At 41.3% G+C, this 72,089-nt stretch overlaps 1 protein-coding gene across 2 annotated transcripts; it reads left to right on the top strand.

The window, feature by feature from the left end:
* Positions 1–33,729: 33,729 nt before the first annotated feature.
* Btbd3 (BTB domain containing 3) lies at positions 33,730–59,022 on the top strand. Of its 2 annotated transcripts, XM_051144727.1 has the most exons (5): positions 33,730–33,896; positions 52,552–52,861; positions 53,365–53,455; positions 53,937–54,055; positions 57,266–59,022. In XM_051144727.1, the coding sequence occupies exons 2-5, from the start codon at positions 52,719–52,721 to the stop codon at positions 58,296–58,298; spliced, it is 1,386 nt and encodes a 461-aa protein (XP_051000684.1). In that variant the 5' UTR covers positions 33,730–33,896; positions 52,552–52,718; the 3' UTR covers positions 58,299–59,022. The 2 variants fall into 2 exon arrangements, with proteins under 2 accessions (XP_051000684.1, XP_051000683.1); XM_051144726.1 differs by lacking the exon at positions 33,730–33,896 and having other exon boundaries at positions 51,921–52,861.
* Positions 59,023–72,089: the final 13,067 nt, after the last annotated feature.

Raw genomic sequence — 72,089 nt, forward strand, 5'->3', positions numbered from 1 at the left:
AAGATAAAATTTACTTTTGACTTTTCAGAAACCATATCACCCCATGAGTCTGTTAAAATATTAAAGTGTTAAGGAGAGCCCACATCACTGGATTTTATATTATATAAGATTGTTTTTCAAAATTAAGGAGAAATAAATATTTTCTTTAGCAAATAAAACAGGAAGTTTGTTGCCAGTTGTTGTAGTAAAACTTTCTCCTCTCAACATAGCCGATAATCCTATTCAGGTGACTATTTGCCCTATGGGCAAATTAAGAAGAGAAAAAAACATTAGGATTTTTAGATAATATATTAAGAGAAATAAACGAAAATAAAAATAGCAGGGAAGAAAATAAAATAAAGCAAGGTGGTGGCGAAATAGAGTGAGTACATCTAAGGGCAGCTGTTTAAGGGATGACCTATCAGTTGGTTTTCCAGGATGACTAGATGTTACACTCCCATCATCTGTCTGTGAGCCCCTGTTTCTCTCCATTTTCACTAACATATGGCATATGATGCTCAAAATTATGTACAAGTATACATCAACTTAATTCATCCATTAATATTTTTTAAAAGGGAAGGAAGGAGCTAGACATGGTGGCACACACCTTTAATCCAAGCACTCAGATGCAGAGGCAGGTGGATCACTGTGAGTTTGGTCTACAAAGTGAGTCTAGGACAGCCAAGACTACACAGAGAAACCCTCCCTCAAAAACAAAACAAAAACAAAAATAAAAAGGAAGGATTATGGAATGCATCTAATTTCATGTACAGACTTTAAATCTTTTAAGGATTGGGCAAATCCTATTATCACTTTTCCTCCACTATTATCTAGGAGAGTAAGAAAGAGAGCATTAAGGCACAAGGATTTAGAGAAACAATAGAGAGCTGCTATAACTCAGAGCAGAGGCAACTGTTCTTAGAACATACTCCCAAAATCTATAGGCACATTACAAGATCAAGCAACAGAGGTTAGCAAATAATTCTGAGACAAAATAAATATAGAAAATTTAGTTATGTTCCCATAAAACATCAACAGTGGATAAAAACCACAATTACTTTTAAATCACATAAAATAAAATTTGATTCTGGCTTATGAGGTTCTATAAAAACAGCTTACTGCAATGTACACTTTGTTTTATATCTATACATGTACCTGCCTAGAACTGACATTCTATCTGTGTCCTCTCATTATTTAAGGTGGTGTGCCTCATGAGACTCCTGCTGTGGACAGGATGATGGCACAGCCTTTCAAACGTTATGCTCATCCCTGGTCCCCAGTGAAACAGTAATAAGAAGTGAGACCACTGAAAGGTGATTACATTTTGAGGTACTCACTATCATAAGTTAGTACCTTTACATGAAGGTTAAGATTGCAGGCAGTGATCTCTTATTCTTCTGCCATAGAAGAACATTATGTGTGTCCCCTCTAAGGATCCAGCTATTTTGAAAGATGAATCTAGGGCACCATCACAACCAGGGCAAACTAAAGAGATAAATTCTCGTTGTTTATAAATTGTTCAATCTGTAGTATCTTTGTTATACCACCATGAACAGACCAAGATACTAACCAGTCCTCTTGACTGTTTTGATAAAAACTGCTTTTCCATTGTAATTCTACTTACCTGGAGTTAGCACAGAGACCCCATAGTTTAGGAGTTCAGTGCTCCAAGATTTTTTTTTTTGTCAGTCACTGAGTACAAATCATTTGTACTTCTGATAAGTTTGCAAATAAGCTCCCCACAAATTCCTCCTCAGGTTTTGCTATGATGCCTCATAGACCTCAAGGAAACATTTGTGCATACTTGCAGGTTCAGTACAGAAGATGCTATAAAGATACAGATGGTCAAGAGGAGAGATGTATGATGTGAGGTCTGGCCTGGTCCTCAGGGCAGAAGCTCCTGCCCTTGTGGAGTTGCATGTGCCACTCCTGACATGGCTATTTTGTACCTACCTGGATGTTTTCCAAACTCCATCTGTTAGGGATTTTGTGGAGGTTTACTTACCCAGACATGATGAGTTTGGTCATTGACCTTTGGTGATTTAGCTAATGTGTAATTCATTTTCCTCCCCCAGAGTTCAGGATGGTTCTAATTATGCCTTGGTCTTTCTGGGGATGAAGCCCCATCTAGAAGTGACCCAGAGACTCTAGGCAACAGTCATCTCATCAAAACATAGAAGACATCCTAAACATCCAAGGGTCTTCTGTTAGGAAGCAATGATGTAGCAAAAGATGCTTCTAGCATTCTATCACTCAGGAAATTGTAAGAATTTTAGAAATATGTGATCAGGTATCAGGCAAAGAGCAAACAATCTTTCTTGTGATCCCACACCAACTTAGCTCTAAGTCAAATGGCAAATAGTAAAGCAGGAGAGAAGACCCTTCAGAGGGTGCTAAAGGCTGTCTATGTAGCATCACAAATGCCTTCAGGTAGTTTATGAGCCAGAATCTTAGAGATCATTAAAAGTGTATTAGAGAGGCCTGCCCATTGCCACACCCAGAGGCCCACTTGTCAGCATGCACCACTATGATGTGCAAGTATGTGCTGGAGTGATTGGAGAGAAATGGTGGCAGAATGGTTTGAGCATTAGGAAGAGATTTTATCATTAGAAAGACCAAGGCATAATGTGAGGGTGGTGAGGAACAGCCTGATGTAAGTAGTCTGCCCCTCCACCTGAAGCCATGGTAAGGTCATGTTTGTATCTCTAGCCATGCAGCTGCAGGGGTCTCTGTCAATGTCTGTAGCCCATGTTACCACCAAAGGCCATGTGTACATTCCTGGCCTGGGCTGTCACTTGGGACCATGTTGATGTCCAAGGGCTGCACAGAACAGGCCCTGTCCCTCACTGGCTGCAGCACATTCAGGAACGTTGGCCCCTCACAGTCTGTAGCATCTCGCCTAGGCAGCACCATAGAGCTGACCCTGGTGGTGTGGTCCCAGGTGAGCCAGCTCTGAGAGCTTGAGATTGGTAAGGCTGGCCCTGTCCCTTGCTGGCTGGGCACTGGGGGAGAGGCAGTGCTAGAGAGCTGGTCCTGGTAGTGTGGGTATGGAAGAGATGGCAGGCTGGCCATCTCAGCTGACACCCAGGCCCAGATCCAGGCCTTGAGTTGGCCCACCCCAACATCTACCCCATCTATGAACTGATGGAGCACATGGAGGCAGTCCTGCAGATCCAAAGCTGCATGATCTCTATGACACAGAGCAACAAAAGGATATCTGAGAGGAGTCCTGCTGAGCATCCAGTACTGACAGTGTAGCAGAAGCCAGAGACCTCTAACCAGTCCAATAACTCAGTGCAATGAACATCTTCAAGTAATGCTGTTTGAGAAAAATGGTATACTGTGTGGCACACCAAAGGTTCCACGTTGAAATGAGGTTTGTCTGTTTGTTTGTTTATTATTGATGTTATTTTTGTTTTCTTTGGTGCAAAGGTTGCACCAAACAGACTGGGAGATGAGTGGGATTGGGGTGCATGATGTGAAATTCACAGGGAGTCAGCAAAAAGCTTTTTTTAAGTGAAAATAGGTCCAGAGAAATAGGTCTGAGGTTAAGAGCACTGGCTGCTCTTCCAGAGGGCCCAGGCTCAGAGACACCATGAGGCTTACAACCATCTATGACTTGTTTCAGGGGATCCAGTGCTCCATTTCAGTCTCTGCAGGCATCAGACACACATGTATATACATGCAGGAAAAACAGCCATACACAGAAAATAAAATAATAAAAGTAAAAATGTTTTTATTTTTTAAAAAAGAAGAAGAACAAGAAAGGAAGAAAGAGAGGAAAGAAAATAAGAAAGGGTGATACTGCCAACTTCCAAGAAAAACAGAGTGGGCAAATTTCTTCTATTTCTCCTGAGTGTCATTCTGAAGCCCAGGTGCTGCTTTTTCCCTTGGGGCATCCAGGCACGGGCACATAGAGGAAGGAGGCTTAGCTGGGTGGATGGGTTAGCAGGATCTCAGTTTGCTGGTGTGTGCCGGAGGGGGATAACACCTTCTCAGATACAGCCCTTCCAGAGATACAGCTAGCTCTTCTTTACTGGGGAGAATAAGGGCTATATAAACCTTGGGGAAGTGGGTAAGGGGTTTTGGGGTGAGTGTACACTGTTGGTTGGGACTGAGGTTCTGGGAATGCTTCATTTGCATGGAGAGGACATCCAGATGCTAGGTGGACATGCCCTTATGAGAAAACTTGAAACCTGGTCACCAGGCTTCATGACTACCTCACGGGTTGGCTGAAGTGGGGGGAGGGGGAGGGGTGTTGCAAGACTACGTGCACCAGAACATGTAAGCACAGAATAAAGAGGGAGCAATTCTGCCTCCTGCCAGTCTCAAGATGATATTTTCAGGGTTTGGACATATCTAGACCTCCCTCTTGCTCCAGGCTGGTTCCCTCAGTTGCACACTTCACGTGTTCCACAACTGAGTATGCAAAGGGTATGACCACATTCACTGTACAATAGTCTTGAATCTGTGGTAAAGTTAATAAAACATTTATTATATACCCCATCAATCCCAATTTACTCAAGAGAAATGGATACACTGTTCATATAAATATTTGTATGTGAGTTCTTGAAAAAGGCTTAATTTATAAACCCTGAGACATTTTAAATATTCCTAAATAGGCAATCTGTGACAAAGCCCCAAACAAGTATAATTAAGAAAAACTAAAACAAAACAATTAGAACTCAGCTTCAGAGATGAAAAGAAAATGGGCAGACAGCCTAGAAACCTTTTCAAGCTTGGTCTGCAAGAATGTTACTCAGAATATGAGTGCAGATTTGTTGTCTTGGGTACCAGGTCAATAATTGAGGGCGACGTGGTCTGCATAGTGAGTTCCAGGACAGCCAAGGCTATGTAGAGAAACCCTGTCTCAAAAACCAAAAAGATGGGACTCTAGGTGAAAGAAGTATGGGAGAAGAAGGAAATAGAAGGATCCAGAGGGTCCTAGAAACCTACAAGAAGAACATCATAATGGATGGATCTGGACCCAGGGGGGTTTGCTCAAACTACTGCACCAAGCAAGAACAATACATGCAGTAAGCATTGAACCCCTATTCAGATCTAGCCAATGGACAACACATTCTCCACAGTTGTGTGGAGAGCCAGGACTGACTCTGACATGAGTTCCAGTGCCCCATAGTTGACCACTTCTCCTTGGTGAGGAGACCTGGTGGCACCCAGAGAAAGGATAAGCAGGCTACCAGGATGAGACTTGATAGGCTGTGACCATAGGATGGGGAAGGAGGTCCCCTTCTATCACAGACCTAGGGGAGGAGAATAGGGTGAAAGAGGGAAGGAGGGAGGAACGGGAGGATACAAGTGAGGGGATAACAATTGAGATGTACTCTGAATAAATCAATTAAATAAATGATTAAATTTAATTTAATTTAAAAAAGAAACAAATAACAAACAATTATATTAGTGGAGTTTAATGATTTATATTACCAAATGTCTCCATCACAAAACAGACCCCTCCAACTTCAAGACTTGGAAGGAAATCTGTCAGAAAGAATGTGGGAGCCATTTAGAAGGTCAGTGGAAACCTATGCAGTCTTTACTTCTCAGCTTTTATCCATCCATCATACTCCACTGCTTTTCTCACTTCCATCAGCATCCTATTCTTCAGATTTCAAAATTTCAAAATTCCTTTCCTTGAACTCCAGTTCAAAGCTGACATATTTAATCTGAAAATCAAAGTACTCGATAGCATTCTTCCTATGCCTGCAGCACCAAAAAGTCTCTAAGCAAATGGCTCCATGTACACTGGTTTCTCTTCTTGTAGCTACAGATGATATTTCTCCCATTTCCAGCTAATGTAAGCCCTCTATGTGCTTAATAGGTGCCTACAATCTTTATACTGCCCCCGTATCTGTTCCACCTGTCTTCTACTCCCCACAACCAAGTCATTCTCTTTAGCATTCAATTATTTGGGAGTCACTTCTCCTATCTTAAAAACATTTTATAAGCTCTATTTTCCCCTTTAGGAAGCGTCTTACTTATGTTCCCCCTCATAGTAGAGCTATGGAAGAGAAAAATAATTTCCTACTGTTTCTTGTACTACCTTCAATTTCTCTTCTCCTTTGCTTTCCAGCCATCAGACTTAGATATTTACCGTCCCGACCACACTCACACTATGCTAGGAATCCATTACTGTGGAAGTTGTTTCCTCTGTAGAGTTCAGGAATGAGACAATATCCAGTAAAGAAGATGGAAAAATGCGTCAATGTAGGTCCAAAACCAGGACAGTGCATTGTCCTAGAGACCTAGGAAGGAAGTAATTCAGAAGAAAAATATACCACAATACTCTGACTCATAAGCCACTAAAGGCAGAATAAAATGAGGACTGGAAAACAGCCACAGGGTTGAGTGTCAAAGGGTTCATGGGGACCTTGTCACAGGTGGGCTGCAGGGAACAGCAGGGTAAAAACCTCAGTAGAGAATTGGAAGTGAGGACGATAGCATGGTTCCTGTGACCACCTGCTTGTCCGTTCTGTCTGAAAAGCTTTTAAGGACTTTTTTGAGTTAAACACAGAACTATGACTCACTTTACTAAAAGAATACAAAACTAAATTAGCCACATGAAAAAAAGAAATGCAAAGAGAAAGGTATAGGGCAAACCGGCTGAAAGCTACCAAGCCTTTCCTTTTAATTCACACAGTACATGTTCAATCTGATTCAAGAGGCTGTGGCAAATCCTGCCCACTAGGCAAGCTCATGAGAGCCTTGGAAGCCAGACTTTTTACTAGGGGTCAGCCATGGAGGCAGCTTCTGACTGATGTGTACCAAAGTTCCAGCCTCTAAGAGTGAAAACAGCAGAAGCACCTGACAAGGATTGTATATGCCAGCTGCACTCCATGATGACTCTTTCTGAAGTCTCCCTTCTGGGTGAGAAGGCCTTCAGAAGTCAGTCCTGCTATGCCACCTCGGAGATGCACAGGCAGAGGGTGGTCAGCCAGCAAAGATCAGGTCCCTCACTAACGCAGCGGTAAAGGGTATAAGGGAAATCAGATGACAGGTGGAAGGAATATACGGTGTTATTTTTACTAAAAGTGAGATTATAGGGTATATGAATGCTTATGGGAATAGCACTCAAGGAGAGAAAAATATAGTCATGTAAGACAGTGGGAAACTTGAGAGGAAGAGAAGAGTGGAACCCAATGCAGAGCAGAAACAAAAATCTAGATGTGAGTATGACCCATCATATGTCCTACTAACAAGAATTCTATTATCAGAACCGATATTATTAAATATAAAAAAATCAATAGCTCCCCTATTTCAAAGACACTGCACTCATAGTATCCATGTGAAAATATTTCTAGTTCTAAATAGATATGAAATATAAAAGATTGTACTGGAAACCACCATAAAATATCACTGACCAGGATTAAATAGACAAGTGCAAGAGGAAAAGCATATCAATCAATGTTCTTAGAATAAAGATAAATATAAAAGAATGTTTTCTTGAAGGTAATTTAATCAAGGTTATGTGTTCAAATAAAAACTAATATTAAAGGGACAAAATTTAAAAGAATAACTAAAACAGTTTATTAGCTAAAGAATTCCCAAGTTACCTGAATCAAATTAAATATATTGATTTATACCAAAATCTAATTAGATTTTGTAGTAGTAAAAAAAATGCAAATAAAATGCTTGCTTAGCACATGGTAAGCCCTGTGTTAGTTCCCCAGCACTGCACACAAATAAAATTAAATAAACAAAATAAATTGCAAAGAAAGATATAAGGTGCTATTTTTCTCAATATTACTTAGCTTCTTACAAAGCAACAAACATTAATTGTATGGAAGATTAGAACATACCAAAGGAAAATTTTAAAATACAACTGCAGTTGTCCAAAGATAGTCACTCAACTGTAGATTTTAATAATAGTCTTCTATCAATTTTACAATAAGATTATTTGATTTGATGGCTGTGACTGCAAAAATTTAGTCACCGAATTTAGTTAGCCTCTGTTTCCTAACAAGATGACTCAGTTTTTAAACTGTAAATATATAAACTGAAAATCTTGCCTCCATCTCTTTTGCCCACTATTTATTTGCTAATAATGCAGGTTTGTGGAGATCTGTGGCCCCAGCAGCATTTGGGTCACTTCATATTTCTTACTCACTCAGTTAGCAAACGTTGTGACTGTTGCTACATTACTACAGATAAATCCACACTATATTTTGCAAAAATCAGAAAGGGAAGGAATAAATTAGCCCCGCGCCCCCCGAAAAAAGGATATTTCTGAAGAAAGATGAAGATTCTGTGATCATGTTCAAATTGGGATTCAAAGAGAACATAAGTGGAGTCATGGAAGACTGAGCCCACCCACTGCGGGAAAGCTCAAGTGGCTGCCATTGGAAGGCGATGTGGGGACTGCAATCTTTAACATGAATGACAAATGCTGGGATGAGAGGACGAAAATGTCCCACGGTGACAGATGCCAATAAAAGTCTTTCTGTTAAGGAAACTCTAAGAGGCATTTTCTGGTATTGAAAATACAAAGCATACTGTGTCAGAAGCTAATCCACAATTTGAAAGGAGCAGGACAATGTGCCAAGGCTTAGAAAAGATGTTTACACCAATAAACAGCAAGGAGAAGAATGGCACACACCAAAGTGCTTTCACTAATATTTTTATTTGATCCCCAGTGCTTCACCTGACTTTATATTAGAGGATATTAAAAGACATTAACTTTACTGTTTCTCATTCATACATAATCTAAAATAGTAAGAAACAGCTTGCAAGGTCATCTTTAGCTCCCTTCTTAGTGTCACAGAAGGATTACCATCACATGGTGTTTTTCTGTCTTCCCCTCATCCTTTCCTCTCTTTGCTCCCTTTTATTTCTTATCACTTTCATATCAGTCTAAACACACATAAAAATATAACCATAAAACAAATGTCTCGGATCTTTTCTTCTAATGAATATTTGATGCATCACTTTCACAAACATAATTGTACCTAGTTTGATATTTAGTGATTGAAAACTATTTTATTACAGCTATGTTGACATTTATTGAAACTACACCTCCCCCCTTTCAGTATTTCAATAGTTGATTTTGGTGCAATGAGATTCCTTGAAACTGAATTGTGGAATCTCAGGCTATATATGCGTATTGTTAAACTTAGTACACGCTGCTGAGTATATTGCAGAGCTGGGCTTCCAAAAGTTCTATCAATTTACTCTTTTACCTGTGGGTAAAGAGACTCCAGTGATCAGAATTCTACACAAGAAGTGACTTTTAAAAATATGTTTACCTTTTGCTAATCTAATAAGGAAATGTTTGCATTTTTAATTGAATTACTGAACTGAACTGAATATGTAATTGAGCATAAGAAACCACGGCAAAATTACGGTTATCTAGTTTAAAGATATTGTTTTTATAGAAATAAGTGTCATTGGAGTCTTATAGACTATAAAACAGGGGCGACACCAGAGGCAGGGCAAAGGGTTTGGATGCTGTTTCTGTCTTGCCACAGGTGTCCAGATGCTCATCTTAGCGCTCTGTGCTAAATGTGAGTTCAACATTGAAACACCAGAAGACAAAGGAGGGATTAAAAATTACTAACTGAGGGGTGAGATTTACAGTACATTCACATATCAGAACTGAGAATGCACACAGGAGAGAAGATGTTTAACCCATAAGTTAAAATAAACAGCAAAGAAAAATTACTTCATTGTTGGAGTTAAAAGTCATTGATTTAACTCAATAGTACTATCAAAGTTTAGTAAAAACGTTCATAGCTAATTTTATTTTAAAATGGCATTTTGCTATTTATGAGATTTGGCCAGGTGGCACAGTTTTTAATTTTTTAATTTGATAAAATTTTAATACTGAAAGAGCATTAAATTTCCAATTATTCCAGGTCTTCAGAAAGTCTGATAAACTTAAACCTTCTATTCCCACAAGACAGCTACAGAAAGTGCCCAACAGTAATTGTTTCCTTTACAAAGGACAAACATCACAGGCATCATCTCCTTCATCGTTCTTGCTACCCTGTGCTTAAGAATCTATCTTGAATTCCCTTAAATTTTATACTGCAAGGTGAAAGAAATGAGAACTCTTTATAGAACCTGATTAATGCTTCAATTATACATCAAAGGGACAGCAAATAAGTTTATTGTGATTTCCAGACATTTTATTTCGGGAAATGAATTTTTTTTTTCCTGTTAGCATAGTTCTACCTTGTTTCTGACCACCTGCTCAAAAGATGATGTAGTGCTGAGCCATTCTGAGTAAAATCATGGTGGCATAGATTTCCACAGAATTTTCCATAGTCCTAAAAGAAACACTTCAATATACATTGTCAGCAGAAACTGTTTTGGCATAAAAAAGGTAGATCTTTTGTCAACCACAGAAGTATCAGTTCACTTTTCTCTAGAAAGTATTCAAGCTATCTGAGGTCACTCTCAAAACTTGTAGATAGGCCGTAGCTTCTCTTGGGAAGGGCTCTGCACTTCAACTCTCATTTTAAAGTTCCTCCTCAGAATTGACATGTCTCAAACTACAATCTTAAAATCCACTTTAAATAAGTAAACGAAAGTGAATAAACATGTACCCTTTCCCCCTTTAACTCAAAAAGTATCTATGAAATATCTAAAAAGAAAGAAACAAAAAAACAAACAAAAAAAAAAAAACAAAGAAACAAACAAAGAAAGAAAAAGGAAATATATCCAGAGTAAAAACATATATAACCAGTTTGTGTGTATAATTTTATGATAAAGACACACATGTCCTAGCATACACAAGTTTCTGGATTCAACCTCCAATAACAAATATATATTTGGCTATCTGTATTTACACATCACAGTGTTGGAAGAATTACTATCCTCTAACTATTCACCTTAATCTTGCTAAGATGGGACACTGAGTTTCCCACGCATGAAAGAAAATGTTAGAGCCATGCCAGATCTCCCGCGATTCTTTCTCATCCTTCAGTTTTCATGTACTTCTTTTCTCTCTCTCCCTTTCCTTTCTCCTATTCTTTTTTTAATTCTTTATCCTCTTCTTCTTTTCTTTCTTAATGAAATAAAATAGCATAACTTCATTTCTGAACACACACACACACACACACACACACACACACACACACACACACACACACCAAGTATGTAAAGTCATAAAATTTGTTGCACAAATACCACAGGTAACAATTCCTACAAGCAGGAATAGGTCAGTTGAGATGGACCTTTGAAGGTTAAACTTTGAAGGTTAGCTACTGGTTGTAATCTGTTTTCTCTGCTTCCTGGTCTGGATCAAAAACCTATTACCACATATTACCACAAACAGAACCAGCATGACTAAGCTGTCTTGATTTCTCTACTATGGTAGACTAAAACATCCAAAACCAGGAGCTAAAACAAATGTAGTGTTTCCATCAGGTACTTCATCATAGCAACCAGAAACTTAACTAACTAACCTGGCAATGAGGTACCACGAGCAGGGCCATTGCTACGATTAAGCTCTACCACACTATTGAGGCTTTGGATTGGTTTTCAGAATGAAAGTAGAAGACTTTGAAGATGTGGACTAGCAGCCCTAGGATCCTGTCATCACAGCTCAATCAGTGACAGCGGTGGGAGGGTGGAACACTAAAATGCCAATAGAAACCAGACAGTGAATACTTTGTTCATGGATTTTCGTATGAAACTAGACCCCTATAAGAAACAGAGCTAGCTGCCATCTGTGTTGCATTCTGACAGATAATCTGCCTAATGTGCCCAAGGGAGAAAAGCTATCAATGGTCAGATATAGCTACAAAGCCTATGAATCACAGCAGTCATCTGCTTGACAAGATAGTCCTCAGTGGTGCAACACTGGCCCTTTTATATTTGGTGTGACAGAGAGTTATCTGATTGAACTTAAGTTCCCCTCATGCCTGGCACTGCAAATCCAGCCAACTCCCCACAGCTAGAGAGATCATAGACCGTAGAGGAGAACCCACTCCTGTCATTTGCCTGAAGCAATACTGTTCCTAATTGTATTCTAAATACTTAGTGTTATACGTATAGGTAAGTGAAGCTCTTGTCCCTCACCAAAAAAAAAAAAAGCTTCATTTTGCTGCAAAATGACAATTACAAAGATCAACAGCTGGTCCAAATCCAAAGAATATGTGACTGCAGCGTCCGTAACCTAACTGGTATGTCTACAAAGCAACCTGTGCACATTAGGCTCGGGGAACATTGTGGAAAAGGCTGGCAGAATCATTATAAGAACCAGAGGCTCTAGCTGCCTGTTTTGAGATCGTGTCTTCTACATATGATAGGTAAGTTGCATATATGAAATCTCAACAATATGGTTGCTTAAACTAGACCCACATACTCACCATACCGGTCAACATTCCAGCCCTGATAGGGGAAATTTCACAATGCTCCACCCAGTATGTAACAATAATAATTACTGAAGAGTCCATGAACGTGAGAGCGGGTGGGAAGGAGACATGGGAGGAGTCGGGAGAGGGTTTGAAATAATATAAATACAATACTTATGTTTGGAACTCTAGAACATTTTTTTACTTAAAAATAATTAATCCAGGTCTGGCTACATTCTGTCTGTGTTCTTAGGTTTTTGAGTCCAGGGACAGGATGTTATGTTTGCTTTGTCTGAATTCCACACCATCCTCACCCCATCCCACATATATACACATAGGCTACGCTATTTTCAGTTTATGATATTTAAAAGGTTGGTTGTAGAGCACTTAGGGAATTGGCTAACAAAACCAAGTCTCTGGAAGCCTTTGAAAACTCTTCCTGGTGCCACGTGTCAGTTCCATACATCCCACTCATGCAAGCAGAGCTGCCAAGAAAAGGACTGTCACACCATTCGCATTATGATAAAGTAAAAATTCCAAAAGAAGTCCCTTTTCCTATAAATTGCTTTTGTGGGTTATTTTGTTTTAGCAATGAGAAGGGTAACTAAAACAGTGGCTTCTTTTCTTCCCTACTTGCTTTGTTCTCTCCTAAGTAGTACACCCTTCTTTATCACTTGTATGTGGTAACTCATTATAGGGTCTGCTTCTGTCGTAGGCAACATGTGTGTTGGGGAATGTAATACAAGCTGTCACTCATGCACAGCGGTGGTAAGACTATAAGGAAGGGTTTCTAAACCCACTACCTTCGTCACCTTTCTGAGGAATGGTCCTATATAAAATTAGGACGAGTATCTGAATTCCTATGCTTACCCAGAGACACCTGACCAGTGTAAGGTATATAGTCCTATAATCCTGATGGAAGAGGCAACTGAGTGTGTTCTGGGTAGTTTTGTCAAGTGCACATAAACTATTTATGTAGAAGGCGGGAACCTCAATTGAATAAATGTCCCCATCAAATTAGCCTATAGGCATGTCTCTGTGTCATTTTCCTTATTGGTGATGGGAATGGGAAGACCCATCCCATTGTGGTGGTGCCACTCTGGGCCAGGTTGTCCTGGTAGGTATACGAAAGGAACTGAGCATGAGCCTCAGAGCAAGTGTGGAAGAAGAAATCTGCCCTAGTCTGTTTCAGTTCCTCCCTCCAAGTTTTTGCCTTTAGTTCTTTCTCTGATTTTCTTCAGTGATGGTTACCTGGAAGTAGAAGTGGAAACAAACTCTTTCTTCCATACTTTTCCTTTGTTCCGTGTTTTCTTCATCACAACTGAAACACAGCTAGGACAGGGAAACAACCATCGGTAAGCAAATACAGACATTTGCTCAATGCTGGCCAAGTTTTTTTGTAAGAAAATTCTAAAAGAACTCTAAGTTTTAAGTGTTATTCATTTTACAAAAATTTAGAAGAAAAGGATGAACAGCATGGGCCTGCTTCTTCTTAAGAAAATAGAATCTGTTATGACAATAGAGACAAGAACAATCTAGGCTTAGAGTAGTATTTCCTAGCTTCATGACAAGAAAGCTTATTAATCAAGTTCAGTTACCCCTTCTCAATTATCTCATAGTACAGTGCTTATTTTTTAATAGAAGCTTTTGTTTTAATTTGGTGACTTACATTAGTTACTTGTTTACTAATTGTCAGAGCACTGTGTCTCATCATCTTGTCTTGGTCTGCCCAAAGTACCTCTCTGTGAATAATCATCTGTTGGCTGACTTGTATAGTGATGAATTGGATCTCTTATTTATGTCCCCAGTGTGGGTGGGTAGACCTCTTTCATCCATCAAGTTAATCTCAAAGTACTGTGAACATCAGTGAGTGTGTGCTATATTCACCCTTTTCCTCTAGCTCTCCTGATGTAGCTCAGGATAAAGGACAAAGCACCTCTTGCTTAAACTTCTACGATTCCAAGCTCTTGTCTACCACTGACTATTTCCATGCCGGTCTGTTCTCCCTGGTCTGGTCTCTCTAACGCCCAAATCTGGACATTCCACTCATTCAAATCTTGTGTTCATCTTCACACCTCCCTAACTTCATTTCCTCTCACATTTATGAGTCTATTAAATATGCCAGCATGAAAAAACAATGACCAACCGTGACAGTTCTCCGTTTCTTTATACAGTCTACTGCCTGATTCCGGAGTGTCTCTCTCACATAGTCCTGGAGTGTCTAAGCAGTTCTCACTTATCTCCCAGCCTCAACGTGTTTCCTCTGAAACATCCCTTGAAGTCTTGGTATGCAATCCCACTTCAACTGCCAACGTCTGTTGGCTCTGATGTTGAAGCTGCATTTTATCTTGTATTTCTCCACCTCTAAACTGTTAGTTTCTCTGGCTTTGCATTTCTCTGTCATGGTATTCTTCTTTGCATTTCTGAAACTTGATCACACCTGGCGGACGAAGCTTTGTACAGGACAGTCATCAGTTCATTTTGGTTGAATGCAAGATAAGATGAGAGTCAAATAGCCATTTCTTTGTCAAATTAATTCATTCCATCAATCACTGGTTTCATGCTTTCTAAATATGGGTGCACTGTTAGTGTAATGGGAAGCCTGGTAAGACGTGAGGCCACGTGTGACGTCAGAGGCACTGAGACCCGAGCTCACTCACTTCAGCATTCTGCTTAAAACCAACCATGTAAAACAACAATAGTGATAATGCCTTGACACATTTATACCTTAACCATGCTTAAAGCACTGAATACTTTTGTAATATACATATCATACTTTAAGTCACTATAAAAATTTGGGAGAGTCTCCTGGGTTATAATCATCCCTTAATTATTGACAACAGATTAAGTAACTTGCCTGAGATGACCTGCCATGATAGAGCACAAAAACAGCCTGCTCCTCGGTCTTACTTATTCTATGCCTCTAGCCATGCACTTTACTGCCCCTCCCAGTCTGCCTGTCACACCAGCCACATGACTTGTCTTGGTTAATGGGATGTGATAGTATACAGGACATTCAGAGGCAGGACAAGACTTCGTACAACAGAACTTGCTCACACTTGTCCTCTTGCCTTCATCATTGCCATGGAAAGGACCTGTCTTAGTTAGACTACTATCCCAGAAGCAGAAGAAGAAACACCTAAAACAGGCACCAGCTTCTTCTGTCATCCCAGCCTAGGCTTTGTGGACAGCTAGGAGGCAGGCATGTAGGAAAATCCAACCAGGACAGAAAAACTTGTCCACCTTTTCATGTAGAAAAATCTAAGCAAGATTCTATAAAATTCCTAATTCTCAGACTTGTGAGGTAACTCTATGCTTTCTGTCTTGAGGCACTGAATCTTGAGGCTATTATTTATAAAGTCTTATTTCAATAATCTGCCAGCGTACAAAATCAAGGCCAGATGTAAAGAAGATAAAGAGCAAAGGCTTTTGTTAAATTCTTCTCTGTAGACATTGGCTACTCTGAAGAGGTGTGCTAGGCATTAAGAATGTACACTTCTCATCAAAAGTTGAACATAGTGGTCTGAAATTGCTCTCACTTTCATTCATTTCCTAGGGATTGAACATCTGAAATAACTGTTACTTATTGAGAGTGAAGAAATGTCCATAATTGTCATTATGTACAGATGATATCAACCTACTCCAGGGATGTTAGATGGAAGTTCCTGGGTCAGAAATGGCGGGAGAGAACGGCTGGATGAAGTTAGAAGCAATTAAAGATGATTGGCCACTCCCCGCCCCAAAAAGGCCAGAGGCACTATAAAATATAAAATTGGGTGTAATTTGGCTAACAAAATCAGGGTATGGAAATAGGAGTAGAGGAAGACATAATATTTTAGAGCTTAAATAACAACAAAAAATATGAATATGGCTCTCATGAAATGATAATAAACTGTTTCTACCAGAGCAAGCTGGTCCCAGTTTATGAAAATGGCCCCTTGGTGCTGTGAGGCTGAAGAAAGAGGCAGAAATACACAGGGTGGCACTGAATGTCATTTGATGGAGTCCTCCAGATAAAATATAGTGCCTGGTGATGTCAAGGACAAGTGGGTCAGAACTTTGGCAGCTTATAAAGTAGACAGGACAAATATTATTTCATCCTCGCTAGAACGTACCTGACTCATCTCAGCTGCTGTCAGGGTTAAGCCCATCCCTAGCATCAAGGTAAAGTCATAAAGCTTCACACACCTCTCTAATTGTTGTGTTTACTAAGAGTGTGTTGGCGAACTACGTAGGAAAAACTGCCTAGGGCTACTCAGGGGCAGTCATGGTAGTGATGATTCAGGAAGGCTGGGGTTACATCAGGCAGAACCCACTTGGTGTTCTTCAGTGGCCTTGCATTTTGTCAGGGCTTTGGTGTATTGGTCAAAATCTCTTTTGGTGTAAACATAGTATTAACTGAGTGGGCTTCACACTCATGATTCTGATATAATCACTTGCTCTTCTGCTTCCCAGGCCTTGAACTCTACTGACGTGAACAGAGATGATCTCCAGGTTTCTGTAGTCTCCACGGATACTCTGAAATAAGGCAGACTTGAGTCATTGCACGTATATAGCTGGGAGCTACAGACAGAAAACCTTAGTGATTTTTATCACTATTTAACTTACAGGCTAATGACATCAAGAGACTTAGCTTTCCAACTGTTACACTTAGAATTGAAACATAGTATATCACTGATACTATGTCATACCTCACAAAATGGTCACAATGAAATGACAGATAATACCAAGAATAGATAAGAAGAAAGAACAGCAAGTCTGTGGCAATGCTGTAGGACTGTAAGTCCACACAACCACTGCTGGAAAATATCAGCTAAGGCAGAACATGCCTCTCATCAAGCATATCTATTCCTAGGTATCAACTCAACAGAAATACACACTATGTTCACTGTGTCCAAAGAGGTCCACAGCATCCATATTTATAATTGAAAAACTTGGAAACAAACTGTTTTCATCAATCATCAAGTTGCTGACTGTTTTAAAATATTACATGTGAAATAGTTTCCAGCAAGAGTCAAATTGATGATTGTTTTTAAATATCATACATGAAATAGTACATGGTGATAATCTCAAATGTACAGTTATAGTCAGAAACTAACAGAGCAAAGGGGGCCAAAATGAATGTATGCCACATGATTTCCTCTACATCTAATTCAAAGGTGGCCAAGTGACCGCACAGTGGTCAGGGAGAGTATTGGTTCTCCTGTGGAAACAGGAAGTGGTATCAGGGCATGGGGGACCGTGTTCTCACTCTCTTGATATGACACCACTATCTTCACAGGTATCTTTAGGTTGTGAAGATTCACTGAATTTTACACTTGTGAACTGTGTACACCATTCCATATGTGCCTACTCCAATAAAATATTTTAAGAATTAAAATAAAACTGCAAATCAAGCTAGTGTGATGGGACAAAAGTGCAGCTGTTTTCTAGTTGCTGGACTAGAAAATATCCTTAGTTGTATTTAAAAGTTAGTTGTATTTAAAAATAGGGACATGGGTATCTCTCCTGTCTCCTTGTAAGATTGTGTTAAGAAATCAAGGAAGGGCTGGGCACTGGTGGCGCTTCCTTTAATCCCAGCATTTGGGAGGCAGAGGCCAGCCTGGTCTACAAAGTTGAGTTCCAGGGTAGCCAAGGATACAATGGAGAAACACTGTCTCAAAACAACAAAACAAACAAACAAAAAAATCAAGTGAGGCGATTGGCCTGAGTGAAAGAAACTGTAAACAATAAGAAAGTGCACTTGGAAGTATTCTAGGGGAGCAAAAACAAGTACAGTTTTCAGTCTAATTTTTAAATGGTTTTGCACTGTTAATGAGTAGCTCCCTTTGCAAATGATAGTCATTGAAGTGTTTTAGATCAAGTTTTTATAAAAGCAGGTTTGAAATTTATATAACGATCTTTAATGTACCCAGATTGTTGCCTTTGTTTCAGAAAACAGAAAATTGCATGATAGCTTGTAAATGGCACAGTTAATTTCACAGGCTGGCAATGCTTGAAGAGCGAAAGGTCTGCATACAGTGCAGGAACTCACATTTAATGGCATCAAATGATACATAATTTGATTCGTTCAACCACATTTTTAGAAATTAATCACTGAGTGTCAGTGTCTTTCTGTCCTTCATGACTCACTACATCAAAAGAAAACTTGTCCTTTTGCTATAGTGCTCACTGCTCATCAGTAATAGTTGGTTCTTTCGATTTAGCATTTCAATCCAATCCTCAGCATCTGGAAACATTTGAAAAGGTCAGGTTGCTACTCCCTTATTCAATTTAGTAAAGTTGCAAAAATTCATAATGAGCTTCCTTCCTTGTACCTGCTAAACTGCTTAGAAGTCACCTTTAGAAACCAATGGAAACTTTGCTGGTTAGATTCAAAAGTGAAAGTACAGATTAGCAAAGAAAAATTGGGGCGCACAGCCTGGAGCGTCCTCTTCTCCCATTGATATGGTTCCTTTGGGTCACAGCTCTTCTATAGGGTCTCCATGGAACTTTGGGGGATGTATAGTTATTTGAGGAATGAAGAGAAATACTCTGTGTTATAAGTTGATTAGCTGTGTGTTGGTCAGCTCTGTGCCCTTATAACAGACAATCAACTTACTAGAAGAAAAGTTTTCCTTTGGTTGATGGTTTTGGAGGTTCTAGTGTGTAACTAGATCATCTGTGGCAATCAAAACCCAATGGCCTTCAGCCAGAGCCAAGCATCTGCTCCAAAGTAGGAGGAAATGTCAATTTTCATTCTGGTTTAGAGGGGTGGAGAGTTGCTGACAATTTTGCCTTCAAGACTCCTTCAAGACATGTGTACCTTCATGAAAACCAGCTTCTAGACTTTATGGACACAGCCTGGATGCAAAGGTTCTTCTACAGAGGAATGAGCTCCAGGCTGGTAGTTTGGGCCTGCTGCTATGCAGCCATGAGAGTCGCTATCTGCTGTGTGCATCATTGGAACGTGGCCACAAGAAGAGTTGTCAGTTTTGAGGGGCACAGTGACCAGTGACAGCAGCAAATGTAAACATGGGAAAAACAACAGGCCTCAGGCAGAATGAAAACCGCATTCAGGTATGTGGTGGAAAGTGCAATGTAGCTATGTGGCCGTGTTCAAGACATCCTGGTGTCCCTCAATTATGAGATATTGAATTTCATTCCTTCTTTTTTTCTAACCGCAGAACTCTTTCAGTTCATGAACAGGAACTAATGGAGAAAAGCACTTAGGGGATTAGTTTCTCTAAGAACAGCCCCAAATCATTGATGAATGAGAACTATCGGCTAATGATTGCACTTCTCTTGTGACTTGACCAGCAGGAGGTTGTGAGTAGGGAGCTTTGAATTTCTGGCCTTCATCGGGATATCCCGGCATGTGTGTGCTCTGTGTGTGCCAGCTCCCAGAGTCCCCAGCATACTGCAACTCCAGCTGCCTGCGGCCTTACTTGGCTGCTTTTCCGTCATTGTTTCACTTCCCCCCTTTACCACCAGCTTTCCCATGGACCACTGCCAAATGCACCACTGTCATTTGAATTCTGTTGGTGAATTCTGTTTGTTTTGAAAGAAAACCAAAGCAAGAAGGTTGCCCAGTGGTGTGTACTGTTTTGTTGTATTATTGGATCCTAGGAAGCTAACCTTGGAAGAACGGGAGCCCAGGGAGTCAAGTCTAAGCTATTATTTGGAGGGGAAGAACACCTTCTCCGGCTACATACAGGAAGACTGAGTCTTTTCTTCATCATGAGCAGGAGCAGAGTGTTAAGTCTTTTCAAGCGGCAAACAGCATAGTGTATCCAGGTGCTTTTTTTTTTTTTTAGTCTATTTTTTGTCACTTATTCATGTTGGCATAAAATGTTGTATGGCAATTCAAAGCTGTATGGAGTGTCATTTACTTGTATAAGGTTATAATCTAGCAACAAAATTTATAATTCCTACTTAAAGGCATTAAACACTATATATATATGTATATATATATATATGAAATTCTACAGGCACCAAATACGTAAACACACACTTGTTTTTAGTCTTAAACCAAAGTGTAGCCATATTGCCAGTTGGTAAAATACAGTTCCTTTTACTGTAGTGCTTGGATCTGTGTATGTTTGCCTCAAAACACAAGCAAGAAAGGTTTTACAAAAAGCATCAATCTATCAATTACAAAGGAATGCAGAGAAAAACAAAGGCTCAAATGATTAGTGAACAGACAGAGTATGCTGCCAATATCATATGCAAACAAACACTTATTTAATTGTTTGAAATAAGACTCAGAATTTTGACAAAACATAGAGCATTTATGGCCTTTTCTTTTCTTTTTTTTTTTTTTTTGAACTTAAGAAAATGTATTAAATGCTTTTATGCTATTTCATCTCTTTATGGTTTCCTGATCAAAGATTATATTCATTTTTATTATTTATCCACATAGTCATTTTTAACAAGGGGTTTTTAAAAGTGTAAAAATGACTGAAATATAAAGAATAATCATTTTTAAGAGAGAAATATAAGATTTGAAGGAGAAATCTAATTGTTAAATAACTGACATTTTATAATAATTTTGGTAACATTGCAGAGTGAGAGCAATGAAAAGGAGCACAATAAACTATGACAGGACTAATTACATATACACTGTTCATACACAGGATGCATGTACCATGGATGTACTGATGCCTGCCTCCACACCCTCTGGAGAACTTCTCACCCTGATGCTACTCTCACCCACATGACTAGTTCTGACCACTGATACAGTGACAGACTGACGCAGATTCTTGAAAATGTGCTGGTGCTTCTATCCCAGCTTGTCTTTTATTGTCAGCTCCACGGCCTAGCTTTGCTCATGGTTGTGTGGGTGAATTGTAAGAGACAGCACCCGGAGCAAAGCTGAGCAGTCTCATGTAAGGCTGGCCCAGAAGCTCTGGCTTCCAGCAACCCACCACCCACCCAGGAGGAGTTGTTTGAAAATGTCCAGGAGAAGTTTCTGGCTGTTTTCCTAGGCACAGAGTCACCCAACAGAACAGTAGACTAGGAAGTTAATAAGTGTTGAGAGAAGACTTCATGTACTATAGCAATGAGGTCATAAATTCTTTCCCATTAGGATAAATGTGAGATAAATATGAAGCCTGGGGCCATGGTCATCAAGGTCACCCTGACCCAACGGAGCATACGTTTGTGAACTCCATGATGACATAAATACAATGACAAAACTTCCATGCAAAAGTCTTTTCCTGTTTGTTATGTTTCAATCTGGAATGTGTAATGTAAGTGACCGAGGATGTCCTGTGCTGTTCTTGTTGACCAGTACTGCTCACTGTATGAAATTCTGTAGCATTCCTTTCCTTCCTTCCTTTCTTTCTTCTTCAAATCTATAAAATCCAAGAGCCTTTAGAGCCATTTTAGAAACACTTATTATGGACAATGAGAATTACTGTTTTCCCCCTGATGGCATTTGCATTCTGGCATGAATAAACTCTTTGTTCTTCGACTTGGTTTCTTGGTCTATCTCTTCTTGTCCGTTAGGTTGACATCAATCGGTTTAAAACAGTAGACTTTCGCCATCACGAAAAAGTGAAAAAGAGTACTTTAACCTTGATAAACAACACAGTATCATATACAGTGACATATACCTGTTATTCTAGTTATTTGAGAGGCTGAGGCAGGAGCCTCACTGAGCCCAGGAATTAGAGTATGCCTTGAAAACACAGCAGGACCCTGTCTAAATAATTAAATAAACCCATTTAAATAGCATTAGGAATACATTGTGATGTTTCCCTGGTTCTACTAGAAAACCATTTGTTTTTCCCTCTCTTTCACAAGTGCTGCTTATAACTCCCACCTTTAATTATTGTCATTGTTTTGAGTGTGTTCATAAATGCATATGGTTAAGCTATATTTACCCATTAATTTTCAAATGTTACTTTAAGTGTTCCAAATACTGACCCTCAGAGGGTAAAGAAAGATAATTTCCTTCCAGTCAGATCTTTTACAGAAGTAGCACTGATCAACAGTTTGCATCAAACAATAGGATTAATTTTTGACCTGGAATGGGCTATATTACACACGAACTTGACCGTACTAACCAAAGGATTAGGCTTTCACTAGCAAGAACTCTTAAGATACATTAGTGATGCTCATTTACAACTGTTATTAAATACACTACATTCCTAGTATATCTCACCATAATTTTATTTATTTATTTATTGTTTGTTTGTTTACAAGAAAACATTTTATTTGATGTAGAAATTCTAAGGTACAAAAACATCTTACAAATGTCAGCCATGACTTAACTACCGTCTATTTACAGAGTCTGCACAGTCAAATATACCACCAATATCTCCAATGTAAAAATATGGCCATAATTTTATAAACCAATGCAAGTGAATACATACAAGTAAACAACAACTTCTATACATTTTATATCAAGAAACTGAGTGATTTAAATATGCATATGAGAGAGATTTATCTTATTTTTATTCATATATTAGAATCACTCAAAGAGTTTATAAAACTTTAAACTTCCAGGTGATATTCAGAGCACGGCTGTGGGATTATCACACAGACATATGAGAAATTTAAAATTTCTCAGCTGATGGCAATATGCTTCTGGCAATGGGAACAAAGGACTTATTCCTGAATCCTAGTTATGCAGTATAACAGCCACAGGTAACTAGGAAGCATTTGAGACACGGCTAGCCTTAATTTAGCTGAGTTGTTAATAAAAAGAGCATACCAGATTACAAAGGTATAGTATGAAAAGAAGTAAAAATGTATTTTTAAAATATTGTGTCTGAGATACTGCCAGATTGATTTCCAAAGTGGTTGTACAAGTTTGCACTCCCACCAGTAATGGAGGAGTGTTCTCCTTTCTCCACATCCTTGGCAGCATCTACTGTCACTTGAGTTTTTTATCTTAGCCATTCAGATAGGTGTAAGATGGAATCTCAGAGTCGTTTTGATTTATGTTTCCCTGATGACTAAGGATGTTGAACATTCCTGTTTCTCAGCCATTTGATATTCCTCTGTTGAGAATTCTCTGTGCCACATTTTTAATTTGAATTATTTTGTTTGTAGGTGTTTAATTTTTTGAGTTCTTTTATTATTTAAATAATTTATTCATATTACATCTAAATTGTTATCCCCCCACTTGTATCTTCCTGCCCCCCTTCACCCTATTGCCCTCCCCAGGTCTGTAACAGAAGGGGGGCCACCTCCCTATCCTATGATGACAGCCTATTAGGTCTCATCCTAGTAGCTTGCTTACCCTTCCTCTGAGTGCCACCAGGCCTCCCCACCAAGGAGACATGGTCAAATAGGGAGTACCAGAGTTCATATCAGAGTCAGTCCCTGCTCTCCACACAACTGTGGAGAATGTATTGTCCATTGGCTAGATCTGAATAGGGGTTCTAGGTTTACTGCCTGCATTGTTCTTGGTAGAGTAGTTTGGGCAGACCCCTCTGGGTCCAGATCCACAAGCCTTGATGGTCTTCTTGTAGGTTTCTAGGACCCTCTGGATCCTTCTATTTCCCCATTCTCCCATTCCTTTCTCACTTGGAGTCCCAGTAGGAAGTCCTTGCATCTATCCCAACCTCCTTATAAGTGAAGACTTTCAAGGGACATCTCTGTTGGGCTAGTGTCCAATTATAAGTGAGTATATACCATGTGCATCTTTCTGCATCTGGGTTAACTCAGAATGATCATCTCTAGTTCCATCCATTTGCCTGCAAACTTCAGTATTTCCTTGTTTTTAATAGCTGAGTAGTATTCCATAGTGTAAATGTACCATAGTTTCTTTATCCATTCTTCGACTGAGGGACATCTATGTTGTTTCCAGGTTCTGGTTATTACAAATAAGACTGCTATGAACATGGTTGAGCATATGTCCTTGTTGTGTGGTGAAGCATCTTTTGGGTATATTCCAAGAAGTGGAAAAGCTGGGTCTTGAGGTAGCTCTATTCTCAGTTTTCTGAGAAAGCACCAGATAAATTTCCAAAGTGGTTATACAAGTTTGCACTCCCACCAGCAATGAAGGAGTGTTCCCCTTTCTTCACATCCTCTGCAGTATATGTTGTCACTTGCGTTTTTCATCTTAGCTATACTAATGGGTGTAAGATGGAATCTCAGAGTTGTTTTGATTTGCATTTCTCTGATGACTAATGATGTTGAGCATTTCATTAAGTGTTTCTTAGCTATCCAATATTCCTATGTTGAGAATTCTCTGTTTAATTCTGAGCCTCATTTCTTAATTGGGTTATTTTGTTTGGTGGTACTTAATTTCTTTTTGTTTTATTTTTGTTTTGTTTTGTTTTTTTGAGACAGGGTTTCTCTGTGTAGCCTTAGTTGTCCTAGACTCACTTTGTAGACCAAGCTGGCCTTGAACTCACAGCGATCCACCTGCCTCTGCCTCGGAGTGCTGCGATTAAAGGCGTGTGCCACCACTGCCTGGCATGTTTTATTTTTTTGTTTTTGTTTTTTTGTTTTGTTTTGTTTTGTTTTTTTAAGTGCTTAATTTCTTAAGCTATTTATATATTTTAGATATTAGTCCTTTATAAAATACACTGTTGACACCACAAAGTGACAGCCTACAACTGGGAAAAGATTTTTTGAGTTCTTTATATATTTTGGATATTAGTCCTTTGTTGGATGTAGGATTGGTGAAGATCTTTTCCTAATCTGAAAATGGTCATTTCATTCTATTGACAGTGTCTTTGGCTTTTCAAAAGCTTTTCAGTTTCAAGAAGTCCCATTTATTAATTGTTGATCTTAGAGCCTGAACTGTTGGTATTCTGTTTAGGAAGTTGTCTCCTTTGCTAATGAGTTCAAGACTCTCCCCCACTTTCTCTTCTAATAGATTTAGTGTATCTGGTATTAGTTGATCTTTGATGCACTTGGATTGAGTTTTGTGCTGTTATGCCGAGATTACCCAGATCGCAAGACCCCCCCCCCCAAAAAAAAAGACACCAGGACTTGATACCGATGCAATAAACACAGGGTCCTGTATTACAGCTCAGAGCTTCGGATCATCATCCTTCCTGATGCAGCAGGATAGGAGAGTGATACCAGAGCTTCAAGGGCAATGGGCTTATTAGCAAAAACTGTAATTAGGATTGGGGGTCACAGGGAAGCAAGGACACAACCATAAGCAGAGGTCATGAGTCTCAGGAATGCAGTCCTTTAGGCAGGTTGGATGGGGACAGGATCTCCAGGGAAAGATGTGAGTCTCAGGAATGCAGACATTGCAGCAGGTTGGGTCCAGGAGGCTGAATCTCCAGGGATCATTGGGTGTTAATTGCATCTTCTGGAGAGTGTTGGCAGGTTTAGTTTATGGCAGTGGGTGGTCTTTCCCAGAATGCAGGAAGTAGTGGAATCACCTGGAGGACAACTTTCTCACAAACCATGGCATTAATTGTAGAATATAAGTTACATATCGAATATGACATTAATTTTGCCCCTACAGTGCAGGGTGATAAATATTGACCTGTTTGCATTTTTTCTACATGTGGACATCCAGTTAGACCAGAACCATTTGTTGAAGATGCTGCTTTTTTTCCATTGTTGGATTTTGACTCCTTTGTCAAAACTCAAGTGTCTGTAGGTATGTATACTTATTTTAGGGCCTTTGATTTGATTCCATTGATCAACTAGCCTATTTCTATGCCAGTACCGTGCAGGTCTTATCACTATTGCTCTGTAGTATAGCTTGAAGTCAGGGGTAGAGATACCTCCAGAAGTTCTTTTTAATTTATAGGATTGTCTTAGCTATTCTGGGTATTTTGTTTTTATATATGGAGTTTAGAATTGTTCCTTCCTGTTCTATGAATAATTTTGTTGGTATTTTAATGGAGATTGCATTGAATCTGTAGATTGCTTTTAGTAATATGGCCATTTTTACTGTTAATCCTAATGATCCATGAGCATGGGAGATCTTTCCATTTTCTAATATCTTCTTCAATTTCCCTCTTCAGACAAGAGTTGAAGTTCTTGTATACAGGTCTCCTAGTAGAAGGGGAATATCAACCTACCCAGAAAAACTTTGACCCAAAATTCACCCTGCCTACAAAATGTGCAGGGGCATAAAGATCGAGCAGCTAGAGCAGAGAATGAGAGAATGACCAACCAATGCCTGGCCCAACCCAAGACCCACCCCATGGGAGTGAACCAACTGCTGGCACTATTTATGATACCCTGCTGCGCTTGAAGACAGGGGCCTAGCAGAGTTGTCCTCTGAGAGGCTCCACGCAGCAACACCTCAAAAATGATCCTGAGACTCACAGCCAAATATCTGGGAGATACATAGGGAGTCTTGTTGAAAAGTGCAGAGAAAGAGAAAACAACCTAGAGGTTCACAGGGCCTGGAGGGGTCTATTGAGATTGAAGCACCAACCAAGGACCTTGCATGGACTGGACCTAGGTCCCCTACAAAGATGCAGCTGAAGGGCAGCTCAGGCTTCATGTGGATCCTCTAGTAAGGGGAGCGGGGTCTGTCTCTCACATGGACTTTCTTGCCTTTGCCAGCCTTTTAATCACTTTCCCCTGGCAGGACTGCCTTACCAGGCCAAAGGGGAAGAGGACAAGCTCAGTCCTGAAAGACTTGAGGAACTGGATGGATGGAAAGTAGTCTTCCTTTTTCTGAGGAACAGGGGAGGGAGGGGGCATGGAGGGGAGGAGGGAAGCATGGACCTGTGAGGTGAAAACGGATGAGGCTATGACCAGGATGTAAAGTGAATAAATAAATAATTAAAAAAAAATTTGTATTCATTAGCCGGGTGGTGGTGGCACATGCCTTTAATCCCACCACTTGGGAGGCAGAGGCAGGCGGATCGCTGTGAGTTCAAGGCCAGCCTGGTCTACAGAGTGAATCCAGACAGTCAAGGCTACACAGAGAAACACTGTCTCAAAAAACCAAAAATAAATAAATAAACAGAATTGTATTCATTACATTTTGAAAGAATATTTTGATGTAGTAAATGGAAAACAGCGTCAAATTTTATTTTATTTGTATTTGGCTTTACTCTGGTGCTGCATTCCTGTGATCCCAGTTCTTAGGAGGCTAAGCCAAGTTGGCAGCTAGCTCCAAGCTATCCTGGACTATAGAACAAATTCCAGGCCAGTCTGGAACAGAAAGTGAGGTCCTGCTTCACGAAGAGTTGGTCCGCATTCATTTTTGAAGTGTTACTATAGAAATTGTTTTTAGTGAGCAGCTCTGATCTAGACTGCCGCCCACTAAATAGAAATGTGACTTGGAAATAAGTATCCTAATGCTTATGTGATTATAGAGAAACTGGCTTAATAAAGTAAGTGTATGCTCACCGTGAAGAAAATAGTGTAATTTTCCCTGAGAGATTCATTTTAAAAATGAACTGTAGCTCAATGCAAAGCTTCTACCTTTTATTACTGCTCATGTAAATTAACTAACTTACAAGAATTTTCATTATTACACCAAATTTAATATTTTAAATATTACATTGATACTAAGTGTCTTAGTTCGAGTTTCTATTTCTATTACATGTTGGAGAGACACCATTGCAACTCTTATAAAGGAAATAATTTAATTGGGAGTGACTTACAGTTTAAAGACTTAGTCCATTGTCATCTTCTCAGGAAGCATGGCAGTGCACAGGAAGACATGGAGCTGGAGGAAAGGCTGAGAGCTCTGCCTCTGAATCAGTAGGCAGCAAGAAGAGAGGGTGACACTGGCACTGGCTAGACCTTCTGAAATTTCAAAGCCCACCCACAGTGACACACTTCCTCCAACATGCCAGTCCCTATGACTCTATAGGGGCTACTTTCATTTACCCCATCGTACAAAGTTTAAATAGGATTTGAGATACAGGAGTAATTAAGATGTCCAAACGTTATCTTGTTGTTTGGTGGGTTTCTGTTTGGTCAGTTTGCTTTGTGGGATTTTGGGTTTTTTTTTGTTTTTTGTTTTTTTTTGTTTTTTGTTTTTGTTTTTTTTTTTTTGCGATGAGGATGCTGCTAGATAGTCAAGGCTTGACTTTAACTCTGAATCTTCTTTTCTCGGCCCCTAAGTGGTGGGATTATAGGCACCTGTCTCCAAGGCTGACGTCATCTTTTTAAACTACTTCAGCCACACCTGTCAATGGGATAAAATCATAAAAGAAAAGAGAAAGGCAGAATTTGAAATTATTGCTACCATGTTTAATGGTCTTTTTTGTTAGATTTTAATCATTTCAAGACCAAATATTCTCACATTAAGAAGCTTCTAGAAGTTGGGCACAGTGGCGCACACCTGTAATCCCAGCAATTGGGAAGGCAGAAGCAGGCAGATCTGTGTGAGCTTGAGGCCGGCCTGATCTACAAATTGAGTCCACAACAGGCAAGGAAGGCTACACAGAGAAACCCAGCCCGATAAAACAAAAACAAAACAACAACAATAAAAGAAGTCTCTAGAGTGCCATCGCCTGCTAAGTAAAGAGAAAACATTCTACTGTAATATGATCCGGGTAAGGTGTTTTGAATAGAATTAGTATAAAGAAAGACCATGGGAGAGGGCTGCCTGTGATCCATGTCAGGCTAATTGTATTTTAATTTTAAGGAACTGGGAGGCAGAACATTGTATTACTCTGAACAACTCTGGTATGTATATTATTTCACAACTTCTATTATGACCACTATTATTCACCAAATGACAATGCTCATCTAAAGTTTGAGGCCTTTCCAATCAGTTTTATGAAAACTCTTCCATTTCTAGGTTAGATTACCCAGATCAGTTTATTGCCCAGTTGCTGTGACAAGCTCACAACATGAAGGTATTCCTAAATTCTCATAGTAAAATATGCTGATGATTTAAAGATTACTAAAATGCCATGTATTTTTGTATATTAAATATATAAGTATTTTCCCCTAATCATTTGTTTTTGTTAGTTCTGGTATTGAAGTACTTCATAATACACTATTTTATGCTCTGCCAAAAAGGAAAAGAATGTTACCTCAAAATGAGGCTGGTCCCAAACCAACACAGCAGTCCTCATGGTCGCCCTCGTTACAGCTCTCAACCCACTGTCCCATCAGCAGCTGAAACTAAGCCTTTTATTATGACAGTTTTTATGTACTTTTGTTTAAAATTTCCATTATGTCAAGAGAATTATTATTTTATATTTTATATTTTAAATTTAAATTCTCCTGTAAGTAAGATAATCAAGATGAGGAGAAAAGATGGAAGAAAGGAATTATAGCCCTAAATACACTACACTTCTGACTCACTGCATTTCCAGTGGCCTGTCAGCTGAGACGCTGAGCATCAGTGAAATGAGAATGTTAGCTGATCTAATACTTATGAACTTCAAATGAAACCTATTTAAAATATTCTGTCATACCTCATTGGCTTTTACCAAACCAAAATGGAAAGTTAGGAACTACGGTGAGGCCACCATGAGGAAAGAAAGCCCCTGGCATTAGTATCTGATGAAGCATAATTGGCCAAATCATTCATTTCCTCTTAAGGTATCTGTCACATTCTTCTAAATTATAGTCAGGATTCTTTTTCTAGGACTATTTAATAAATTCCCTCAAGATAGAGGCATTGCCTAGAATAACAAATTGTGATATTTGTAGACTAAACGGAATATTTTAATCATTTTTGCATACTCCCCTCAGCTATTGGGTTCTCCAGAAAGGAATCAATAAAAACGCTGATATAGATTGAATGCTGCAGCATGCAGCCACCATGGGAGGCTGGGAATTTTGTCATAAATAAGCTCCTAGATTTCTCCTGCCCTGGCAGCACTAACAAAAGGCAATGGAATCTCGGATACTCACAGGAGCAAGTTTCTGTTTCACAGACTGGATGCTTGGTTCATGGACCACTAAGAAAAGACAATCTTGGACTTATATATGTAATATTCATCCTGTTGACTTTGTTTATTGGGATAACTCTGGATAATCCAACTTATTGCTTTATGAAGAATATTATGTAAATTAATTCTCAATTAAAAAAAAAAACCTTCATATTTAACTTGCTGCCTGCCTTATAAAAAATATCAAATTCAGGTGTGAAAACCTCCAGTACAAAATAGAAGCTGATTACATGGCAAAAGCTATCATATGTGAATGAGTACCAAAGGTGAAATAAAAGAAGGAGGGTGGATATTTGCACCTTGAAAGCACTTCTCTCGTTTCACTGAGTAATAGAAATTTTTAAAAGCATATTATGAAGCATATTGATGATCGTAGTTCCAACACAGAAAAAGTGGCACATATATATACTTCAGTTATTTATAAATAAATTTCCTAAATAGACTGTAATTAAGAATAGATGTGAGGAGTTTGCTAAAATACCCAACTTACAAAGACAGACATACAAGACCACATCTGCACACTTTATTCTAATTTCTGTTCTGGTTCTGCTCATCCTGTTACTTCCATTACAGACCTATAGCACAGTTTTCTTAGTTTACTAGGATTTGGACATCATTTCTATCCCTGTTTCTCAAAGGATCTGATCTTACATGTAAAGAACTCTGTCTAGCCTTAATTTGCTGATGTGGAACTTTTTTAGGAATGACTCAGCTTTGAGTTTCCCGGTTTTCTTTAATTTGTATGTATTCATCTATGTTAAATATGCAGCCTATATGTATATGTTAGATAATACATACATAAACACACTTCAGAGTATGACACAGAGCAAGAGGAGGGAGAGATGGAGAGGGAGAAGGGGAGAAGGAAGGGAAGGGGAAGAGGGGGAGGGGAAGGAGAGGGGGATGGAAAGGGATATTAAGCAAGGTTGGAGTTTCAGCCTGAAAGCCTGGAGACCTCAGGAAGAGTTAGCCTATGGCTGACTGATAGCAAAATTCTCTTTGATTATGGGAAGTCAGACTTTTTGTATTGAAGTTTTCAGTTGAGTGGATGAGATTCACAAACAGTGCACAGTAAAGTGCTTTTCTCAGAGCTACAGATGCGCTAATGACTTCTGAAACATACCTTAACTGAACCATCTACAAGAACAATCTAGAAAATTTGCCAAGGAAAGTCCAGGTAAATGTTTTTATTCCATATCACAGATGGGCATAGTAAAGCTCAGAGACAGTAAGTGATTGGAGCATTGGCAGGCTGTTTATTGTGAGGCACGTACATTCTACCTAAGTGATTTTGATTTGGAAAGCCCAATTATCTTTCTTATATACATACTTTTTCATACTAATTTTTTAAGTACACAGAAATGCATGCTTACAGAGTTGAACCCACACTAAAATCAATATTTAAAGCCTATGCTGTATGTTTTTTTAAAGATTTGTTTATTGTTATGTATACAGTATTCTGCATGCATGTACACCTGCATGACAGAAGAGGGCACCAGATCTCAATATAGATGGTTGTGAGCCACCATGTGGTTGCTAAGAATTGAACACAGGACCTCTGGAAGAAGAAGCAATCAGTGCTCTTAACCTCTGAGCCATCTCTTCAGCCCCCAGTGCTGTATGTTTTATGGGCCTCGTTTGTCCAGTGTGGTGCCTGCCATGATAAACATCTCTCCATTCAAAAAGAGAACTGGGCAAAGCTAGGAGACATTCTGTCTCTTACAATCTCTGAAACATTTCTATCCATTCTTTCATTCTTTCTTTTTATTTTTCCTATATTAATTACACATAATAATGGGTATGTCATTTTCATGCACATAAATAATGCATTGTGATCATATCTAGCAACCAAACCATTTTCTTGGCTAATTGTTCCCACTGACAAATCCTTCCTCTTTGCCTTGTCTTCCATTGCACGCCTTTCTCTTCTCTCTCTTTTTTGTGCATCTCATGATCCAGGAAGTTTAGCTAGAGTTGGTCACAAGAGCATGGGTAAGAGCTTACTTAGTGGAACAACCTTGTATCAGTGCCTATATCACTAAAGGAAAGGTCTTTTTGTCCCGTAGCAACCATAATTGCATTCATAGCCTCTAAGAAGGGCAAGGCCTGCTGAGTTGTTTTCCCACCCCATGACGGAATGTTGATGGCCCCAATCTTGAACAGGCCTTGTGTTGATAATTGTAGTAAGTAACAGTTCAAGACGATAAAAGTATGCCACATACCAGAGGATGAATTCCACAGTCATTTCCTCCTTCCTCCTCCTCATATTCTTTCTGGTGTTAACTTCACAATGTGCCCCGAGCCCTATAGGGGATGAGATAGATGTTTCATTTAGAGTTCAGCTTTCAACAGGTATTCTCAGTACTTTGAATAGTTATGAGTCTCTGCAGTAACTGCTGCCTACTGAACAAAACAAGTCTCTTTGACCAAAGCCGACAAGACCATTCATCTGTGGATGTAAACAAAAAATATTCAGAAAGCCACTTGACAGACCCATTGTACTCAGTTAACAAAATGACAAGTGTAGCTTCCCTACTAGGGCCCATGTTTTTGACCAGATATCAATTTAAAAGGGGGGGGGGTCCCCCCTCCGGAGAGTGGTTGGTTATCCCCATAACAGATTTGCCATTACTGCAACTGTGAGCTACTAACTACTAACTGGGTATAGTTAGTAATGTAACACGCAAGGTCCCCAACTATGTAAGACTTTTCATGACAGTTCTCCCGGAGCAGCTTGTACAACACTTTCTGCTATCGCACAGTTTAATTTCTTCCTTTTATAAGCAAAGCAGGTGTGGTTTCTTTAGCAATAATGTCCCTAGTGAGCAAGCAACATCAACAGCAATAGTGTGTATTGCTTTGTGGGCCTCAGGAACTTCTCGGACCAGTAACTCATGGTTGTTGGCTCACTCCAAAATGTCTTAATATTCTTGAAGCTAGGAATCCACTGCTTCTTACATAGACATCGTACCTCAAAAGGCCAACGCAGGCTCTCGCCCACCCTCCCCCTTAAGCAATTCTCATTTATTCACTAAATAAAATTGGGATCTTGTGCAAAGCATTAAAGATTGTTTCCAGATGAGTTTCAATTACATTTCCAGCGGCCGTTTTAACCCTCCAAACAACGGCCAGGGTATTCTTGCACAGAGCGGTCACATGCTCATGGAATTCTTCAATGTTTTTGCCTGTGTGTTTATCTTCCCTGACAGGGAAGTTTGTCTTGTCCCTTCAGCTGTGCCTGTTTTTCCATCTCCCAGCTAACCTTTCATTAGCATACCAGCCCTTTTCCTTCCCTCTATCACTGAATAGTGTAGTTCATGTTTGCTCTTCCAAATGCTTGCTTATGCATTCCTCACCATCAGTCTAAAGGAAGTTCCAAAATCAAAGGCAATATGTCTGCTGCTCCGGAAGACTGCTCTGTAGTCTGCAACAGAGCTCAAGGGGTGTTTAATATCTAATGTAATGAGTGAACCAGAGAAGGAAGCCTCAGTTTGTGGGACAAGGACACAGAGGTCTCCACTGAGACTCAAACCCTTCCAGTCTTCCCAGCCAGTCCTCCAGAATCCCCGCCCACTCCTCACAGGCCCTGGCTCTGCGCATGCCCCGTATCCAGGGCAGCCTCCGGGAGCGCCTCCCGGCCCCTCCTGGCGCTCGGGCGTGCGTTCACGGTCCCCGGGAGCGTGCCCTGCGTGCGGGTGCTCGCCTCGCCCGCCAGGCTCTGGATCCCTGAGTGCCCGGGCCGGGCCTGCGGAGCGGGCACCTGGTCGAAGCTGCGAGCGAGCGGCGGTAGCGTCCGTAGCCACGTAGAACGCACACGGTGAGTGCGGGCGGTTGCGCGCGTGCGCGGCGTGGGCCCAGGCTGGGGTGCGCGCCCGGAGTGGCCGAACGTGGGTGGGTGGGTAGGAGCGGGGGGGACAGGGCTGGTGGCGGGGCGGAAGGCGAGGGGAAGGAGTGGGCGAATGACCGAGGCTTCGAGTGGGGTACAGGGCGGAGGGCCGGGCACAGGGCGGAGGACGCGACCCCACTGAAAGCGAGGCGAGCCTGGCTGCGACAGGGCGGACGCAGTGGGCCAAACCACCTCCGTGGGGGCGGAGGTCCGGCACGGGGTGGTGGCCACCTGCACTGTGCAGGGCCGAGTCCGCAGCGAGCACAACGAGAACACCTAGAGGCCGGAGTAAACTTCTCCCAAGAAACTTATTGGGGCGTGGCCGACGGGATCCTGGGCTGGGGACCCATGCCCTGCCTTTTTGCCCTGGTTCCCGCAGGTGCGCCCTCGTGGGGGTGTCCTTTTGCTGCTGGAGTGCGTCCTCCAAGTTCTGAGTTCCTTGCAGGGCCCATTCGCTCTAAGGTAGACGTTGAAGTTTGGTGGCTTGGTTGTTTGCTGTCTTGGGAAGAAAAGGCACTTACTGCCTTTCTCTCACAGAAAGTATTGTTAGAGCGTGCTGCTTAGTCTGTGTTTCTAGCAACCTATTGTCCCATGTGCGCGTGCAGAAGACTAGCTAATTCTGTTTGTATATATATGTTTTAAAAGATGGCCAGTGGAGATAATTGGGCTTTTTCATTTTGAAATACTCCCGCCACTTCTGTAAACCCTGCCCTAGGATAGTTCCCAAGCTTGTCAATGTGGGAGATTCGCTGGGGAGTTTTAAAATCCCACCGCGCCCCCGTTGCACCCTAAACTAATTCCAACCCAAGGCGTTTATTTGTAAACGGTCCGCGTGTAATTCTAAGAGCTGTGGCGTTCAGAGACAGTCATTCGATAAGAGAAAGTCAAGACTTTAGGTTTTACAGAGTAGTGGCGTTCGGTTTGTAATTGCAGCAATGATATTCTAGTTCATTCTTCCTTGTACGGAACACACAACAGTGGTTTGTTTCCCACCGGGAAGGGGAAGAAGTCCCCAATACACAAAAGTGGGTTGTTTCCCGCCTGGTAGGGAGAAAACTCCCTAAGAGTCAAAGTGGAGCTAGCCTATATGACTCTGGTGTTTTGAATTCCTGTTGGAACTATAGTACTCCCCTTTGGCCCCTTGTCACAGCCAAGAGGCTATCTCATTTTAAGTTTTGCTCCGACCCTTGTTCCTGGGCCCCATATTTAGTGTTTCTCAGTCTCTGGCATAGTATCCCTTAAACTAGAAGCTAAAGGGTTACTGTGGGTTTCCATAGCAACGGGTCCTCCAGGGGAAGTGGGCGGGACCTCTTACTATTTGGTTTCTAAACAGGACTCTTCCCTTTCTGAAGATTTTGATTCGCCCTCCTCAGTTCTTTGGCCTCACTGCAGGTAAAGGCGAGGTTATCCAATTGCAGGCTTTCTTTCTGAGATAATTAGCGATTTTCATGGGAGGATACTTCTCAGGGCTACTCAGAACAGTACTCCTCACTCCTTCCTGAACCACTCTCTGTCCACACTTGATTTGCTTAGCAAAGATCCTTGTTCCTACAAACCTGAGAATTGTGAACAATGGTTATTTTAAAGTACTAAGAAAATTTTATGTTTTAGCAGTTTATAAACATGAAATATCCTACAGCAATGCAAAAAAAAAAAAAAAAAAAAAAAAAAAAAAAAGGAAGCGGGAGAAAAAGAAAAAAAGAAAAAAAAATGACTCTCACAATTTGTAAGGGAAAATGCCGCTGTCAGCAGTTTAAGTTGGTTCATTCCTAGAAGGTGTTTTCTGAGACTACTTAAAAAAGTTCAAACCAAACCACTTGCGTAATATTATCCTTCAAAAATGACAAAGGGAGAGACACAGAAATCCTTTCTTCTCCCAACACACATTTCAAAGCGGGGGGTGGGGGGGAGAAAGAAAAAGAAAAAAAGAAAGGAAGAAAGAAAACCCCAATCAACCCCCACCCCCACCCAAATGACACCTGAATAAAGCAGGATGGAAGTTGTTGCTTGTGTGTTTCAGACTTCGATTTTGAAATCGTTTAAGCTTCTCTGTAAGTAACCAGTCCCGGTGTATCCTTAGGTTTGTTCATGTGTGCTAATTCAGATTCTGTTAACCTGCTACTAACCAAATCCTGAACTTGACAACCTCATGGTGCTGAAATAAGTTTTTTTTTTTTTTTAACCTAATCATGTCTTTTTCTCACTACATACTGAAAAACTAACAGCCTCTGTCCAGTTGACCAGTGAGATCCTTGAAGACTGTGTTAATGTGCTGTCATTGATAGGCCCTTTTGAAATACTAGTTACAGCGATAGCTGAGAATTTCTGTTGTTGTAGGGTTTTAAAAGCATCGTAAAGCAAACAGCATTTGCCTTTATTTCAGGCTTTTGGGACTTTGCAAAAGATATTAAGGAAATGAAAGCCATAGTCACATCCCCTAGCAGTCACCATCTGCTAATTGCTTTCTATTTGCCTTTTTGTGTTTTCCTGCAGAAAGTCAGAAACAAGTTGGCTTTTTAATGTTTGCTTGTTTATGGAAACAGTCTAACTAAGTAGCTCAAGCTTGCCCAGGGAACTCAGTGTGTATTCCAACCATCCTCCTGCCTCAGTTTCCTGAATACTGAGATTATAGGCATGTGCCACCATACCTGGCTTTCTGTACTTTTAAATAGAACCCTTTAATTAGCATTACATCACAAATGTCTCTGCCTTTAAATCATTTGAAAATCAGGTTTTTGTGATGGATATGCCCATGTTCTTGCTTTATTGAGGTATTTTGTGTTTTTGTTTTTAATACTGTTTCCATTTTCAACACTGAGAATATGCTGTTAGGCTCTCAGGTTGTAAAGCCTAGATTGGCCACTTGTTGGTGACTTTAGTTATTTATTGTTTAAACATCCTTTCACGGGATAAGGATAACTGTAGTGGAGAGCTGTGGGGTGATAGATAAAGAAGGCCAGCAGGATGCCAGAGCATGTGGGCAAGGCATTCTTGGAAGCAAGCTCAACTGAGGTCAGTGCCCTGTGTGTCTTAGCGTCTGTGATTTGCTTGGGCTAGATTTACAAGCAGAAGAACCAGGTGAACTTTCTTTTTATGGTTCCTGAGGCTTGTTAACTTGCTTTTGCAATGGCCTGTCCTTCCCTTGCCTACTCTGTGGTCAGATGTTCCAGCACTTGAATCTTTAATCCTTTCTGACTTTCTATAAAGACTCATTTAGCTTTAATATGCTTTCTCTCTATTGAAGTTAGTAATTTATTACTTTGGGTAGTTGCCTATGTACCATTTCTACTTTACTTTTAAATGGTGATTTCTTTTAAAGCAAGTTAAATGCACATTTTATGTAAAACAAAGTACTGTGCGACTGTTTCATGTATGTGTATATATTTTTAATTATTCAGTTGTTGCTTTGGGTTTGGGGTATTTGAATCAGAGTTGGGATTTACTAAAAACTGCACATGGATCTTAAGAACAGGGTTTAAGAAAGAGAGAGGTACTCAAGAAGAAAGGCCTAATTGGAAGTGTAAATGTGGGCTCTTTCCAGAAGAGTCACTTTAATTACTCCTTAGTTATTTATGTTACAGTGTTTTCCAGACAGCAAAATACATCCATTTCTTTAAAAAATTTTTGACCCATTTTATTTTATATTATAATGTATCGCACATTGTTACCACAATTTTATATTTCCATGTTTTTAAGACCAGTTGTCTCTTTTGTCCTTTATGATTTTTTTTCCTGATAAACAGTTATGTTTGACAAGTCCAGGAGTGACATAAGTAAAGCAAAAAACTTTAGACATTGAAATCTGTTAGTCTTTTTTCATCAGTACACCAATCCAAATCTTAATGTCAAAGTCTTCAATTTAGATTATATAGAAATCTGGCAGATCAAGTCACATGACTTAAATCCTTTTACTGGCCTATCCTTTCTGATAAAGATGCTAGATTTAAATTAATCTGTAGATAGTTTTAAACTTGTCCCAGATTTGTAATCTCAGTGGCTTCCTATCCTTTTCTCTTAGTCTGTCTTCCAAGTGGTAACTGAATGAAGAAAGGGCATGAGTGCTCCTGAGTATTATTGAAGAGTGGGATTTATTGTAGATATGAGGGGAGAACACCTTATGTTGGGTGCAGATAATGACACTTGTAGTTATATTTTTGCAATAATTGCATTTTAAGTTTTGGCTTTATGGTAAGTTGCACTAGCATGTTTTAATCTTATAAAATGTTCCTGGAACATAATCGATAACTGTTACTGTATGGACTTGTGTTTTATTTTGATAGACAAAAGAGGAGTACAGCTTAACTTTTGGGTTTTCATGGCCCCATGTCAGGAAAGGGGAACTTTATCCTTTCATTTCATTTATGTTTAAAATTTTTTAAAAAATATTTTCTAGGATGGTATTTGAATGTTAGCAAATGGCCATTGGTGTGTTACTTATCTTAAAGTACTTATCTTAAAGTACTGATTTGAGTCTCATTAATCAGTTTGCATCAATCTTGACTCAATAGATAATTCCAGAAAGTTAAATTCATCAGAAGACTGAAATATAACACACCCAATCTCAGTCATGTTCTCCTTGGTGCGCAATATGAGTCAGTTACTGGGGGTTATTTGGAAGAAAATATTTCTGGTTACTAAATTCTCACCGTATCTACTGACAGCTTTTGAAATAATTGGTCATCCTTTCTTGAGTCACTTCTGTAGCTGATTCTTGTAGTTACTTCACATCTTCATTTTCTCCTATACCATTGGTCTTTTGGTTTTCTCATTCACATTTTTTTTAATATATACTAATTTCCCTTTTTACTAACCTACTGCTTCAGAATGGGCCAAACCTTACTTCCTACCAGCCTCAGTGCAAAATTAATACAGTACATTGTACCTCCAAGCAGTTTCCAAATGTATGTTATTACCTGTACATCCTCCACCCCAAACTTATCTTTTAAAAATTTAAATAACCTAGGCTTTAAAATCCCCAGTGCTCTCTGGGTCCAGATAGGCCAGATCCTTCATGACTCCCATTGCTTACACAGTGCCCTTCCCACTAACTCTGCGCTCTTCCTCCCGTTTCTCCTCTCACGTGCTCCACACCAGCTGTTCACCCTTCTCTGCTAACCCTTGAACACAGTAGGCCATTCCCATGCTAAGTCTGTGTGCCGTAATATTGCACACAGCAGTTATCCAGATCTGCTCATGACCAGCTCCCTCACCCACTTCAAGTCTTTGCCACGCTTGCACCTTTCCGGGGGAGTGCTGACCCTCACACCGCCATCAGATGGCCTCCATCCTTGCTGTGTATGCTTTCTCCTCTTCTTCTTCTCTATAGCATATCTTACCTTCTAAAGTACTTACAGCATCATTTTGGCTTTATGAATTGTTTCTCTCCCCCATTCCTGCTATACTTCCAGGGTCCGGGAAGGCGTGACTTTGATGTTTGTAGACTGAGTCCCAAATGCCTAGCATGTAGCGAATGCACAGTGACTATTTTCTTGGATAAGTATAGTCTTCCTACTCTATCTCCCCCAGTGTATTTCAAAGAAACCAGTATATTCATAACCCTTTGGCGCTTGTGGGCCAAACATCTGTACCTTGTTGAGGGTCTCCTGAAAGTCTCTTTCAAGCCCTTTGACATTTTTTGGTTTTATTATTTTTTTATCTACTTATTTATTTACGTTATTATTTGTCTGTTTTGGTTGGCCACCTCATTTCTCTGTATCCACTGTTTTTATTTTTTAAATGTCACATTCTTGTTCATTACTGAGAGAGTAACTTTGGCCCTTGACTGCTATTATATTTCAAATCTCTGCATAGAGAAGTACTCCTAATAACAACCACCACTTATTTTCATATGTTTGTTAGTGGAAAATATAAGCAGTTTATAGGCAAAATCCTTTTAATGTGCCTTGGAATGATGTACATGCCTAAATAGCCTGGAAATCCATTAAGTTCTTAATCTTACTATCCACATTACAAAAGCTAAGAAGGTTCCCAGAAGTACCTTTTAAGGGGGACGGTCCAGGCTGCAGGAAGCTGCTGGCAGCTGCTTGGACCCTGTGTGCTGCCCTTCCCCCTGCTCCTGTTTCCTGCCCACCAGGCATGTGTGCACAGTGCTGCCTCTTTCACTCTGGTCGCTTAGGGCCATAAGATCCTTGAGTGCTCGAAGCTGGAGTGTGTCTGTGGAACGTGGACTGTTCTGCACATGTGGCCAGCACTGGAGAGAAGGGTGAGCAGTCAAGCCATCCCTGAAGTTCCTCCACGTGACATCAGCCCTTAATTAGCAGATGCGTATAGCTTCTTTATTTGAATAGAGGGTCCAGTTAATTTGTACTTACCATTCAATTAGTGTTTCTGTGGGATCCATTCATGTCTCCCTGAAGTTTTTTAGCTGTTTTCTTTTCGCCAGTGTCACTAATATCTCCATACAGCTTGCATCAGTCCTGAGCTCCTGTTAGCAAATGGCTCTGGCATGGCCTCAAAGTCACCTTCATGCAGGATATACCTGACAATGTGAAAGGGTCATTTTTTTTTCTTAAAGTTTAATTGCCATGCAGAATTCCAAAATAGGGTTGATGAACTTTTTGTACATCTGTCATGCTAAAAGCTATTAGATCTTCTTGCACTTTGGATGAACTGTTTATCAGCTGATGTATATCACTTTCTTAACCAGCGTGTGATTCTTTGCATTGTGGCTAGATTCACTGAGTTATGTAAACCTTTCAGGTGTCCGTACTTTTCATTTTCTGCTGTTGAGAAATCCTATAATACGACAACCACTTTCATCATAACTGTTAAATACTGGGAGGTTTTCTGACTCCTGGTGTCATAATCATGGTTTCCAAAGTTCTGATTTTTGCTGAGAGGCTTGAATTTCACCCTCAGTAATAAATATTGTCACTCTTTCTTGAACTGTCAGTCTCTCTTTCTGTCTCCTCCCCGACCCCGTCTTTAGAAACTCTCTACCAGAGTCCGATAAGCACAGCTTGCCAGCTTGCTAGTTCCCTCAGGTAACAGTGGCTTGCGAATGCTGCGGGTTTGACTCACCCAGGTCTAGCAAATGCTTCAGTTTCGTCAGAAGCACCTTGTGCGGGCTTCTCATGTCATAGCACAGCGTGGGAAAGGTGTATGCTCACGCATCAGATCCATCAAGTTGAATGTTTTCTGTTGTTGTTCGGGGTTTTGGTTTTTGTTTGAGACAGGGTTTCTCTGTGTTGCCTTACCTAACCTAGACTTACTTTGTAGACCAGGCTGGCCTCAAGCTCACAGTGATCCTCCTGCCTCTGCCTCCTCAGTGCTGTGATTACAGGCATTCGTCCATTTCACTGTGGCTTCTCTTGTGGGTTTCCCCATGAAACATTACTTTGATGATAGCTAAGAAATGTAGAATTGTGCCAATATTCATTCAACTGTGCTGTTCACCAGTGGCTGAAATACACCTTATTGGTGTGGCAGGGGAGAACGAGGAAGGTCAGAGGACATTTTTTAGTATGTCCTTCTCCACCGTATCTTCCCTTCTTGATTGCAAGGTCCACTGGGGTGACCTTCCACGGCCTTTGCATGATAGTGAAAGCCTCTGGAGCAGTCCTTTTCCTTTGTAGAGTCCGTGAAGAAAATCCCCATCCTTTCTGTTTGTGGCAGAAAGCGCTCTCACAGAGATGTTCAGTTCTGCATCACTACTACCAGATGCTGCTCTGGGATTCTGTCTCTGGTGCCCATTTCAGCTACTTCCCTAAGCAGTGTGCTTCAGAAGTATTTAAGATACTGGGTACTTTCTCCAGGTTTGGTGACACTTGCCTTTAGTCCCAGCCCTCAGTTAGGCAGAGGCAGGTGGATCTCTGTGAGTTCAAGGCCAGCCTGGTCTACAAAGGGAGTCCAGGACAGCTAAGACTACACAGAGAAACCCTGTCTTGAAACAAACAAACAAACAAAAATACTTGATATTTTCAATTAAACAGATACACACAGAGTATATTTCCCTGATACCACCTCACAGAAATATGTTTTTATAAACCAGAAGAACTTACCCTTACATTTATTTATTTATTTATTTATTTATTTATTTATTTATTTATTTCCAGAATAATATTTCTATTGTGAGGGAATGTATAGATTGGAGATGAGCTGGAGAGCTGTCTTGCCTCTTCCTATCACACACCTGAGAGCTCCGCTCAAGTGCATGCAACAAGACACAGACATAAGTGGTACCTTTTTCTCCTTGTGGTAGGAGGTAGTCTGAAACTAGGCATGCGAGGGTGGTGATTTGCTGGGGAGGCATGAGTTTTTGGACTGCCCTATTCACACATGCCTATTTTATTGCTTTGTTTGAAGATTGGGTGCATCTAATGTAGTGGAAATTCATCCATTCAATGTTAAATACAGACGAAACACATCTCAGAGCCACAAAAGTCTTTTTAATTATCATTTTTTTGGATTATTCATATGACTGCTTTGCTCCTTTCATGTGGATCACATAATTTATCATCCTTTCCAGTTCATTAAATCACTAAAATTCTCTACTGCTGCTATAAATAAATGTGCCCGGCCATGAATTGGGTTTGCCTGAAAGCAGCTTTGTCCGGTAAGTGATCTTGCCCCTGGTTAGCCCACACTGCTCTGTGAATGTCTGCATTGCATTAAATGTTAGGCTTCTAATGAACAGAGCCCTACTTTAAGCACATGTAGGGACTTGCGTTAGATTGAGTTTTATTATTTTCAGTTGCATTAGCTACAAGTTGAATGTAGTATTCTAAGGCGCATTTGTGCTAGGACTTCTTTGGGAGAGCCTCCGGATGCAGCTAATAGTTCTCTGGGGTCTTTGCCACAGCATCCAGTTTGCACTTGCAACTCACACAGTTATGAGCACTTAGACCTCAAGCTCTGGCTAATTTACCCAAGATCAGTTGCACTGCACAAATTTATTATAGACTGCTAGCTGGATTTGGACATGTTGAGCCTGAACTTTGCTCTTATGTAACCAGAGAATGCCAGGTGTGTGGGTGTGGCCTGTTAGCTCTAGATAGAGATATGAGATGCGGCCCCAGAGAGTAGACTCTATTCTGGTGACATAAGGCAAGGTAGCGCCCTTGGGTGTGGAAAGCCAAGGAGTCCTGGGCTTGAGGTAGTCTCTGGACTGCACAGTGAAGAAAGAGGTAAGTTTCAGATGGGTCATAGAAAAGGGGCTGTGGGGATGACAGGATGCAGCAGAGCCGTGTGTCCTGTGAAGAAAGAAGACAAGTCAAAAGAGCTATAGTGAGTGCGTCAGTGTGGCCATAGCGATCCAGAACTCATTGTAACACATGGCTTTTTCCTGACTGTGAAAGCAAGATAGGGTTTCTTTTGCCTGGGTAGATGCTTGCGTGTTCTCCTGGTGTGCAGGAGAGTCCATGCCCACTGTGTTACCATAGGGTGTTTTAATGAAGAATCTCAGTGCAGCTGAGAGTTGGCCACCTGCCATTTAATAAACATCTCTTTTTTGTCTCCATGGTTGATGTTATTTTAAATTGTACTAGAGGATATTAGTATAAGCAAATAGTGAATCTTTAGTATTTCTACAACATGCCCACAGCTGCCTGAGCAAAGAGAGCTAGCTGACTTAGATACACATTTTGTTTTGTCTTTAGAACCTAAGGTTGGTTTTGGTCTGATTCCAGTTGTCACCACACTGACGTGGGATCTCCTGTGAGACCATGCAGCTGTAAACTATGGGGAAATGTTTCTCAGTGTGTTATTATAAAATTTAAGAGTTGCCCACTCTGAAGATGTATGTTAACTTCAGTGACAGTTAAGATCCATACCACATGCTTGTGCCTGAGGGTTGTGTGATGTAGATTGTGGAAACCAAGACTTTAGAGCAGATTCTTGACTTCAGAGCAGTTAGATTATTTTATCTTTACCTCTGGGTAGCACAAGCATTGACCCACTTAAATAGCATACTTATCATAAAATATAAAATGTACTGGTTTATGATTGGAATTGAACTTATGGTCCAAATACCTAATTATTCTAATATAAGAAATCAAGTATAGAAATTCCTCAGCATTTATTCATTTTACAACAACAAGAGAGGTAGGAACAGTAAAGGGACACTTTGCTAATGCCACCTTATTTCCTGGGGCAAATGGAGGGTCTCTGAATGTTTCTTTCTTGGTGTTCATGTCATTAAGGCTACGCAAAGAGTTATGAATACACTGCACCTTCATTATATGTCTTTCACAACACATCTAAGGAATTGCACAGTTTAAAGCTAATTTAAAACTAGGGGCAGGAGAGATGCCTTAGCTTTTAAGAGTGTATATTGCTTTTGCAGAAGACCTGGGTTCTGTTCCCTGCAACCACACAAGAGCTTTGCACTGCCTCTAAGTTCAGTTCCAGAAGACACAGTGCCCTCTTCTGGCATCCATGTGTATCTGCATGTGGTACACATAAACTCATTCTAGCACGTGTTCACTTTACATCCTGGTCATACCCCCATCCCTCCTCTCTTCCCAGTCCCACCATCTCTCCCCCTTCCCTATTTTTCAGATAAGGGAGCCCTCCTTCCCATCCACCCCAGCTCATCAAGTCACATCAGGACTGAGTGCTTCCTCTTCGTCTGTGGCCTGGCAAGGCAGTCCCACCAGGGGGAAGTGATCAAAAATCTGGCAACAGAGTCCATGTCAGGGACAGCCTCGCTCCTCTTATTAGAGGACCCACAGGAAGCCTGAGCTGCCCATTGGCTATATCTGTGTAGGGGGCCTAGGTCCAGTCTATGCATGGTCCTTGGATGATGCTTCAGTCTCAGCCAGCCCCTCTGGACCCTGGTTAGTTGGCTCTGTTGGTCTTGTGGAGCTCCTGTCACCTCCTGGTCCCTTTCTCCTTCCCCCCACTTTTCCACAAGGCTCCCTACACATGGCCCAATTAGATATATTGTTTTAAGTATACTTATATGTATACTTATATACTTCATCATTATAATGTTTCTCACTTTTAACCTAGTATATTAATACATATTCTATTTGTTTGAATATGCACAGCATCTTTTTGGTTCTTTTAAAGCCTAGCCTATAAAGGCTGAGCCATCTTTCCTTCCCAGACACAGCAACTTTTAAGGATTTGTTTCACCCCCAGTTTTACACAGTTGTTAGAGTTCATCTTTGATTGATAAATCTCTAGCAGCTATTACCCAGAGAGTTACTGGCTTAACTGTGTGCAGAGAGAAAATCCTGGAGGCGGGTTGTATTCACATAGGGATGTTCTTGTTTTACTGAGCCTGGCAATAGAAGTTCTCACTTCAGGATTTCCATCTACGCTTTCCACCATGTCAACAGTTGTCATAGTAGCACTTGCAGTTTAGAATTGTGATTATATACTTTATCAAATGCCTGCAATTATTCTAATGTAGATCAGCCAGAATTCTAAGCCCTCCTCTTATCTGTCGAAGGGCATAGTTAAACAACATAAGCGAAAGATTACTTTCTTTCTGTTGAGTTGTATAAGTTTGAGTTGAATTATTTCATTGATGTCAAGGCACCATTAGTTTTAAGATATGCTATTCTTTTATATAGTACAAGAAAAAAAAGGCCTAGTGGTGACTAGAGTCCAGATTAAAATATATTTATGTTTGTAGGAATACTTAGTCAATAAAACATCTCATACATATTTATACATAATCATATTGTTAAAATGTAAAGGAAATGATAGTAAATATTTCTTTTGAATATAAAATTTTATGTATATGTGCATATAGGTCTATATGTGCATATATACACATCTTTGTAAGTGCCTGTAAGTGCCAGAAGAGGGCATCAGATTTTCTGGAGCCAGTAAAAATGTATAGTGGGAACTAAATTCCAATCTTCTTCAAGCGAAGTAAGCATTCTTAGCCACTGAGCTATTTCTCTAGCCCATAGGCAGATTTTTTTTTTTTTTAATCCTAGAAACCTAGAGAGAAAATAATTCATAAGGTCATTTAGAGTACCTAAAACTTGATGATAGATACCCTTTCTATCAAAATACTGAGATACAGTATGTTGCAGAGCTGTAATTACTGGATATGTTAAATGCTATATAGGAGTTTTTAACAAATTAATTGCTTTTGCCTTCTGAGAAGTGATGCATTCTGACTTTGGATATTTCCCCCCTCAGATTTCAAGGTTAGCTGGAGTTCTTTTTGGTAAAGGAGATGCCTTAGTAAAACTGACGATATGCCTGTCTCATCTAGACAGCTGACGTATGCCTTGCCCAAAGGCTTGTATTAGGTATCATCGTCCTTGGTGCTACAGTTGAGTTATAGTTGGCTAGTGTGCGCATTGGCAGTCAAGTGATTAGATGACTGGCTCCCCTCTTCAGGTTAGTGGGGCACTAACCAATGCTGTCCTCCTGCAGTGTCGGCTCCAGGTATAGACTAACAGTGCAGGGTTCTCTGACATTGCTGTACCCCTGCTCAAAATGCATAGTTCAGAATCTTGATCATCCAGACTTGAAAATCAAAGCACTCTGTGAAGTAACTTGGTACTTGTGTGGTCCACAGCTGGGGCCATTGCACATCTGGAGAAATGTAATGGCAACTTGAAGATGGTGCAGGAATCAGAAGCCAGAGCTTTGGGTTTTGGTTGAGTTATTCTTGAGTCCAGTTGCTGCTCATAGTGCGAGCTTACCTTTGTAGACCATTTTCAACATTTATCAAAGTGCTTTCACAAACATATAATTTCAACTTCACAGTAAATGTGAGAGGGCTGAGCCATGTGTAATTATTCTATTTGGCAGATGGGGAAAATGAGGCCCTCAGATGCTAAGTAACCAGCTTTAAAGTTGCTTGTTCCTGGCTCTTGCCTTTTTCACTATACATGCCATGGCTTGGCTCTTTGTTTATCTCCAAATTTAGAAAGCATGTAGCATGTTTTCCAGCAGCTGCTGCTATCTTTAGGGACTGCCAGCATTTTGTCACTTATCTCTCTAGCCTCCCAGATCACAGTCATAACGTTTGCTTGGTACTGAAAGGAAAAATAAGCAAAACCCTAACAGCGTTCTATCACAACTCATCAGGCTGAACTGCTTTCCTGTTATGTCCTGTGACTGGGTGTTGGCAGTGACACTCTTTCAGTGTGCCACACTGCCTTGGGTTTTCGGGGCCCTGTAATGAGCTATGTACAAGTCCAGACAATGAGGCTAGAGTTAGAACAAGCTAAACAAGAGTTGCCAGCATTGTTGTTGCGGACACGGAGCCCCATGTTAACCAGGAATGGCTGGTTTCTGACCTTAGCTTTACCTGCATAGCCTCCTGGATTTCAGCAACTTCCGTATGGCTGTTCCCTCCCATTAGAGAACTTTCTAGACCCTGTTCATTTCTCTCCTGAAATGCCCCAGCAGGGATGTGTGGACCGTGTAAGTTCATGTCTTTTGTCTTTGTGAACTTTGCATATATATTTTTCTTTTATAGTGGATTAGAAATATGAACAGGATTGTGTGTGGTGTGATTGGTGTGAATGATCACCAGATTGAGTGGGACAAACAGAACGTGGCACACAGACCTGCTCCCAGGCCATGTGTCACCCTACTGTTTTTCTGTGGACTCTGCTTTACAAATCCCTCACGCTTCTGGCATGCAAGTGGCCTCTCAGCAAGACTGCTGCCTTCCAGACTTCCAAGAGTCCCTTTCCCAAACTGCCAGTGTAAGTCATACTAAGACAAGCCAACTGGGAGCCCTCCCATGGAGCAAGGATGATCTAAGTGAGCTTAAGCTCTGTTGATGATTTTCTCATTAATTCAGAATCCAATGAAAACAGATAATGGTGATTCAACTTTCTGGCAATTATAAAATCAATAGAAGCTCACTGTTGTTAGCCAACCTTTGGACCCGGGTTCCTTCCCCTCCCCTGTTGTGTGCCCAGCTCCTGATTCACTGCAGGCTCCACACAGTGTACTTTGGAAATGCTTTCTTTAAAGGGTGAAGGGCTTCTTGACCTAGTTACCTCATTTGACAGATTAACTATGTCTCAAAAAGTTCCAAAATTAAGGGAGTCTGGGAGCAAGTGAGAAAATGCTAGTTGGGAGGAGATATTTGGATGCTCTTTGCACATAGTAGGTGCTATGTCTGGATAGGTGAGCGGGTAGATGAAATTCTGTTTATATTTAAATAAAGGGAGCAGGATGTGTTTAATGTGGCAAAGTAGAAACAAAAGCAGAGAACAAAGATATGAAGATTAATATCAGGTTTTGGCTTTTGTTATGTTTTGGCTTTTTCATAACATTTTACTGCAGTGGTTCTCCGCCTGTGGGTTGTGACCTAGTGGGGAGTCCAGTGACCCTTTCACAGGCCTCACCTAAGACCATTGAAAAACACGGGCATTACATTGCAGTTCACAACAGCAGCAAAATCACAATTGTGAAGAAGCAACAAAAATAATTTTATGGTTGGGGGTCACTACAACATAGGGAACTGTATTAAAAGTGTTGCAGCGTTAAGGCTGAGAACCACTGTTTTACTGTGTTCTGGGTCATGTATTACTCAGAAAAGCAGATGAAAACTGTTAGTCTTTCCAGAAAAATCACTGCACACTGCCAGTTTTGCATTGATTTGAGGGATTTTGTGTGCATTCTGTTAAGTACGTGGGTCTACCTTTCCTTTTCTTCTGCTAGTCCCAAGTTCTTGGTGAAAAGAGTTTTGGATGATAAAACTTTAGATACCCCACTAAATAATCCAGTGCCCTTAACCCAGTCATTAGGACAATAGTATCAAGAGTAACACCGAAATATAAAGAATTAACTAGAAGTGATTGGCTTGAGCTTTCTGTCTTTCACTCTTCTGCTATAGGTGCTCTGCCTAGTCAGACCATAAAGTGCAATTCTAACTGGATTAGGCAGCCTTGGAGAAATGCCCTTCAGCTGAGAAAAGCAAGTCCCTTAAAACGACTGCGATTTAGAGCCCCTTCCCATAGTCCCACGCAGTTAGGTGGCAGTTAGGTGGCTTAGGTGGCAGTTAGGTAGCTTAGGTGGCAGTTAGGTGGGTTTCTGGGTTGCTGAAGTTGAGAATTCGTGCAGAAGCTTTCTGAGACAGCACTGGGGAGTCGATTATTTCAGTGTTGGCTGCATTGCCTGCTTGGTGTTTTTGAATCCTGCTGTTGACCTGTGGGAATCTGGATTAGAGTAGAGTGTCTTTAACAGAGAACCACACACATAGTTGTACGCTAATTCACTTTTGAAGTTAATTCACAATTGAAGGTAAGATGTGCAAGCTGTTGAACCTGGATCTTTGGGAAGTTTTTCTCAAACTTCAGTGCTGTACATAGTGTGGGAAAGCCCTTGGTCAAATGAAGGTGTGATCCAAAACCTTGTGATTCTGAATTCCCTAAAGGCTCCTAAGCCCTGCTGTTGCTGGCTCTGGGGCTGCAGGTTTTGCAGCAGTGTGTGGCCTGTCTTGTCACCAGAGCAGGAAAGACAGCTGTGTGTGTGTGCGCGCCCGCGCATGCGTGCGTTGTGTGTCTTTTAACAGCTACCCCACCAGCCTGTGCCCGAGTGAATGGCCTTCTGGAGCAAGCACCGCTCGAGCGAGTCCATACTCAGTCCTCTTTCACTTACCTTTCATTTTTCAAGCTTTTCTACAAAGCTTGACTTTTCCAAATACCGTGGATCTTTAATTTCAAAAGGAGTATATTCTAAGATATTATCCAGTTTCCTTTCTTGAGCTAGACCTCAGTGATGTAAAGGCTCCAGATCCTTGTGTTGGATGTTGAGCTGTCTCTATGTAAGATGAGTATCGACCTCAAAGCCTCACATGGTGTTCTTCTGTTTCTTCCGATTTGCCTCCTTCAGTTGCCAATTGATAATGACTGCCTTGAAGCAGCTGGCTTCCTTTCCATTTTAATTGATTAGTTCTGACCCGAGAAGCCAGATACTGGGTTTGTTAGAAATATGTTTGGGATTTATGCTCAGAAGGACCCGCCTGTCAGAAGGGCTTTCCAGGCAGATGAACGAGAACTTCAGCAGCAGCCACCTAGTCCAGATGGGCAGCTCACTCGTTTTCCTAGTGTCTTTTCCTTGGTGCCGTGTGTGTGTGTGTGTGTGTGTGTGTGTGTGTGTGTGTGTGTGTGTGAGAGAGAGAGAGAGAGAGAGAGAGAGAGAGAGAGAGAGAAGAAGAGAGAGAGAGAGAGAGAGAGAGAGAGAGAGAGAGAGAGAGAATATATGTATGTGTTTGTTGAGTGAGCGAGTGTGTGTCTGAGTGTGTCTCAATCTGTGACTGTGTATGTTTGTGTTTTATGGTGAATGTATATGGTATGGGGTGGTGTGTGTGTGTGTGTGTGTGTGTGTGTGTGTGTGTATAGCAGAGGTTGACAATGTCTTCTACTGCTCCCTGCCTTATTTTTAGTGACGGAGTATATTCATTCAATTGTAGTTTACCAGTGAGCTAGGCTAGCTGGCTAGCAAGGCCTCACTCTAACCCTTTACCCACTGCTAGAGCTGTGATTACAGGTACATGTTGTTATGTTAAGCTTTGCTTTTCCCACCCCTCTCCCTTCTTTTCTCTCTCCCTTACCCCCTCTTTTCCTCCCTTGCTCCCTTACTTACTTTTCTATGTGCTGGGACCCAATCGTGCAAAGTACTTGCACACCAAGTACTTAACTCACTAAGCCATCTCCCCAGCCCCTAGGGTAGCCATGTCTGTGTCTCTCACACTGCTCACAGTGGCTTTACAAAGGAGTTTTAATGATAATGACAGCACAGAGGCTATTCCCTGGATTGACTTAGTGATTAGGTGCTCGGGATTTAAAGACTGACTATTGGTATATAATACGATTAGTTACAGTAACAACTAGTTCTCATTTGCCAAGGAGTCATCCTGCAGGTGAGTGTTCCACAGCACACAGGGCTGTGGCCCTGAAGAGTCTTTATTGAGGGGCAGCAAATAAACTCTACTTTGAGTAAATCAGAGTAATCCCATAGCTAGGTGTGAGGGTCACTCTAGTCCTTAGTCTCTCTTTACAAATAAGTACGCATGTCTAGGAGCTCCAGGAGATGCTGTTTTGCTAGAAGCTCTGAGGGAGCCTTATTCCCATTTAAAGCAAAGAGCCCTTTTGCCTTTTAGCTAGGTAATAGAGGATTTAGAGCACTCTAAGTAGACTTACTGCTGTGTTAGAGCATGTGGATCGGTTTATTTAAAAGTTGTATGACAAGATTATATTTAATCATAAGAGTTGAGTTGGATTTTGAGATCCTGAACAGGGCTCCTATCTGCCTTTATCTTTAGTAAATTACAGTGTTTAAACACTGATTGATTATCACATTTGTCTCATTTGAATGGTTTTGTTTTGTTGTTGTTGTTGCTTTTTGTTTGTTTGTTTTGGTTTTTGGTTTTTGGAGACAGGATTTCTCTGTGTAGCCTTGGCTGTCCTGGACTGAACTCACTTTGTAGACCAGGCTGGCCTTGAACTCACAGTGATCCACCTGCCTCCCAGCTTCCCAAGTGCTGGGATTAAAGGCATGTACCACCACACAGGGCTTTGAATGCTATTTTTATACCTAGAATTGTTTTATTTCCAGCACAGCTAAGGGTGCTGGTACATGAGCTAATTGTAATTAACAGGATTTTGTGACTTGGGACTCCTGTCCAAGATCACTGCGGAGCTAGAAAACATTAGAAGGCAAGTTAAATGCATGGTCTTAGCAGAACATTCAGAGACTGAAAAAAAAAAAAAAAAAAAAGAACACCCTGCTTCGACCCAGCTGTACTTAAATGTGTTTGGTTTAGTTTCAGTACATTGATTCCCTTTGGCTTTAAAGACTAAAAGATCCTGTTTGAAATAGTTGCAAGTAAATGCTGCTAGGAGGAAGATTTTTGCCAGAAAGAGAGATTAGACATGTGTTCCCATTCTTTGTTAATGGCTTTTGCTTGTTTCAGTTGAAATGAAAATGTTCCTGTACTAAAGAGAAACATGCCCCTCCCTTCCTGTTTGCAGATGTCTTTCATTTGCTGTTTATCTTATTTAAATATACAGTAGGAGAGAGAATGTAACTGCTGTTCCTTTAATACCGAGCTGAGCACGCTACAATAGGTGTCACTGTTTGGTTTGGGCCAATCCTGATTGGTGGCTTCAGCTATTGGCTGGGAGCGCTGGCTGTCTGACTCGTCTGCAGGCCCTGTAATACCTACTCTGCTCTCTCCGATCCATTCACCACACAACTTCGCCGGCCGCACAGACTCGCTGGGCTCCGCACATCTTGCTAACCTAATTCAGAAAGCAAGCGCCTCAGCTGTCTGCGGCTTGCCTCCTTCGCGCAGCATAGGCTTTCTAGGCGATCCAGAACACGGCTGTCTTTATGAGCAAGTAAGAAAAACAGGAATCATGATGGGAATGTATTTAACAGATCCGGTCCTGGATAAAACTTAAAGACAGTTTCTCTTCAACATAGTGAAAAGGTCACCTTGCCTGGCTGGGAAAAGCAGGAAAATACCAGCTTGTCGGTTTTCTTTTAACATCTTAGCTCTGGCTAGCCTCTTTGCCTTGATGTTCGAGCAAATTTGGAATATCTAGCCCCAAAGAGAGACATCCTGTACTCATGGTAGATGATAAAGAAAAGAACATGAAATGTCTCACCTTCTTCTTGATGCTTCCAGAGACAGTAAAGAACAGGTCTAAGAAAGGCTCAAAGAAAGCAAGCAGCGGCAGCGGCAGCAGCAGCAGCAGCAGTGGTGGTGGTGGTGGCAGCAGCGGCGGCAGCAGCAGCAAGTTGCCCCCAGTTTGTTATGAAATAATTACCTTGAAAACTAAAAAGAAGAAGAAGATGGCTGCTGATATATTCCCCCGTAAGAAGCCAGCCAACTCCAGCAGCACCACTGTCCAGCAGCAGCACCAGCACAATCTCTGTAACAACAACCTCATCCCGGCCCCCAACTGGCAGGGTCTTTATCCTACCATCAGAGAAAGGTAAGCGCCTGTGCCGCGGCAGCCGGCAGCGGCCAGTGTGTTTACTTTCAAAGTTTGCCAATATTGAAGGCTCTGCTTTTACGTGACCTGTAATGCATTTTAATGTGAATCTCCGCTTCCTCTTTTCCCAGAAGCTTGACCAGCAATGGAAAGCTGCCTTGTATCTTTTCCAAAACAGCTGCTTTCCTCTTAGATACAAATATTCCTGCAGGCTGGAACGTTTAAGTGGTAGGGTTGTGTCTGTGGAGCACAGAAGAGAGACACCCTCCATTCGTCCTAAGCCATGTGAAAGTTTGGATAACTCCTCCTACGTTAGCTGCTTCCCGTGTGTCTGCAGTGATTTCAGACACTTGTGTACTTGGACCCTCTCTTTGCTCTTTTGCTGTGAAGTCACTGAACTGTTGTAGCTTAGCTTGAGGCGCGTCTGTAAGTTTTGCATGCTGGGGCAAGGGACGTTAAGAGTGCAGGCCGCCGTGAATTAATGAGTTGCCTCTTGTTTGCAGAAATGCGGTGATGTTCAATAATGACTTGATGGCAGATGTACATTTTGTGGTTGGGCCACCAGGTGGGACTCAGCGGTTGCCAGGACACAAAGTAAGCAACAGCTGCATTACCGGTTTAGTCCTGAGATTTACATAGTGAGACCTTCTTAGACAGAGCCTGCCTCGGACAGGCAAGGCTTGTTTCACCGGATTACAGGGAAAGCAGACCCTTTGCAAGGGCTTGGCCACACTTACTTTTGCCTTTATTCCCCTCCACACGGTTTTATACGTCACCCGGAAACGTGCTCTCTTCACTCTCCATATCCGCAAAGCCCTCTGTTTACTGTTCCAATAGAAATCAGATAAATGCACTTTGGTTTTATTTAGTTCACTGTGAGAGTGAGGTGGTATACATTAATGTCACAGCTGAGGTACTGATGGAGAACCTGTCTTTGGGTCCCCTGTCAGGATACACCCTGAAATATTCTGGCTGTACATTTCCCTAGCTCTGACTTGCCAGCTGTTCCGGGGGATTGGCTTGCTGGAAATGCTCTCTGTTTAGTGCATGAAATGAGATTTCCCTTTCTTCACAGTATGTCTTAGCTGTTGGGAGCTCAGTGTTCCATGCAATGTTTTATGGAGAACTTGCTGAGGACAAAGATGAAATCCGGATCCCAGACGTCGAACCTGCTGCCTTCCTGGCCATGCTGAAGTAAGCATTACTTGTGTGCTTGCCAAAAGTGAGCTTGTGCTGTTTGTGCTCTGCTGGCTTCTCCCTCAGACCTAAGCCCTGTGTAAGAGAAAAGCTTCCAAAGAGAGAGGGTGCTGCTCGCCTTGTAATGGTTTTGGAGGAAACTGCTCTTCGTCTTTCTGTGGACATCAGATGGAATGTTGCAGGCGTTTAGAGCCATGTCTTAGCCTAGAGCCTGGGGGCAAAGAGCTTATGTGAGCTGCTTTTTAATGACATTTTAAAAGAAAAATAGCTTTCCTGTATACATGCAATTTAATAAGCATGTGTCCATCCCTTCCCAAAAGGCATGCCCCACCCCCACCCTCTGAAAGCAGTGCATGCAGAGAAGCATCAGAGAAACAGACCTTTACTTTACAGTTGGAGGAATTATGTACCTGCTTTAGCTAGGGACCCTGGGGAGGGTGCGTCTTCTGGGTGTCTCATGACACCAGAAGTGGAACTTAGTTATTTTCAGATCTTTGCCCACACATATTTTACACACACAATTGGACATGCGATGGTGATGAAGAGATTTTTGAAGGGGGAAACAGTGTTTCTATAATTGCCTGTAGATTTATGCATGCAATCTTCAATTAGTAATATAGAAGTACAAAAAGATTAGGCTATTACATATTTATTTAAAAAGTTTTATATCTTATAGATCCTGTGCAGACTATTGCATGTTAATCAGGCACCAAGAATCATCTTTACCCATGTCTAGTGCTAGACAGTGGGTTAGTCTGTATTATGTTTAAGCACAGTTACTTTTAAGTTGTGTTTTGTCTATTTTCAGCACACTAATATACGAGTTCAAGGTTATCTTGATGGTCTGGGGATTTCAGTTTACTGGAGTGAATTTTTTTTTTTAAAATAAGTTTGTTTTGTTTTTTGAAGAAAAATTGTCCAGTGGATCAACAAGTTTGATAATATTCTCACAAACTTTAAAAAACAATTATTATTTATTATTTCTTGCTTACTGATAAATAAATTATAGTCAGTTCTAGAGTTTTAAATGTTTAATTCCTTGTACCTGTTAAGGCTTTGAAATCTAATTGAACTAGAACTTTCACAGTGGGAAGCAGGGAGATTAAAGGTAAGGGAGTATGTGAAGCACCTTAACATTAACCGCTTCCTCACTCCTCAACCTTCAGAGTCCATTAGAGACAATCACCCTGAAACCTCAGGAACCTGCCGGGATCCTTGCCCTTCCTCACTGCATGTGAAGGCAGCTCCGTGTGTGTGTGTGTGTGTGGGTGTGTGTGTGTGTGTGTGTGTGTGTGTGTGTGTGTGTGAGAGAGAGAGAGAGAGAGAGAGAGAGAGAGAGAGAGAGAGAGAGAGAGAGAGAGAGAGAGACAGTGCCATCTGTTGTTGAGTGGAGTGCAGCCCTACCTGGCATTTTGGCTTCACTGAAGTCAAGTATTGTGTTACATCCCAGACACAAGTACAATCACGAGACATGCGCAGGAGTGGCAGAGAGTTGCATCTGGCCCAAGCCTTTGATTCACCATTTGCCAAATATCTTCTCCTATACATGTATTGCCTACAGCCTATTAATACGGTTTTTTAAAAGTTCTGGGATCAGCTGAAGGGGTTAGACTACAACTGCAGTCGGGTCCCATTCGCCTTGGTGTGCTGCAGTTGAGACCGCAGTAACTGAGGTTTCCCCCTCCCGTGTCCTAGCTGAGTAGCTGTACTTTTAGAAAAGGTGAGGCTGCAAATCCAGCTGTGTTCTGGATGCTCTCCTGCTCCTAGCCTCTAGGCAAAGCGCAGCTGTGCTGCAGCTGTGTTGTCAAGTGGTCTTGCCAGTGTAACCAGCTTAGCCTACTAGAGAAGAGAGTTTCCTGGAAGCAAATGTGTGTGACCGTGGAAACTGTTTTGGCTTGTGTGTGTGTGTGTGTGTGTGTGTGTGTGTGTGTGTGTGTGTGTGTGTGTGTGTGTGTTTATGTTCCCCCCGCCCCTTGCAAAAGCTATTCTTGATATTTAAAGTTAGGTGTGTTTTACAAACATGGATAAAACAACTATTAAAAAAATCAGATAAAGTACTCTATAATTTGGCCTAAAAATTTGAAAGGATAAATTTTCCTCAGTGTTGTTCACTGGTAGAGTTCTCACTGACTATCCTTTTACCCTGTACTATAAGATAGCAGGTGGCCCCAACCTTTACATACTGGTTTGAGAAATTACCATCATCCCCAAATACCAAGAAGTATTTTATCTCCTAAGATAGGCACAGCTCACTGAGGCACAGAATTAATGCACATTTAAGTTCTCTCTCTGCTTTGTCTTTTAATAGATGCATGTGAAAATAATGTACTCTTCACTTCTGAAAGTAGGAGGACTATGTGGTGACACATACGATTTAGAAGTTTATAACTCAAATGATTTTGTGGAGTTACCTGAAAAGTTAGTATTGAAATTTGAATGTGGCGACTTAGTGAACTTAGAACCACTTCAGAAATATTTAGTATCCAGTTTTATTTTGTGTTTTAGAAAAGCCTCAAATCATTAAAATGTAACTTTTTACCTTAGAGTGTCAAAAAACATTTGTTTTTACTGAATGTGCAGAAAATGGAATAAAACTGTACATACCTACTTTCAACACTGGTGGGGCTGAAAAGAGAGGAGGCTCAGAGGGTAAAGTGCTGCCGCTGCTGCTGCAGGGGACAAGACTTCAGGTTCCCGCCCCCTGTCAGATGACTCACAGCTACAGGTTAACTCCAGTTCCAGGGGATCTGGGGCCCTCTTCTGGCCTCCACGAGCTTTCAAGTAAACAAGCATACATACTTGCACACACATAAAGAAGTAATAAATACTTGTAAAACTGTGATATTGGGGGTGTCAGTACTTAATACAGTGTGGTAGAATTTTGCCCTGTTTTCATCTTATCTCTGTTATGCAGCCATCTTTGAGATAATTGCAGTATCTCCTGTTTTGTTGAAAACGTACCAAATACGTCTTTATAAGACAGAGGATGAATGGTACCAGAAAGTCAATCCCTTTAATTATATAAGCTTACTGCTGAGCTGAAATCTTAATACCTTATGAATGTTTTTCAGATGCTTCTTTAACATGTTTGCAGTAACTGTCACATGAAATTATATTGTTGGAGAGGCTTGAAAGCAGTGGCTTCCTTCCTTGCTGCACATGCTCATTTTGTGGAAATCCGCTTACATGTTGGATGCTTTCTTCCAGATACATCTATTGTGATGAAATTGACTTGGCTGCAGACACGGTGCTGGCCACACTGTATGCTGCCAAAAAGTACATAGTTCCTCACCTTGCCAGAGCCTGTGTGAATTTCCTGGAGACCAGCCTGAGTGCCAAGAACGCCTGCGTACTTCTCTCTCAGAGCTGTCTGTTTGAGGAGCCGGACCTGACGCAGCGCTGCTGGGAGGTGATTGATGCCCAAGCTGAGTTAGCTCTCAAGTCCGAGGGATTCTGTGACATCGACTTCCAGACACTCGAAAGTATCCTCCGCAGGGAAACGCTGAATGCCAAAGAGATAGTGGTTTTTGAGGCAGCCCTGAACTGGGCTGAAGTAGAGTGCCAGCGGCAAGACCTGGCCTTGAGCATCGAAAATAAGCGCAAAGTGCTAGGGAAGGCCCTGTACCTGATCCGCATCCCCACGATGGCCCTGGATGACTTTGCAAATGGCGCTGCACAGTCTGGTGTATTAACTCTCAACGAGACAAACGACATCTTTCTCTGGTACACAGCGTCCAAAAAACCGGAGCTGCAGTTTGTGAGTAAAGCCCGAAAGGGCCTGGTCCCCCAGCGTTGTCATCGGTTCCAGTCATGTGCCTATCGGAGCAACCAGTGGCGCTACCGGGGTCGCTGTGACAGCATCCAGTTTGCAGTTGATAAGAGGGTGTTCATTGCAGGCTTCGGGCTGTATGGCTCCAGCTGTGGCTCTGCAGAGTACAGCGCTAAGATTGAACTCAAACGGCAGGGTGTGGTCCTGGGCCAGAACTTGAGCAAGTACTTCTCTGACGGATCGAGCAACACCTTCCCTGTCTGGTTTGAATACCCAGTGCAGATTGAACCAGACACCTTCTACACAGCCAGTGTGGTGCTGGACGGCAATGAACTCAGCTACTTTGGACAAGAAGGCATGACGGAAGTTCAGTGTGGCAAGGTGACTGTCCAGTTCCAGTGCTCCTCAGACAGTACCAATGGCACTGGTGTACAGGGAGGGCAGATCCCCGAACTCATATTCTATGCTTGAACCTTCCTTTCCTTATGCAGCACGAGGCGCCCGCATGGGCCCTCCTTGCCTGACGCTTAGCTCATCTGCAGATATGTGGTCAGCACAGGTAATTTGTAATGAATGAAGCAGTAGACAGTTTCTAATGTCTTTGAACCTTTTAATTATGTACAGGCTAAAATGCAACATTCCGCTTCTAACTATATGCTTAGAGGAGCCAAGTTCTTACTCAGGCTTTGTGGTTTTAGAGTTGCGTCTGTACGCCTAGGGAGATCATGTGCTTTTCCAAGTGCCCACCAACCTCCCACTTTGTACCTCTGAAGAAGATTTTGGATCAACTTGAATTTCCTTTGATGAATGGAAACATGTATTCTAAAGTAGTATCAGTTATTTTTAAACAGAACCCCTTCCTTAAAAAAAAAACAATCAAAACAAACACATCAGGTAAGCCTCAGTGTACAAATTTGAAAAGATTTGCTTTGGAACAAGTCAACTTAGAAAGTAGAGGTAGGCCAATAGTCCTGCTTGACTCTGCTCTTCCATATTTGCTGTGGCTTCCCGGCCTTGCTTTTAGATTCCTTGTATCTTAGGTTCACATGTGTTGCACACTAACAGTTGACACTATTGGGGTGAGGACTTGGGTGTTTGTGTAGGTCCTGACTTCTGCTAGAAAGCAGACTTAGATACTTCCAGCGTAGAAGACACGATGCAAGAATGCAGACACTTCTTTCCGAAGTGATGAAGTTAGAAATTTTCATTGGTGATAGGGAAAAAAGTTGCAAACCTGCTAATTTAGACTACGTTGGTTTAAAAGGGAAGCCTGAAAATGCCCTATACAACAAATAGTTCAGTTTACCAGTGAGAGGCATACGCAATTCAGAAAAGCCATTCTTGCCTAGCAGCTTTGAAACACCCCCTCCACACCCCCTACCCATGACACACATACACACACACATACACACATACACACACACATACTCTCTCTCTCTCTTCTTGTTCCTAATTCTTAACAACATAGGAGTCCCGTTTCTCATTCTTCCCTCCCTTGTTAAAAGAGGACCAAACAGTTCTTTAGAGGTATGGAGTAACGGTCTTGTAGCACTACTTGTCAGTTATTTATATGCTTTTTCTTTTAAATTGAAACGTTCTTTATCTGCTCTTTGACCATAGACGATCTTATGTGTTGATTATGAACGAGCTTCTGTACTGCTAGAACCTGGCCTCCGGCCATCTTGAAGTGCCAATATATGCCTGCAGGGTTTTTGAAAAAAGGTTCGGAGTGACACTGGGTTACGCCGAGTATTCACCTCATCAGCATCACATGCAGTTCTTATTTGTCCATGATATCATAAGCAAAGAGGGAAACGCTCGCAGATAACTTCTCCTTCCATGATGGCTCGTGTTGGCTGAGTGCCTGTGACCCTGGTAGTGTCCAGTGTGGTCACTTGAAACTGAAATATCCACGTGTTTCTGGGCAGTTTTTCTGCTCAGTGTGATCCTGAGATGGCTCCCCACCACCCTGAGTGTGGTCCCTGGCCACCTCCTTCTCCTGCTCTGTGAGCCGAAGATGGCTTATCTGGAGCAGGGGCTAGTCCTGGGGTGTGTGTGCCTGTGCAATATGTGCACGTAAGTGTGCTTGCCAACTCAGGAACTGCCTCCTCCCTGCCTGGCTAGTGGTGGGTGTGTCAGAAATGCCCCCTCACCCCTGCTGTTGCCAGTAAGGCCCAATGAGTGACTGCTTCCACTCACTGTGCTTCTGGGACACTTCCCCTGCAGATAAGGGCTTGTGGCCTTTGGCCAGTTTCCCTGGTGGAGGAGAGCACTGGATTATGGGAAATGTTGTAATCGTTTTGCCATTACTTACATCTGTTAGCATAGGTGACCAAAAGCTGTTATTGGTGACTAGATGAATATTCCTAGGGCAGCTTTCCAAAAATTTCTCTCAACTGCTTCCTAATAAAGGGGATGACAGTTTGTAGTTTTGGCAAAGCATCAATGAGATAAAAGTACATTGTCAATTGAAATTAATTCTACAAAGGTTTTTGTTTTACAATTACGGTTAAACATTTCAGTAGCTCATAGCTACCATACAAATTAGTATGGTACATACAAAGTGGCTGGAAGGCACTTAACTTTTAAGCCAGAGGAGAAGGAACTTTGTTTATCGCTGATTGCTTCCTGTCAGATAGTTGGGCTGGGTGTGATAGCCTTAAAGGGGCAGGTCTATCCCCAACTCACTCTTAACTGTGACTTAGCTGCCATCCCTGTGGTTAGGCGAGTGCAGTTCACTGAGGATGGAAAGACTTAAGTTTATATTATTATTATGTTTCCAAAAAGACACATCCAGTTTCTGATTGGCCTATGTGAAGAACTATGGATAAGAATGAAAAGCTGTACCTAAAATAAGAAACTTTATGTTCTGAACCTATTCTCTTATATGCATTTTTCAGCAAAATGAACGATGATGCGCTTGCTTTGGTTTTCTTTGGTAACTTTGAACTTTGTAGTTTATAAGAATAGAAACCATTGTTCTGACAGCGCTGGCAGCTCTAGTATATAAACACAACTTTATTAAACAGAAAACGCTGTAGATGCTTTGCCCAGCATACATGGCAGTCTTCAACATTGCTCATACTGGGGATAAGGGTAACTAGGCTAGCAGTTCTAATGCAGCATTCCTTAATCATATCTTAAGATAGTATTTAAGTAAATGGTCTGATTTCTACATAATTATTGCACTGAACTGTCTTTTTTTTTTTTTCTTTAAGGTGTTTAAATAAGCTCAGCTAATTCAGGACACTGTAGCCAGTGTGCATCAGTGTGCTTGACTTTAGCAGCTTACAGCATTATTTATGAAGGAAAATATATAAATATGAAGTACCTCATGTTGAATGTTATTGTACTGTATTTTTAATGTAACAGTGCAGATCTTGTTAGACACATGAATGTGTATAATCATGTTAAATGCAAATAAAATAAAACTGGTTCATAGATTTGCTTCTTAGCATTTTTGTTGCTCCTTTGAAATGGTAAAAAATTAATTCTCAAACTTTTGATGGCACTGCATTTTACAATGATGGTTTCACAGGAGCATTTGTTTGCGAAGTATTCAGTATCTTTGATTCCTAAAGAAGGTTAAATTTGAGGCAGAAGCATGAGAACAAGGAATATGTTAATCAGTTGCATTGCTCAAAGCCTGACTGCTCAGTTAATAAGAGTGAGTGAATGGGTGCGTTCATGGTCCTGCGTGGAGGTGGTGGTTGCCTAGCATTCCGAGCTATATTCGCCACAGTTGCTTACATGGCTGGGCCTCCCTGTACCAAGGGGATGTTGTAATGAACCACATGTGGCTTTTGATGGGACCAGCATTGCTGTTTTCCAGGTTCTTAATTTGATCCGGAAATAAAATAAACTTCCAAATGGGAAGTAGGGTGTAGTTGTTATATACTCAGGTCGTTTCCCACTCTGCTTCCCAGTGTTACTGCTTCTTGGCCTTTTGTATAACAGTCAGGTGTATCTCCCTGTGTCACATACATCCTGCACAAAACACACCCATGTACTCCTTCATAATTATGTCTACATAGCTGTGCATACGTAAACTTTTCTCTGAGTCTCTTTAGTACTTTCAACTATACTTTATTATGCACCCTTTATTATGGCTCTTCCATCTCACCAGGTTCTGTCTCTACTGTTTACTTGCTCAGAGGATTTTTGGAATTACTCTTAGCCATGAGAACTGGGGTTCCCAGCCCCCCCTCCACCCTCATCAGCTTAACCACAGTACAACCTGAATTGCAAAAATCTTTAATCCACCAAAGTCTCAGCTTTTATCTCTTTGCTTCTGTTTAAAGCTAATCCTCCTGCTTGTTTTCATTGTCCCAATTCAGTTGTGGGGACCAAGATCAACATGTGACTGAAATTACACTTCCCGGTTGATTGGCTTGCCTAGGAAGACTGTGGACCAAAACTTGAGAGAAAACTTGAAAGAAGAAATTAAATTATATAAAATGTAGAGGCCAAAGAAGCAAGTGGCCTCTAAGTATCTGCTGAGTCTTTGAAATCCTTCAGTGGAAGCTAAGCACACTTGGATTTCCAGGTCCAGTGTTGCTTGCAGTACCTTCTACTTACTGACAACTGATGAGTTGTTTTTGTTTTAAACTCCACCCTCTACCTTTTAGAATATATATTTTAACAAAAACCACTTCTAGAGAATTTTCTTTCAAATTAGAGGTTGTGCACTTATTTCAGTAGCCAACACTGGTGGGTGGAAAGTTTCCTAGTTGAGAATTTGCCAGCATGGGGGTAAGATGAAAATGCAAATATGGGTAGAGCCACTGAGGGTGTTACAGTGTCAACTGTGGCTGCCACCATCTGGCTTCTGAGGAAAGTCTGGGCATAACTTCTTTCACACCTTTCCCCTCTGTTGTCTTTCCTAAATCTTTCTAGCAGGGTAGAAATGATTTCCACTGTGTAGGCTCTGTCCCTTTTAATTACCGCTTAGCTTCCACTTTACTGAAATGTCCAGTGGAAATGCTTATACTCTTAATGTCTGAAAAGCCCCTGGAGGTAAGTGGACCGGCTGTGCCACATCTGTGCTTTAGGACAGCTAGCTCTTGCTGCGTCCCTAAAGCTGCTGGTGATGGCAGGAGTGGTAGTTTGTTAAAGGCCTCTTTGAGGCAGTCTTTCTCACCAAGGCCATAGCAGTATAAAAAGGTACTTAAGTTAGGACACATTTTGGTATTTATTACCTTGGGGGTCAGTTTTATATTCAATAAACTCTCTTTTATGCTCACTATTTCACCTGTTATTTTAGAAGAGTGAAATTATGACAGAAAAAAAGCTAAGTAAAAACAAGTTCTATGAATGACCTTGTTAATTTTAAATGAAGACTGTTGTTCTGTGTGAAACTAGAATAATCAAGGATATTTTGATATGTGGCAGTCTTCACTAGGGCTATACGATTTGCATTTTTTCTCTTTCTATCAAAAGAAGGGTAATGACTATTTAAGGGCATATGAATAATATTTTAAAGCTTAAACTAAAGAATACCACCTGTTATACCACAGAACCCATGAAAATGTTCTTTTGAGATATTCTGTGTTTCTCACGGAGTTCTCATTTTAGTTCTTCCCAAAGAGTAAACTTTAAATTATTTCAGCATCTCTTATTACAGTGTTGAAACTGAACCAATCCTTAACTAATTCAAAATTGAAAGTTGTCACCAATCATTACTCTTAAGAAAAATGCTGTTTCTAAGAATATTTATAGATAGCGATGGACTGCAGATCAACATCTTTTTGGCTCCAACAAGAAACAGAAGGTTTAATGAGTCATTCAGAGGATTAATCCACTGCTCATTCAGTCATTGATCTTTTATTGGTCTTTTGCTTCCTCACAGGCAGTTAGAGGTGCAGGGACTGAGGCCAGGAAGATGTGGCCTATAGTATTCGGAGCTTGTGGTTGAGGTCAGGAATGTTCTTAATGTTAGGTACAGAAAAATCATAGGTGACTGAGCCCCATTCCCCAGACATTCTGATGTAAGCCCAAAATGGAGCCTGAGTGGCCAACAGGCCTCCTGGTGCTAATGCTGCTGTCTGCAGATCACAATCAAGTGTCACTGACCCAGAAAGAGTAGCAGATTGGGTTTTGTGAGTACAAGTCAACAGGGCTGAGAGGTAGAGGAGGAAGGCTGGGGCTCCTAGCAGACCATTAGCAGCGTGTACATCAGCTTAAGATGGATGAGATTGCTGTCATAAATGGGCAAATTGTAGTGTGGAGCCAGGAAGAAATCCCAAAACATTAATATTGAGAGATCCTAACAGAGTCACAGTAAAGGGTCCATGTAGAATGAAGCCACATCCGGGGTTTGGAATGGGATACTGACCTAGCAGAAGCAGGAAGCAAGCATTCCATGTATCAGGCTTATTTATCAGACTTTTAGATACAAAATAAGCCAATGACAGATTTCAGCATAGATAAGACAAATTTGTATTTTAGGTACTGAACTCTGGGGAGGATAGAGTGGACCAGGCTGGAGGCCAGGAGAACATTGGGTTGGAAGAATAACATAGATGAAGGTTAAAGCAGCTAGCAGATGGTTAAAAGGATGAATATTTAGGAAGTGTAGAGAGATCCCCAGGGTGTGGTTGAGTTTTGAAAAAACTCATAACTGCTTGGTGTGAAGCTGGGCTGCCATCTGTAGGTAGTCTCACCTATTTTGTGGGTTCCTCTTTTTCCCACCATTCATCTCCACCTCCCATTTTACCCTTTATCACTAAATAGGAGGGAGGGAGGGAGAGAGAGAGAGAGAGAGAGAGAGAGAGAGGAACCGAAACCAACCCCACTGAATGACCACCAGTCACCAACCACGCCTCAGGGCCCTAGCATTTATACACCCTATGAAAAGTTCCTAGGATTCCACATGTCACACTATCGCAGAAAGGATCTTCACCTGACAAAACCACACGCCTCTGCTATAGCATTAGACAAATCATAGCTACTGTGGACTGTCCAAAGTAATCCCATATCCCCACACCTGGGATTAAAATGAAGACATTCTTATATTTCTGTGTTTTTTAAAGAAACCAAAATTTCAGAATATTCTCAGTACAGCCATCCACATTGAAACTTTGGCTAAATCTGCATGTGGCCTGAAACAAATTCTTCTACCTCTGAAGCTCCAGTCTCTTCAGGAAAACGGTGATGGTGCCTTCTTAGAAGAGTCAGGTGATGATATAGCCCCAAGCACATGTGACAATGCTTGGTGAACAGAAAACACACCTACAAGGGTTAGTGAAACTGGAGATGAAAAGTCACAAAGTGAACCGTTAGTGTTCCTCATGTGTGCATGTATACTTTCAATTTGCACATTCTTTTAGCAAATTGTCATTGTAGACAGTTGGAAAAAGTATTGGTGCTGTTCTTTTAAATCCTCACATTCAGTAGCCACTGAATTTGTGAAGCTACAAAGGGCTGCATTGTTGAGGAATTCTCATACTTTAATTAGATTTCTAATATGAACTTTAATTTTATCATGTTAATGAGATCCAGAAATGATTTATTATGGTGTGGATGGTTCTGGCACCTCAGATGCTTTTCTGTGCTTGGATTCTTCAGATGACTGGAAAAACTGGAGGAGGGTGTAATAAAGGATTCTGGAAACATTTTCCAATACAAGTCTATTTTCAAGGCATTTTTAAAAATTTCTACTTTATTAATTTCAATGTTAAAATAGCATCTTATTGTACTGCTGTCTTAGAGGATTTGGGCTATAATTCCTGTGAATATTTTGTGATTAAAACTAGTTTTAGCATTGAGATTGGCGGATGTTCATTGCAGGTGTGACCTTTACTGTGAGTGATGAGAATGGTAAGAGGGATGTTTGAATGGTGAGCTTCGCTCATTTACGGAAACACAGGCGGTGTCCAGCAGTACTCGTGATTCTAGGCTGGCCCCACAGTTGTTGGCAGTCACCTCTGCCTTGTCTGGGAGTGCCTCATCCCTCTGTCTCTCACCCTCTACATCTACACTACATCTGCATCTACCCAGCCAGTGCCAGGACCTCTTTCCCAAGGCCGCTGGCATCTGGAACTAGGCATCCCCTCCATACCCACCCCTTTCTGTTCTTTCAGGATTAGATTCTCTGCTCTTTTGTAGAAGAATCCTCTAAGGAATTCATTCTCCAGAGATAGAGATTTAGGAGGTGGATCGGGAGCATCTGAGAAGAGCAGTCAGAATTCCAAAAGGCATGACAAGTTGAGAGCCCCGAAGTGGGCTGCTTGTGTGGGGGATAGCGCTGCTTTGTTTCTCATCTTCCCGGGGGACCATTCTCATGGCTCAAGAGAATGACCCGCAATAGGAAGAAACATACCTGGTCTCTCAAGACTTGGGCTCACAACCTGTATAACATCTACACATCTACTCTATTGGTCAAAGCTGATCACAGTGACACTGAGGTACGTGTAAGAAATTAAGTGCCCTACCCCTTACTGAGGAATGCTTCAGAGTCACAAGACCAGGGCTATGGATTCAGAACAGGGTGACAGGTTGGGCCATGGGAATAGTCACTGGGACACAGCATTTGACGTAAGCTTTCGGTTTTTTGTTTGTTTGAGACAGTAGCCCTGGCTCTCCTAAAACTAGGTTTGTAGACCACTCTGATCTTGAACCCAGAGATTGACCTCCCCCTACCTCCCCAGTGCTGGGATTAAAGGCATGCACCTCCAGTGCCAGGCTTTGACTTAGGTCTTAAATAAATCTACCAGTGAATTTTGTGGTCCTTCTGATCCTTAGAACTAAGATCCATGGAGAATGACCTAAGGAGACATTTTTTTTTTCTCGTCACAACAGTCTTATTGTGTTTTCCTGTCTGTCTTTATTCACAGCATTGCTCCCTGAAAACCGTAGATGTCCCCTGTGCTTCGTGGTGCAGGGTGATGGGGACACACCTAGTTCTGACTTAGGATTCAGAAGGAAATGTTTGTTTAACAGCCCACCCAACTGTGGCAGGAAGAGGGAGCTGGGTAAGGGGTCCACTTAGGAAGGGAGAAACTAGGGACTCTAGTTACCAAGAAGCCTTGTGTAACTATTTATCTGGGGCTTCTTGTACTCATTTCTTGATTTTCTCAGGACTCTGAGCCTGACTCAATGTCCAACATAGAAAGCTCAGTGGGTCGGGTTTTAGGGTCATATTCAACACCAAAAGAGACCAATCGATGATGTTAAAATTTGTTCATGTTTAATTAGTCTTGTGACTTCATTAGAAGTCCTGGGCTGTGGGTGTTGATTTGATAGGTAAAAGCATTTGGTGTGAATGAGAGCCATGTAGCCAGTGGCTTCCTAAAATTACTCACAGGGGACAGAAAACCTGGGGTTGCAGCTGAACACCTTCCAGGTCAAACTATTTCCTATCTGTGGAATCTTAAAGCTCCTATTTTCTTTTTACCCATCTTCTCAGACAAACAGTGACTACATCCATATGTTCAAATCAGCCATATAAGCAAATTTCTTTGGCCTCTGATGCAGCATAGTTTCTCCAGGGTATTAACAAAACGGGGAGGCTGGAGATGGCAGGGAAATGGAAAGAGAGAGAGGAAAGAAAGAGAGGGAAGAGAGAGAGAGAGGGGGAGAGGGAGATGGAGAGAGAGGTGGGTGGGAGGTGTCAGATGGCACAGCTTCCTCCAAGATGAGAAGCCTTGGGAAGGATAAAAGAAAGTTTCAGCTTTCTTTGGGAGCAGGAAGGGCTACTCCTGTGAGCTCTGCTGTGAATGTTCAAAGAAGTGGTTCTATTAGGTCTCTTTACCCTGGCTCTCAAAGCGTGTGTGTGTGTGTGTGTGTGTGTGTGTGTGTGTGTGTGTGTGTGTGTGTGTGTGTGTGTGTTTACCAAGCCTTTTGCTTAAGAGTTGTATGGATGACGTTTTCAGAACACTTTTTCATCTTCTGGGCTTCCAAAAAGAGTCCATCCAAAGTGCAAGCCCAACCCATGACCCATTCAGGGACAAAGAATGAGGCAAGAAATAAGGCCATTCCTGACAGGTTTCAACGGAATCCTGCCCTGAAGACATGTTGAGTCTCAAAAGATACGTGAGCTTCAATGTTCACCAGGAAGAAACAGCTCTTCCTCTTGAGGACCTCATACATACCCTGAGGCCAGAAGACACTTGAAATCAGCTTACTGCTCTTCCAAGCTGAGTGAAGTCAGCCTCATACAAGAAGCCAGAGGTCCTTTTGGCCCCCCACAGCTTCTACATAACTTTCCTTCTGTCTCAGTAACTTCATCTCAGGCCAGTTCTAATTCTTGATCTTGGGCAGCTAATGCTTGGCCCTTCCTCACCCATCAACAAAATGTGAAGATAAAGGAAATTTTCTTGTGTAGAAAGGCATTAATATCTCAAAAGTCACTTTACAGATGGAGAAGACTAAGGAAGGTCCGATGGGTTGAAAAGTGGTGGCCCTATTGGTACAGTGGTAGACATGAGGGTGTGGGGGTGTGAGTGTCACCAGATCCCTACCAAATGGATTCTTAGAGCCTAAATAAATAGAATGGGCAAGTTCTTTGGTTTTGTCATATATGACTTCTATTACATGAAGGACATGCAGTCATCTGTGTCCAGTCTTCTGTCTCAGTGCTCTGATGTATCGCTGTGTGCAGGCAGAGCACAGTCCCTCATTGGTCATTTTTAGAGGTCATCTTGTCAACATCATGCCTGCTTGTGAGCAGCTCTCAAAATCATTTGGCTTCTCTTGTCAGGGGAAGCCATTTGACCACTACCTGCTGACCTGTGGTTTTGCGCTAACCCCCAAAGCGTGTATAAAATTGATGTCACCATTCCCGTTTCTTCCCCAAACACTTGCTTCCTGGTTAAAAATGAAAGCATCTGTGCAGTCATCACTGGGCAAGAGGAGCTGAACGTGACCTGTGAAACCTATAACAGATGAATGCTTTTATTATCTGGAGACGTCCATCAGGAGAGTACATTTCCATCCTTCAGGATGATAGAACCATGAATCGTTTGCAGGTAGCAAGCCAGAACACAAACACGGAAACATAAACACAATCTAAGGAATGCACTCTCTGCTTTCTTCCCAGGCAGAGGAAGACTCTGCTGAAGCCTGACGTGTTACCACCAAACAAGACACGTGGAAGGTTTATCGTCTGAAGTTCCTGCCAAGGACATGGGCCTGACTGTAGACTCTATCTTTGTGTGTTTGGAAATTTCCATTATAAAAACTATTTAAAACTGAGGAAGATATAAGGCCTCAAAGCTAACAAATAAGATGCACTTCCTGGGTGGAGGTAACTCCTTACTTTTAACTTGGTTCTAACAGGACCCACTCTGAACCCTTAAAGCTGAACGCACAATTTCAAAGTGAACCAGGCTTGTTTTAGACTCTTGTGTGGACAAGGGGGCCTCTGTGGTCAGCTCTACTGGGGCATTGTGTGACATGGACTAGATTTTCATACTCCTGAGTGTTAAAGCTTAAGTAATATAGCCTCTTGAATGTATGGAGGGATACTTATGCTCAACTGCTTAAATGAGAGTTCCCAGTTCATAAAATTCCTAATTAAATAGAGAGGCATTCTAAATTCTTGATCTTGGTTAATCATATTTGGGAGAAGCCTGGAAGTTTAGATCATGACTTCATTAGGGCATTCACACAGTTCCCCTGGTGGCAACATAATCTAATTTTAGAAAATTTTAATTGCAAGTGCAGCAAGGGTTTGTGAGCATCGGAGATGAGTCTCAGATACTCTGGTTTCTGAATTCAGTGCTCCGTTCCTTCCAACACAGACTCTGTTTAGCCATGCCTCACAGTTACAGTGTTCAGGACAATCATCTGAATGCCGATCTGAACTATATATGTAAATATTGTGAGTTCTAAATTAAGCTTACAAACTACCCTATCATACGTTCCACTGTCTTAGCCAAGGTAATAAAACTACGGAGCAAAACATGCCCTATAACTCCATCTTGATAATTCTTTGTAATAGCCTATGAGCCAGGTTCAAGTTTCAAATTCTCAGCCCCACAAAGCTCTGCACCTTGAATGTGGTTAGGGGGCCCTGGGCCCATGTGATGAACTCATAGCCATTCCGTTCCAACCCTTGCTTTTATCTTGAAGAACAAAAATGTCTTTATTTATGTATGGTTTCCACTGCCCATACATTGAAATTGGTCCATTGTAGCCCAATACCCAAGAACTATCTTTGGCATCTATGTGAGAACATCCTGGTGGTGTGGCCTGTGCTTAGGAGGAAGGGAACTTGACTCCCCTGGGACTGAGAAAGCTGAGTCCACATACTACATGATGCACAGGTGGAAGCCTGGATTCCAGGTGATCAGGCTTCCACAATTAAGAGACTCAGGGGCACTGTGAGGAAAATGTTGTCTTCTTCTTTGTTATCCTAAATGATGGAGTGTTCAGAAAGCTTGTTTTAGAGCCCTGTAAACTTCTCATAGCTTATGCCTGGTAATAATGAGTTTATAGCCCTTGTTTGTTTTCTTTTCACTAAATGCACATCTTTCTTGGTATCAAGGTGTGATGTATAATTTCATGTATCAACTTGACTAGGCTAAGGGACACCTAGATACCTGGTAAATCATTATTTCTAGGTATACCTGTGAAAGTATTTCTGAAAAAAATTATCATCAAAACAATAGATCAAATACTAAAAACAAAACAAAATTAAATTAAAAAGGACCCTCTACCCATTCACCCTGACTAATGTGGGTCATTTAATACACTGAAAGCTCTAAAAGGGACAAAGGGGAGATGAAGGGCAAACTCTATTTGAGCTAATATGACCAAATTCTTCTGCCCTTGAACACTCTAGCGTGGTCATCCCATGCTCACCCTCATTAGTCACAGGCATTCACATAATGCATATGTGGTGTTTATACCAAGGCCCCCATGTTCTCAGCCTTAAGACATGGCCTGAATTACACCCATGGCTTTCTCAGTCTCCAGCTTGCAGATGGGACATTCTGAGACTTTTTTTTTTTTAACCTCTACTATCACGTGGTTCAATTACAATATTAAGCCCTCCTGCTCTGTTTATCTGAAGAAAACTGTCAAATACATGTAGATACAGTAGTGGACAAGACAGACAAAAAAATTCCAAGAGAGAGAGTGATGAATGAAATGTGACAATTTTAAACATGACCCTGAATTCTTTGCTCCTCTGTCAGTATGAAGCAGGATCAGTGCCTACTCCTTTGAAATTTGCTGGTTCATAGTATCCAACAGGCATGATGGAGATGCACTGTGACTTTGAATGCTCTACCCAAGGTCTAGATCATTCTTGACCTCAGACAGTCCTAGAGCTATTAGTGATAATGGACTAGCAACTACCACGAGACAGTTGTGTATGCTAGAGGGATCGCATGCTGTACTCTGGTTAGCATAAGCAGCTCAGTCCATCCTTTAGAGGAGTAACAACACATGGAATGAGAAGATAGCTTGAAAGGGAATCCTCTAGGCTCACATGATCTGGCCCCAGCCATTCAAGTGACTCCCCAGCCGAATTATCAGATGTCCGGAAACAAAGATGATGACATATCTTTACTTTATCCAATACTAACTTACAGAATTGGGGGCAGAACAAGGACCTTGCCACTCATTACACTAAGTTTTGAGACGTGCTGAGTCATAGCCCCTACAGTTGTGCTGAGCTCAGCACTTTGGACTCAAGTTTGTGTGTTCAGATGCCTCTGGCTGCGCCATTTGAGTGGCCAAATGTTCATCTCAAAATCTATTGCCAACCTGACCAACAGCAGAACAAACAACCACCCTTAAAACAGAACGTGTCTGCTTCTGTTTAGACTATAAGTAAATGTCATGACTCCCAATCTAGTTGCAAGACTTTTTTTTTTTTAACCACCACCCATATCTAATTCATTAGTAAATCCTGCTATTTCAATATTGAACATAGATCTTCAATCTGCATTTCTACACATCTCCCTGAGTACAAGCTCTCCTGTCATTGTCCCTTAGCTGAAACAACTCTCCTGACATCCGGATATGCTTTTCAATTCAGTACCCAAGAAATGTACACTAGGATCACCAGATCAGGACAACACAGACCAGTGAATGGAATGGGTGTGCACATAATTGCTCATTATTGCCTCAACTCTCTAGTAGTAACAGGCATTATACATGGAAGTAGAAAAACTAAAGGGCAAACCTAGGATCAATTACAAAATATATATGTACATGAAAAGGAAATGGAGTCGGAAGCACACAAGAGCACAAAGACACACACAGAAAAGTGCACACACATACATCCATGAACACACATGCTGACACATATAC

The sequence above is a fragment of the Acomys russatus genome, chromosome 4 (genome assembly GCF_903995435.1).
Source record: "Acomys russatus chromosome 4, mAcoRus1.1, whole genome shotgun sequence".
NCBI lineage: Eukaryota > Metazoa > Chordata > Mammalia > Rodentia > Muridae > Acomys > Acomys russatus.

Excerpts from the sequence above, each read along its gene's own strand:
- Btbd3 (XM_051144726.1), top strand. The coding sequence starts at position 52,494 with ATGGTAGATGATAAAGAAAAGAACATGAAATGTCTCACCTTCTTCTTG. Across the intron at positions 52,862-53,364 it reads TATCCTACCATCAGAGAAAG|AAATGCGGTGATGTTCAATA; the intron begins GTAAGCGCCTGT and ends TCTTGTTTGCAG. Across the intron at positions 53,456-53,936 it reads AGCGGTTGCCAGGACACAAA|TATGTCTTAGCTGTTGGGAG; the intron begins GTAAGCAACAGC and ends CTTTCTTCACAG.